The sequence below is a fragment of the Cryptomeria japonica genome, chromosome 1, assembly GCF_030272615.1.
Source record: "Cryptomeria japonica chromosome 1, Sugi_1.0, whole genome shotgun sequence".
NCBI classification, from domain to species: domain Eukaryota; kingdom Viridiplantae; phylum Streptophyta; class Pinopsida; order Cupressales; family Cupressaceae; genus Cryptomeria; species Cryptomeria japonica.
Window position 1 is genome coordinate 635,506,859 of NC_081405.1, and position 72,089 is coordinate 635,578,947.

The 72,089-nt window shown below is 38.1% G+C and overlaps 1 protein-coding gene across 8 annotated transcripts; it reads right to left on the reverse strand.

The window, feature by feature from the left end:
• Positions 1-18,179: 18,179 nt before the first annotated feature.
• On the reverse strand, positions 18,180-59,313 carry LOC131042463 (uncharacterized protein ycf20). Of its 8 annotated transcripts, none has more exons than XM_057975752.2 (4): positions 59,030-59,313; positions 33,616-33,792; positions 18,906-19,007; positions 18,180-18,789 (listed from the first exon to the last, which is right to left on the reverse strand). In XM_057975752.2, the coding sequence occupies exons 3-4, from the start codon at positions 18,953-18,955 to the stop codon at positions 18,354-18,356; spliced, it is 486 nt and encodes a 161-aa protein (XP_057831735.1). In that variant the 5' UTR covers positions 18,956-19,007; positions 33,616-33,792; positions 59,030-59,313; the 3' UTR covers positions 18,180-18,353. The 8 variants fall into 8 exon arrangements, with proteins under 8 accessions (XP_057831735.1, XP_057831736.1, XP_057831732.1 ...); XM_057975753.2 differs by having other exon boundaries at positions 18,228-18,789; positions 33,750-33,792; XM_057975749.2 differs by having other exon boundaries at positions 18,228-18,819; positions 33,750-33,792.
• Between the last annotated feature and the right edge of the window lie 12,776 nt (positions 59,314-72,089).

A 72,089-nucleotide genomic window follows, 5' to 3' on the forward strand; every position in this document is an offset into this window, starting at 1 on the left:
AGGATACCCTAGCGCCCTGATCTTGGGAAAGGGGTGCCCCAACGCGTTGGTCCCAAAAAATCAAGTCTAAATTTTGGGAACAGGTCTGTACTAGACTCCTGATATCGTCTGAAGTCTTCCAACTCCATCAAGTACCTGTAGCTACACACGAGGAAAGAAACGAGGTTGTCGATAGGGGTTTTCCTTAGGTCAAAGCCCAAGTTTTGAATTATAATTGAAATAGAAATTGAATTGAAAGCGTGCCTTTTGAGGGCAGAGGCAAGCCTTGGAATTGAAATGCTTGATATATCTTAAAGATGTGATGTAATGTTCTTAGGATAAGTCTCCCATGTGTTGATATAATAACATGATAAATCACATAAAATCCATCATGAAATCATAGATAAAACATAAGTTTAAGATGCCTTGATGTACTTTGTTTCTCCTTGAATCAGATCTGTTCTTGAGGAAGAAGAATTGCTCTTGAATTGATGATAATGCTAGAATAAGATAAGGTTATCAAAATAAATTGAGAAGGATGCCTTATATAGGGATTTCATAATTAAAATCACCATTAGACTAACTTAGATTTAGTATATTTTCGCATGGAGCGGGATTTGAATTAGATAGGACCGCCAAATTTTCTTTCCAAAATTCGAGGAAAAAAGTATGGGACCAAAGCAAATCCCAGCGACTTAGTCCTATCAACATTTTTCCAAATTTCTTGGGATGTGAGATAATGAGAATCTAATGTCAAATCCAACTCAGTGGCTCAAACCATAATGCATAGGTATGTGAAATATGTTTTGAGAGTTGAAATTGGGGTAGGATTAAGGATAAATCAGGATAAAATTATAAAAGGCACACCTAGAGTTTAGGACCCATATAAGATTGTGATGATGTAATAAAGGTCTCATAATGCATAGAGGAAAGGGAAATACTCAGAGATAAAGATTCAAAGATAGCCTTCATCAAGTATAACACAATGGGTAGGCCTATGATCCTTAAAATGATGAGAAGTCATGTCAAACAAGAGTAAAGATAATAGAGAGGACAATGACATGCGTAGAAAATCATAAGGGAAATGAGAGTACAACATATATGCACCAAAATGCACAGTTGTCCATCATTAAAAGGGGAGTAGATGTGAAGAAAGAGCATGTGTTCCTAACAGTGGATTGTCAACATGGAAAAGAGATGGCCGTATGTCATATGATAGTCATGATGAAGAGTTTTGTGAAGAAGCATAGCAGAGGTGCGGTTAATGGAATGCAACCAGATGAGAAGGTTGATATGTTAGGAATGCTTCATGAAGGGAGACAGTGGATGACATATCTTCTCCAAGTTTTTTGTAGATTGATCTTCTAACAAAAGGAATGGATATCTCATCGATACTTATGCTCGGGTGTCTCAAAAGGAATTACATGACACAGATAATTGCAAGTCTCACGTAGAAGATTTATCTAATTCTATTAGTTAGGCCAACATGGTATGGAGCATTATTAAATGCTAAACTACGCTTTGTCTCGAATTCTGTGACAAACAAGAAATAATATGTTTGAGTTCAAAGATAGCAGGCATGTGAGTCTAATTCATCATTCACAAATATCATAGTAAATAAGACATAAAGGAATGATTATAAATTCATTAAAGGAATACTCCTTCCAAAGACTAATATAGTAGGTCAATGAACTCTTATATCATTCTACAAGCAAAAGTGATAGTTGTGGTCAAGATGATATTAATGGTAAAGTTTGAGGCCCCTATAAGATAGCAAATGGAGATATTCATGAAGAGGATTCTTCTACAAGAAATAAAGAGAAGATGCCAAGGGCAGTTATCCTAGAAGTCCTCCAATGCCTCCAAGGAAGTTAAAATAGTTATAGGAAGGAGATATGTCTTATTTCCATGCTACATATGTTAAAAAATGAATAATGACTAGTAGGGGCGCATGTCATAGTTATTATTGTCATCAACACTTTTCTTTCACAAAGGAGTCAAAATAGGAGACACATTATCCAATGCCAAAGAGGAAGATTGACCCATAAATTGAAGCAAACACTTGTCACTTCCCTTTGCAAATGTGTGCCTTAATAATAGGAGATTGTTGAGATAGTATAAGGGGATGCCAAAGGGCAATTATTCACTAGTTCTAGCTCTTCTCAGTCTACATATGTAACTTATAGTTCTTTTCTAGTAGGAAACAACATTGTAACTCAATCTAGCATTGTAAAAACTCATATATCTAAGTAAGCATATGGTAGAAAACACACGTGTACTCGATTTTGTACCTTTCAAGCAATAAATAAGTTACTTTACCTTCAAAGGAGCCATATATTGCGTATTTTTTTAGAATAGTTGATGTTATCTTGTAGTATATCATTTTATCCTTGATTGCAATCTTGTTTCTATTACCTTTATGTAGAAGTACACATATTTGTAGGTCATGATTTGCATTTGTTTATTAGTTCAATGATTTAGTTGTGAGAGATCATCATCTAAGGATATTTCAACTCCTTATAAATGTTGTTATGGATATTAAACCTGGTTATGAAATACTTGTGCAAGAGCATGTTGATTTCTAGGTTGTGTATGTTATAGTTTAGCTTATTGGTCATGTTGTGTACATTATAAAGCAACACTATAGGTTTCAAAATCATTTGGTGCATCACCATCATAGATATAGGTTTTCATTTTTTAGCAATTATTTATGTCCTCTTTTCTCAACAAGTTAGTAGGTAAGTTTAAGTTAGGCAAGTACCAATAGGAACCAACTTTCACTAGAGGTTGACCTCTAACTATTAATAACCAACACTTTGAGAGGTCATCCAATGTGTACTATTCTTCTAGTGCTATTTCATTGCTCCCAGATGAACCTTTTGTTTGGTGAAATTTTTGGTTTGATGACCAAGAATGGGTAGAGCTTGAGGAAGAAGAGGAAGAAGCCATTGCTAATGAGTCTTCTTATATTTTAAGAACTAACAAATCAGACTTTTTACAAGATGAGCATACAGAGTTGGGACAACAAGATATTAAACAAGAAGGACGTGAGCAAAACCCGAAGTTTTTTAAGGTAAAAAAGGAACAAGTTATAGCTAATGACCCTTCATTTGAAGAAGAAAAATAAAAATCATTTTTGTTGCAGTTGAATGATGAGTACAATTGGTTGGAGCAGCAACATATGAACCAAGAAAATGGTGCTCAACATGAAGTGTTGATTTTGATTTATTTGAAGGAACTTCCATATTTTGTTGAGGAGGAAGAAAACATGTCATTGCCTATGCCAACGAATCAGTTGGGACAACAAGGTAACATTCAACAAAGAGATAATGAAAATGAAAATTTCATATTCTTATTTGATGAACTTCCTTGTTTCATTGACAGAGATGAAGAGAACACACCTATGTCTTTGTTAAGTCAAGTTTTAGAGCAGCTGGAAGAGATAGATGATTATGATGAGGTGCTAGTCTATGAGGAGGCAATGAAAGACAACCCTACTTTGCATATTGGAGAAGTTGAAATGTACAAAGTTGTTGGTCAAAATGAACAAGCTATTAAGCAGGAACTTAAGCTCCAACAAGTTGAACTTGGTGCTTCCTCAAGTCTCGAGAAGAGCCGCTACAAGGTGGAAAGCAATCCTCCTATGCAAATAAGTAGAGGCGAAATCAAAGAAGACCTCTTTTGGGATGACCTGGAAGTATTTTGTTCAAGCTTAGATGAGAAACCAACATCTCCTAAGTTAGAAAATCATGAGAAAAATGAATAAAGGTAAGAAGTACCCTTATCGCTTTCAAATGAGAAACATGAATCAAGTCTTTCCACTCAACAAGGTGATTTCAAATAAGCAACTCATAATCAAAAAACACTTGGGAAGGCATGCAAAATTATGGTTTCAGCCACAATGTGTGAGTTTAAAACTCTCATAATTCTAAGGGAAGGTTCCCCCTTTCCTACTTCTTCGAACTATTAAAAATTGACTATAACTTGTACATACTAATTTAACTTGGGTGGGACAACATCTTTTTCTCTTTATTAGAAAGGATGATATTCTTTTCTCTTTTTTCAGAAAAGAAACTACAACTAAATTAACAAATTCAAAAACTTTAAGGAGATTTCAACAATTATAAAAGTGCTTATACAATAGGAAGCAAAGTTTCCATAAAAGCCCAAAGTCTTCAACTCTTCTACTATCCGTACAACATACAACAACTTAAAGTCTGTCAATAGAATGCACTTCTAAACTATAATGAACAAGAATGGTTACAAGCACAAAGTCTTGTAGCTTTTCTCTATCATAAACACTTAACTATGCTAATTTAACCCTCAATATTTGCATTACAAAGTCTGCAAGAAATCATATTAAAGCTCTTTCCAACAACCTTACTAGAATCTCAAGTTTATGTACAAAAATATATTATTATAACATAAGAACACAATGAATATATGAACAAAGCATCAACACAAAGTCTGAAAACTCAAATGTTCTCCTTATATTGCTTGAAAGTCAAATTTACAATTATAAAACACAAATTTTTTATCGTTGTAAATTCCCGTAGAGTTTTTCTTGCTTAGAAAAAAGATTCATATTACATAGAGCATCCTCCTATATATAGGAGAGGGGCTAAGAGCAAAAAGTGGGAGAAGTCCAAATGACTAAGACTTATTCCACAACTAACTATGACTCATTTGAAATTACAATCCTACTGTCTTTCGACTTGTAATTTGTTTACATGTAATTACAAGTTACAAGAATACAAATAATGTGACTACTTGCAATTACAATTTTTGGCATTACATGTAATTTGTCAAAGGGAAATTACAAATGCATAATTGAAACTAATCTAAGTGTCTGAGACATGACTTTATTTACATCATCCTCTGTCTAAGAGGTCTTCATGTTGCTACAAGATGTTGGCACTTGTAGTATTCAAGATCGGTGAGGGTATTTGTCTAGGAACATCAACTTGCATCATTTGACCATGAATGGTAATGACAGTGACCTTATAAAGATCAACCACTGAACTTGAAGATAATAAACATTCTTTATTGGCCACTGTGATAGTGAAAGTCATTGTTATTTACCACAGAGCACTGCTTTTGTCAATGTCTTTCACTTCGACATTTATCACTACCATAATGCATTGTAACAATGCCTTCCTCTACTGCATTACTCCTTCACTTGTCAAGTCCTCTCTTATCATGGCATTGATCTCCACATTTAGTAAAGGAAAGAAAATATTCCCAATGGTGAGACTAGGACTCACATCCCTGATTCTAGATAGGACTTGACTTAGCCACTATTCTTTACTTCATGGTTCATGATATTTTGACCCTCTCGGTGCATATGATAGCGTACTCTTTTCATTTTACATCACTATTGTCATCAACATATGACAACATTGGCTTTTGCTTACTGTCTTTACATGCATTGAGACTCCTTGCAATTGGGTCTCTATGATCCAATTTGTCAAGAAAAACAAGCGACTAGCTTAGAATCGGGTTTGGGAAAGTAATTTGCAAGTGACTTAATTTCCTTGTAAAGCAAACTTTACTTGTAATCCGTTCTTAGGAACCCGATTGCAGGTGGCCAGAATAGTTATGTGGTAGTATGGAGGGATGCAAGCTCATTTGGACACTTGGAGAGGCCATGAAAATAGAAATCTCTAGCTCATCCAAGATCATGTATGTGGAAGTCAAAGGGAAAACTAGGTTTGTTTATTTCTACTCCATAAAACCCTCAAATGTTAGGAAGGAAGACACATATTCATCCTACAAATGCCACGAGTTTCCTTATGGGTGTATTTTTTGCATTTTTTATGCCAATTCCCTACGCATTTATAAAGAGGGCAGTCACTGCTTATAGCATTTATCTAAGTTTGTTTTGTTTTTGTGTAAAGTCATGGCGCGGTCCATGTGTTTTGATGTCATTTTACTCCATTCCATTCCACACTCATCCAATGAAAAGCTATGCACATATTTTTCTTGAGTTGAGCTTCAATACATTGTTGTTTTATGTCAAGGAAGCAAAAGAAGATATTAGCTTCAAGAAGAGTAGGGCATTTGCTTATGGTTTAAGGACAAATAGCTCCAGAGCAACTAAAAGACAAAGAGCAACAAATGAAAGGTGTAGTGATAGTGATGTATAAAAAAAAACAATATGATCATACAAGAAAGCCAAGTAAACAATAAAAAAAAACCATCGAAGACAACCATGATGAATGCAAAATAAGATCTATAGGGGTAGAAAAAGACAACAAAATTAAGCAAAAAGACATTCTTGTTGCAAATCTTGTTACGAGAATGATGGCGTTATATCAATCTAAAAAAAGGAGGATTGCCAAAGTAAGAAGTGTGAAAAACAACTCCATAGTAAACAATCAAGAGGGTTGTTGAATTTGCTACAACAGTGTTCAAGTGGAGGTCTGATTACATTCAGCCAAATGATTGAGGTTATGGTCTCAAAGGTGCATGTATGATAGTCTGTTAATAGATGGGAAAGACACAAGAAGACACGAAGCTTTGTTAAACAGGGAATGAGAACAACACATGAAGTTTGGGACTCTAATTTGCGAAAAAACAAAATGGTAACGTTTAAAGAGTTCAACATATATAATAGTGAGAGATACATAAAGGGATAGTTATAGGATTTAATTCCCTAATGTTTCTTCAAAACCCTTTATGAAATCTATAATGAATGTTTATAGCACTGTTAATGACAATCATAAAAGATATGACATGAGTACAAGCTTAAGTAGGAGATGACAAGGGTATTGTTGACCTCCAAAGCTTTCATTTATTATGAGGGCGGTCTGGAAGTTTCACAAGTGTGTGACCTAATTGTGGCTTGTGAAACAACCTCTGGTATTTTAGAAGTCCAAATTTCTCCACTTGCAAATCTAACAAAATAATTGTCAGCATCATTATCATGCAAGGACAAGTATCAACACCAATTGTCTCCACAACACACATCTGACAGAACAACCCTCAATCATTGTCTTTTGACATAACTCATCATCATTAGCATCAATACTGTCAATCATGACCCCATATCATGTTGGATATTAACATCAAAAGGGTGGACATCAACCATGAACCATTTGCTCAACTCTCATCTGCATTCTTCATTAATGACCTCATACATCCATTTGATCATCTGTACTTCACATCAATGACAACACCTAGCATAACATACAAAGTGAGACATCAACACCAAGAAGGTGAATGTCCACAACGAGGAACATCAACATTTCTACATTGTCATCATTATACGTGTGATACCAAAACATACTAAGTGAAACACATATCTAATAAGACAACCATCAACCATTTGCATTCTACCATATCTTCAACATATCACAACGTCCATTACAACATACTAAGTATGGATATCAACACTAAGAGTGATGGGCATCTAGCCAGAAATTATTTAACACTTATATGTACTTCAACATTAATGACAACATAATTTGCAACTAAAATCAACCATCTACACACTCATCTAAATCCACCATATCAATACCTTAGATGTTAATCTACACCATCCAACAATCATACCATATTAGCAACATGTACTTGACATGTCTCTCTTCATCATTCATCAATCATAACATATCATCAATGACACCACACAAGCTGAGTGATAACACTAAGTTATCAATGACAACAATTGCCAACATAATACACTTCACTTCTTTAATCAAACTCGATAGCACCTGGATACCTAAATCTTATTAAACTACTATGACAAGACTCCAATTTATAGAAAATTGAGCGAGAGAAAAGCACAATAGTAATCCAAAACAAGAGGCAAGAAACCAATTGCAAAAAGCCACGCGTAGGATAATGGACAAACAAGAGACAATAAAATATTAATTTCCTTCAATGGCTCCAACATGAGTGCCTAACCCATAGCCACTCAAATATTTGACTTCTTGGATGCTTTGTGATTCTCCAATGACTCTTCGAATCACTCAGCAAATGACCTTTCACCATCCAATCTTAGGTGCCCATAGCATGATTGTTCAAATCCCCAAAAGTGGATGCCTAGGAGGGAATCTTATCCATTTTGTCTTATCCCCATCACCAATGCATGTTCACCTCTTGAAAATGCAATTATAATTTGCCATAGAATACAAATATTGAATATTTTCCGTCTCATTCTCTCGAGAACACTTTCCAAGGAACGTGGAGATACGTGAATGACATAGGATTGCAAAGTTAATGTCACCTTACCCTAGCAAAAATATGGTTGTACCATCCTCTTGTTCTTTCAATTCTATTAGGATTATCTATAGCTAAATAGTATAACATGTTGCTACATTTGCTACTATATACTTAGCTTCAGCTATATAAATATAAACTATGGGTTGTTTCTTGAAAGCCCATGAAATGGCTCTTGAACCCAAATGGAACACATATTCCAATGTGTTGTTTCTATCATCTACACTTCATGCCCAATCACTATCAGTCTATTCAACTAGCCCAAACTCATTTGTTGCAACATACAAAATACAATATCCCTTGGTGTCATTAACATACCTCAAGATTCTCTTACCTGCTTGCCAAGGTGTCCTTTAATGTCTCCATAAATTTGGAAATCAAGCTTATTGCATGCATTATATGAGGCCTAGTTGTTGTCAAATACATTAAACTTCCAACCATGTTTTTGTAAAGAGTTGGACTCACATTGTTGTTGCAATCTTGCTTAATTTCAAACCTGTGGTTGTTGGTGTTGGTCTAGACTTCTTGTTCTACATTCTAAACCTCTTCATAATATTTGTTGCATACTTTTTCTTGAGAGATAAAAATGTCATGATCCGTTTGCTTTACCTTTATGCCTAGGAAATACTTAACAAACATAAATTTGTCATCTCAAACTCTCTTTTCATATCCTCTTCAAAATCAACAATGAGGAAATCATCATTCCCCATGAAAACTAAATCATCTACATACAAGACAACAATTAAAAGTTTACCATCACGAGTCTTTGTAAAGTGGGATTACCATTGCTTAATAAATATGAGTCAATCTTGGCGTACCATGCCCATGGTGCTTGCTTCAACCCATAAAGAGCTTTGTTCGACCTATGTACTTTCTTCTCTTGCCTTCAAACTTCATAACTAGGTGGTTGTAGAACAAATACTTCCTCTTTCAACAGTCTATTTAGAAAGGCAAACTTCACACACCTTTCACTTGTGTTGGGCTGCATAGTTTACATTCTTGGTATTGGAGCATATGTCTCATCATAATCTCTTTCGGGTTGTTGTTTGTACCCTTTAACAACTAGCCTTGTTTTATGACTTTCTATTCTTCCTTCTTTCCACATGCTCTTGTTTTTATAGACCCACTTTAACTTGTTTGCCAAATGGCAAATCAATTAGATCCCATTTTCTATTCATCTCCATTGCATCTATTTCGTCATCCATGACCTCACACAATTTCTCTTCTTTCACAACTTCCTCAAAATAAATTGGATCATTATGAAAGAACAATGCAAAATTTATATTTTCATCTAATTCATCTTCATACCATTCATTTTTATAAATTCCCCTTAGAATTTGCCTTTCTCAGCATTAGGGAGGCAAGAGTGGGGTCCAAATTCTCACTATTGCTTGACTATGCAAAAAGTCTTTGGAGTTGACTGCTCCGATCCTAGTTTGATGGGATAAAACCCAAATTAAACATGCACAAAGACTACAAAGACTACAACTCTATTGCCAAATGTAATGTTTCTTTTTGGAAAATTTCTTAATTTACTCCTGAAACAACAATTTCAACTTAAGGTGAAAACTGTAATACAAAATTTACTCAAATTGAAGACATTTTATTATGATATTTAACTTAAAATTTTAAGAACAGTTCAAGAATAAGACTTATCTCGATAACTTTCTCTTATTTGTATACTTAAGATATATACCTCACAGTTATACAATGTTGCTGCTTAACTGGACCTTCAGAGTAGAGTCATAAGATAGATTCTTCACCTTTTAGGCTCCTTTTCATATACCTTCTGTTTCTTAGAGAAATTCTCTTTAGAGTAGATACTTCTTCAAGAGACATGTCCCTTGTATCTTTAAATCATTTGACTCTTCCTTCCAATGACAGTGCCTTCCCATTATGAAACTAGTCACACATCTCAATCATTTGTTTTCGCTTTCTCATACTTTATTAGTTATTACCCTTGTCTCGTGAATAATTGTCGATTTAGTCAGATCGATGCGACAACAATATCGATCCTTTGCTTATCGTTAGTTGGGTAATTGATCGATGGGGTTAACTGGTCTTCGATGTCTTATTTCCGAAACAATTGCTGATTGTATGCAGTAGCCACTCCTCATCCTCCCCCCTTGATCGAATGTGTTTGAGGCCTCCTTATACATTGCAAGTGGATGGGATGTCTCCAAGAGTCATGTTTGATGTCCCTTAGAATACCAATTAGTTATAACTTGTGAGCGCTATCATTAGTCATCAAACTCGTGTCTCTTCCATTTATTGATAACTTAATATTATTACCAGCAACTAAGCCTTGCCTTTAACTTGATAATATAAGTTGTTGTTTACCATCTACATGTGGGCTTAGTTACATTTGGATTCTGCCAGGTCATTGTTTACGTGGCTGGCAATACGTCTTTGTTGCACTTGATTATGTTCTATATGTGCTTACCTTGTGTGGAACGATTCACTACATAATTCCAAACGGATGAGCATGCTCAAAAAAGGCCCGATAAACTCCTCTTTATATTTGTCAACTTGATTTCCTTGGTTGATATTGTTAATCGGTGTTCTTGTATGATCACATTACATCTTGTCTTTATTATTCATCATTATTCATTAGTCTCCCTACTTGCCAATGCTTATCGTTACTATGCTGATCTGTATATCGTATTGTTGACCTTTGTTGGATACAAATATGATCGATGATCTTTGATTGACTTATAGCTTGACCTTCAGTCTTCGTGTGAGCTATCGCTCTCCTTTATTAATTCTTTATTTTCCATATCATGTTGATCATGCCTTCATAGTAATCGGTTCATTCATTACTTCTTTCCATGGTATTGATGTGTAACGACTAGTGATACTCGTGTTCCAACATCTTTGTGACTTCTTGGTCCATTCCTCATAATGATAAGCAATGCAGATTGCCATTTGATCTTGTCATTGATGATAGTTCTCTTATATGCTTACTTTTCTTCATTTAGGGATGATTGCTTGATGGCTAACTTGTAGATGTTATGTTGATGTATTTCGGGATTGATTATTGTGCTGACTTGCTTAATCATATCGGTGTAGATGTATTACATGATTCTGTTACCATTCTCATTATTTGAACTGCCCCAATTCCCCAATTTATAGATCCTCCTGGCTACTTCATGAACAGATATATGTATACCTTCCAATGATGTGCACCATTGTTGTCTTGCTGATGGGTTTGGAAAAGCTCCTTGAAGTTATGCATCTATCATTGGTTAAGTTGATCAATGGTCATGATTTCATATGTGTGAGAGAGTTAATTCACCATGAGAACTTGGATGCTTGGAAGTCTTTATGACTTTGGTCTAATTGATCAGGACCATATATCCAGATTGTCCACTATCCCTTATTCATATTTATAAAGATAATACAAGAAGCTTGCTTAATATTAACAATACTCGATGGGATCTTATTTGGAGACATCACACCAAACAATTGGCAATACACTCAAACAAATACACTATGGGGACACCTAGAGAAGAACACTCAAAAAATCATATTTCTCATTTAACTCAAAATAACATTTACAAAAATTTCATGTCATATTACAAAATGTTATAGACAATTTTATAGCACGTTGTACATGACTAGGTTTCCTATAGCTATATGCAGTTGTGTATGATTGGTTATTTGCAACTATTTGGAGTTGCATCACTGCTATATCTAGAGCTACACACTATTCTTTTCTTCCTCTGGAGTTGCTTGTTGCACAACTCTCCGTCCTCTATTCTCCTTCACAAACTAATGTTGCTTTGGAGTTGCTTGAGGTAGGGGTGAGGGGGAAGGGGGAGTGTAGGGGCAAGATCCAAGAGATCTTTGTCGGAGGTGAGAGTACTTGTCCGAGTAAATGTTCTAATGTGAGAGCACTTATTCTAATGCAAGACTACTACATTTTTTCAACAATTACAATATTTGCCAATGGATATATGTTTTTCTTCCTATGCATCTTCTTAAAAATAGAACCCCTTCATTGCCTCCACAAAGTTCCTTATGTAAAATAATTCTTGTTATATATTATGACTAACTATATTTCTACCCATAAAGAAACTATCCCATAATTGAAGCTCAACTTTTAGAAGGTGAAACATGAATTTCTTTGAATTTGAGAAGTCATACATAATTATATTTTAGATTTAATAATCCAATTGTTAACTACATCTACATAAATTTTCCCTTACAATGTGAATATTAAAATCTACCAAACTTTTAAGAGATGTGCTCACTAAATGACCTATCTATTGAAGTTCATAACGTGCCTAAGTCCTATTAAAGGACTTTAACAAACTAGCTCATCATCTCAATCCTCTATTCCTCTAGAGCCACCTCATTTGAAACCTTAAAAGGATCTTGAGTGTTACATTGTTCTTCAGTAGACATCTAACATCACTTGCTTCTATTAGAGAGCTAAGCAAACAAATCCTGTCTTCAACCTATTTTTTTAATAATTGAATCACATTTGATAGTAATACAAGAAAAAATATCTATGATACTATTGATTTGAATTAGTATTGTGATTCAAGGGTCAACACACTAGCAATGCACTGTGTTAAAAAGAGATATCACAAAATATTGAAACCAAAATTTAAAAAAAAAAAAAAAAATTACTACAAAATTTTATTGCAAAAAAGAACATATATAAAAAAAAACTATGTGGAAGAGTTCCATGCCTTGAACTAAGTTTTTCATTTGAATCCATCTATTTTATAACTTTACAATGAAGAAATGAAAAAGTTTCTAAAAATACTACATAAAGGATTCCCTTGAACCAAAAAGTCACCTCAATGAAGAAATGAAAATTTTTCTAAAAATACTACATAAAGGATTCTCCTGAACTAAAAAGTCACCTCTCATGAGGTGATATGTACTTAAAAGTTGAAAGGAATTGTTTAATAGAGATAAATAGCTTTGAAACTGAAAATTTCTACGGAATTGTACTATTTTTGCATCGACAATCATGGGACCATAACTCCTTCACTGTAGCTCAAAATTCAAGCTTTGGAGATTTGTTGAAAAGATTATGTCATGAACTAGTTTTTATGCCCCAAAAGTAGCTCCCCCATCTTTTAAGAGTATATGGGAAAATTCCCTAGCGAAAAATCTGCTCTAAAAGGTCTTAAAAAACAAAATTACAAAATATCAAAAATTCAAAATTTGCAAAATTATAAAATATCAAAAATTCAAAATTTTAAAACCGTAATAATTTCATCAAGAAATAGCACCTAGATAACCCTAATTGCTCCTATAAAAAGGAAGCCTCAGAGGTAGAAAGGGAAACCAAAACTATTTGCATATGATCTACTTGAGAACTTTGAATAAACAGTGGCTATTGCTTACATATTAGATTTCCACCCCTGTATTGAAATTTTTGAACAAATGGATTCTAATGTTTTCATATTAGATTTGCAATGAAATTTTTTTACAATCAAGAATAAAAGAAATTTTAGGAAGAACTCTTTTTTTCAAAATTAAGTCGCTAATTTTTGAGTCTTTTGTTGGCGTTTGCATTTCTCAAAATTAGCAAGGCATTGGCTTACTGCATCTTTGTCTGAACCATCCACCCATTCCAATCCAAGTTTTGACTTTTCAAAATTCTTTGACACTAATATATTGGTCAAAACTTCTAAATGTTCCCCTTAGCTAACTTCAAACTCACCTTCAGGTCTCCATAGTTGTCTAACAAATCTTCATTTGTACATATTGAAATCTCTTCCTTCCCTTTCTTTCCAAGTTGCCTGCACAATACCTAAGGTATCCAATCTATGCTTATTTGTCAAAAAGAGGTTAGGGTTTATCACTTGCATAACAAAACTTTCAAAATTTGCAAGGTTGGCATATAGTTCTTTATGCGCTTTTAGGAGGTGCACTTTGTGCTCAACTATTAAATCAATCCTGAACGATAAGATTTTCATGCTTTTTTCCACTAAATAGACATTCTCCTCACCCATAATGTTAGTGTTCTTTAACCCCTCTGGGTCCATCTCTTGCAATTTTGTGAGGAGCGTTAGATGCTTGATGAACTTTTCATCTTCATCCATGAGGCTATTAGTATATGTTAACAAAACTTTTTGCAAATCATAAGCCTTCTAATACTACTTATACTCGGTTGACAAAATCTCATCAAACTCATTGATGCATTTCATTGTCCAACTATCCAAAACACTTACCTTATCTTTCATAGCATATACAATCCGCTTCCTGCTTTGCTATCAAAACTAGTGTTTCCAAGGTCACTACCTGTTGGCAATGGGAGTTGTCAAATCCTTGATGAACTTCTTCATCTGATTCAATTGTGTCTTAAGCTCTTCTTTAGTTTGTTGGTCCTTGGGCATCCAAGTGACAAGTGTCCCTACAACTGACTCAAAAGAGAAAATTTCTTCCCTCATCTTCTTTCATGAATTGGCTTGTCACAACTGATAGTTCGTAACTTGAAGTTCCCTATCATCTTTATCAACTATTAGAGGGGTTATTTTTGCAATTTTCTCCCCCAGGTCATTTATTCTTGCGAAGTACAATGTCCTAAGTTTCTTCTTTGGTTTCAACTTTTCCACCTCTAATGCCATATCCTGTAAGCTTAATGACTTTACGAAGACTTATTATCTCCCTTCTAAAATAAGTTTTAGGTAGGTAGGTATAAGGGAATGTGCTTGCAAACTTCGTTGTTCATTACTCTAGCTATATTGATTAACATCTCTTTTTGATGTCTCGGCCCAAACACCTTTTTCACCCCTTTCAGTAGACACATTAACTATTTGGGGGCCTATTTGCTTTTGCTAGTTCTCTATTGAGCTAATTAACTGTCGTTGCTCCTCATAGATCAATGCATGTTGTTTTTGACCTGAGTCTTCTACAAAGACCTCTTGATTCTTAGATTCCTTTTTTCTTTTCTCTTCCTTAGGAACCTTTTCTTCTTAAACATCTCTTTCATATTCCTCTATATTGACTTCTGAATCTTCCACCTCCATATATTCTTGGTCTTGGGGGGTCTTTAGATGTCTCGGGTTCTACATCCACCTAATCACTTTGAACCAGAGTATCAAAACTTGCCGCGAGTCAGGCGAGTTTGTCGAGTTGGCGAGTTGAGCCAAGCTTGACGAGTTTTGACAACTCGTGACTCAAACTCGACGAGTTTTGCTCATAACTCGCTTGACTCGGGCGAGTAAGCCGAGTCCGAGCTCCAGGATTCGCCTTGCGGCATGTCAGACATGGCAGACAGAGAGGCTGAGGTTGTGGCTATGGCAGAGGAGGATAGAGCATGATTCGGCAAAAGCACAACTAATGTTGATCATTGTGGCACCTCACAGGCGGAGACTATGGCTACTCAGTCATCCAAGACCTACCTTAGACGCCTTTGTAGGAGGCAGACGGACTACTCTGAGGCTGAGGCTGAGGATGAGCTAGAGCCTGAGCCATAGACTTGTTTTTTATTACAGTTACATATATGTTTGGGAACATTCGATGTCATGGATTTTATATACATTTGACAACATTTATAACTCTATATATCTATATTTTTTATTTCCTTCAGCTACAATTTACATATCTATGCATGTGATGGATGTATGTTTATGTATGCGGTCAAATTAGCTTCTATTTGATGATGTTATAGTGTCTTTAAGCTTTATTCAATAATGGATGCATGAAACAAGTTTTAAATCATTAAAAATCTCTAAATTTAAAGGGTTTTTTTAATTTTGTTGAGTCATTGCCGAGTCACGAGTTGAGTCGGCCTTGCCGAGTCTGAGTCTGGGAACTTTTCTTTGAATGTTTGTATGTTCTAGTGGTGGAGACGGTGCCTCTTGTTGTGATTTGTCTTGTGGAGGTGACTGAGGTTATTCTGCTTGTAGGGGAGGAGAAGAAGAAACATTGACCCCTTCTTTAGGTGGCCCTTTTTCTTTGAGCTTTCCATGTTAGATGATGAAGGGGATATTCTATCGTCTTTAATTGAAGACACTATTCTTAATTCTCAAGAAGAATTGAATAAAGATGTTGGTATGCACAAGAAGGTGACAACACTTTAAAATGAAGAGATAAAAAGTTTGCAAAATAGATTGAAAGGATAAACCCCAAAGCAAATCCAAGTTCAATTCCATAGGTAGGAGAATTGTTACTTTATTTTTTAAGTAAGATTTCGGGGACCAAAAACCTCCTAATTACAGATGCAATATGAATTAGATTATTGCAGTGAGTTAAAATCACGTTGCTGACTATTCTGATTATTAGTCAAAATGTAGGTACCAAGGAAAAAATAAAATACTAAATGGTGAGAAAGGGGCACAAACGACAACCATTTGGTGCAACAAGTGGTAGTGGCTAAAGCATCAGGTGTAACAAGTGGTAGGTTTGCCCTGTTTGATTTGGAAATTTTGCAAAAGAGAATCGAACAGGCTTATGTTTTTTAGCATACATTGTTGAAATTGTACAAACACATTCTATGGAGCCATTGCAAAACAAGTGAGGAGTTTTATAGTTGAGCCTAGTGGAAGCTTATGGAAAACAAATTAGTTTCCAATTAAGTGCGTGGGAGGTAGAGCAAATTCTTGTATATGTTTGAGTAAGTTTCAGAGCATTCAAAGTGGTGAGATACTGTAGTTCAAAGCATTGAAGTCGTTTTGGGCCTCAAAAAGGCAGTAGGCTTGTAATTACAGCAAAAATAGTTGCCTTACTCTTCTAGAGTTGCTTCCACGTTGCCTTATATAATAATCTCACATGTTTGTGCTTAGTTTCTGTTGATGTTTCATTCTTGTTTTGTTCATTAAATGCCACAACTATCTGAAAATGTTTCAGCACTTCAATAACTCATTTTTAACACAGGTTTTTATTGTGTTATAAGCAAATAGAAGGAAGACAACAAATTTACTTATCAAGTTACAAAGTGAATTATGTTTTGCTTCACGATGGTGAATTAGTAATAGGATATCTATATACTAATTATGGATCATACAATAAAAAAATAATTAGTTTAACGTAAGAACTTGTTACTCTACTACACTCCCTTGCACAAACATGTTACGATGCTATGCCATACATTCCAAGCTTCATCAAGGTGACAACTCCTATTAAAGCTTACAAGATTCAATCCCTATGTTCATGATTGCTATAATAAAATGGGCATTAACTTTTGGTATCCCTACGGTCATCCCATAAACACATTATGTCGTAATGTTGTGACATGCAATCTAGCCTTCAGCAAAGCAACGATACCTATTAAGCCTATTCCAAGATCTGAATATTTGTAGATCATATGATAGAAAGAAACTTCTAGCTAAGGACCCTACCGTCCATTAAGTCAACTTAGTTTAGTTATTCATCACTTCCATAGTTACCTAATACTCCCACGATTTATAATGTCATAATCTTGCTTACTATTTCCATACATGCAAAACCACTGTGTTCAATGGAACCTTAAGCCTACTTTGAACGTTGACCAACAACCAGTCCCCAAACTTCATATTGAACAAGATGCATATTTCCTCTTTACTCTGAATTATCTCTTCAATGCAAGTGATAGTTCAATTGTAGAAACTAACCATATTGTGCATCTTATTTCTAAGAAATAATCATTCATTTCCTTCAGAATATCCCCAAACATAAACGATTTGTATGGCAGTCCTTAAGGAATATAGCTCAATGGCTCATCAGCTTTGGCATGAATGGGGTAGCAGTGTGTACGAGTAAAATTGGGTTAGCACGAAATGGTAGAGGAAGTAGCTCATTAGTGTGGCAAAATAGATTTTCTATTCTATAACATGCAAAAAAGTCTTCTCAACTCCTTCCATATTTTAAAAATATTTTTCAAGTAGCTATAGCCTACCTATGATAAGATTAAAAAAAATAGAAACAAAATAAACTATTGATTTTGCAAGGGTTTGGGTAAACGAGTCATTCTTATTTTGTAAAAGAAAATCAACATTTAGCAGTCAATAACTTTGTAATTAATACCTAGAACTGTGTGATTGAATAAGAATATCATAGTATACACATGGATTACAACAAAGACATCCAAAAATTTCAAAGGCAGGTACTCTCTTAATATAAATTCCCCGCTCTACATTAGCATCAATCATTGAAACCAAGATCCATCTTCTAGGTGAAAAAATTTGTATAATTCAACTTGGTTATGCCTTCTAACTGGCAAGCTTGAAAGCATCAATGAAGAGACCATAGGTGAAACCCATCTTGAAATTGTTAAGCAGTGCCACTGGAAAAGTAACCTTGGAACGAGTATAATAGAATCTAGTAACATATTCTGTAACAATTACACATAAAACTGCAGCGATCACGTCATTGACTCCTAATGCACCAAACGAAAGAGAGATTGTTTGTGCTACATAGAATCCTCCTAGCAAAGATATGCCACCAAAAAGTGCTCGACGAAATGGACTTTTAAAGTAGTTTCTTGTAAGTTCAGGGACCAATCTGACAAACTCAACCAATCGGCGAGGTCTCTGACTTCCTTGCACTGCTCTGACACTCAAAGTCTGGACATTTATTTTAGAAGGCACGCATCTTTTCCCAAGCTTTTGTTTAAGCCTCTGCTTCCAAAATAATGAATCTCCAGTGCTTGGAATCAGAAATGAATGTTTAGAAGCGCTGAAGTTAGTCAAGGAGTGTGTTAAAGACAGGTACATAGACTTGAACTGAATTATCAAAATGTTCAAAAAAATCAAATTACTAACCAATTTAATGAATATGACCGTGAGCATAGGTGATTTAATACACTGGACATGGCTCAATTGTTGAAAGAGGTGGAACTATTCCTCCTTGTACTTTTTGATAAACTGCAATAAAAAAGTGTTGCTCAAATAGAAAAGCCATGAGGGTTTTTGGAAAACCTACACAAAAATCATTAAAAGATAACACTCAATTTTAATACTTGAACTACTGGAAGAGTTTAGTTTCTCATGATTCTTTAATCCTATTCTTTAGACAAATTTACAACTCCATATAGGTACGAATGGGCAAACTTGTCAAATGATGTTGAACAAACCGCGTGGTTAGTTTTATTTAACATTTAGAACTCTATACATACCCACCTGGAAAGATTTCAAATGAAAAAGCGAAGGGCAGGAAATAAATGGACAAGATGCATCCCTACCGGTAGAAAATGTCCATCCTGTAGCCATAAAGACTAGACAAATGCACTTCATATAAAAAGGTTGACAAAGCTTTTGGGACATTAAAGAAGTGATTCAGATCCTCAATTTAGAGCAGCAACTCAGAAGGATTCAGGAAAAGCGGGAAGAAAAATTAAGAACGGCAGGATAGAAGTATTAACAATCAATCAAGCATCAATCTATAAAGGCAGAATTCCAGGAATACATTCAGCAGTTCATGTAACTTCAGAAATCCACTCAAGAATTAGTCCAAGAATACTCAAATATTATACAAGGAATTGTCAAGAAATATTATTTAGCAACAATCTAGCAACTATACCAAGTCATCAATTTTGAATTCTAGTTAGTACTTGCAAACCGGACAGGGTCCAGGCCCATGGGGTGGGCTAAGGTTTGGAAGGACAGGGTCCTTTCCTACCCTTCGGCAAGCTAGAGACAGGGTCCTTGGTGTTGTCAGTGGATGGGGTCTGGGCTCACAGGGTGAACTAGGGTTTGGAGGGACGGGATCAGGCCCATGGGGTGGGCTAAGGTTTGGAAGGACAGGGTCCTTTCCTACCCTTCGGCAAGCTAGAGACAGGGTCCTTGGTGTTGTCAGTGGATGGGGTCTGGGCCCACAGGGTGAACTAGGGTTTGGAGGGACGAGATCTTTTTCCTACCTTTGACAAACTAGGACATGGTCCTTGGTTTTGTCACTGTTGAGTTAAGGATGGGGTCTTTTAGCTCAGCGAATTTGCAAGGCATTTACGGGAAATTCACGATTTGATCAACTTGGGTATTGCAAGGGTGTATTAACTTGAATATATCTATATAAATTAAAATCTCTTGATAATAAAACTATTATATCTCAAGTGAATTCTATTATTTTAAAGAATATCGAAAAAAGGGGACATTACAAATATGAAGCTACAATTTCCCCCTTAATACCTACCCATAAACATGCTCTCCTTGGAGAAAATTCTTGTCAGCAAAGGCTCTTCTTAACATTCTTAATTAATTTCTTATGTTCACCTTCATCCAGGTGTGAATGCTGCATTTTTTCAGGTTTCATCCACATCTTAACATGGTTCTTGGCCTTTATTACATAGTAATCATATACAAATACTAGTAACATTTGGGCAATCATATACGAAGAGGAGCTGAAGGTCCTATTCAAGGGAAAAGAAGACAGCAATGGAGCAGGAGGAGCAGCGCCAAGTGCAATGATGGTTTGGATTAGTTACTAGCAGAACAGTAAAGAGTAAGAACTAGGGAGATATAGAACAAACTCAAGAAAGAGTGGAAAACAGTCAGGAAGTGGGATGATTGCTGGAGGAAAGTGTGAACCTAAAAAGGAGAGAATGGCAGACAAATATAAGAGAAATTTTAAGTTTTTAATGTCAACCTTATGGTCAATCAGTCCATTCTGGTGATCAATATCCCTGACAAATTATTAAACTCAAAGGTGGAAATCTTGATAAGAAAAGGCCATAATTGCAAAATTCATAGGAATTTGGCCATCAATGGGCGGTATCACGGCATGGATTGAGGGAACTGGTTCATCTTCTCTGCAACCTAGCATTGGGTTTTATTTTTTCGTGTTGGGTTTCTTGCAGATTACTTTAACAGTCAGAGGATAGTGATAAAATCTGCAAAGGGAAGAGGGGCTCGTTTATGGGCAATGCTAGGCTTTATTTGATAACATGGTCCCTAGATTTCAAGAAAGAATTATCGAAGAAGAATACAATTTGGATTAAAATATATATGTCGCGCAAGGAATTCTGGTCAGAAGATATTCTCAGGGAAATTGGCAACACCTTAGGTGAATCTGTGTATTGCAAAGAGGCCAAAAAAAAGTGAACAGGAGACACATGCAGGGATATGTGTAAAAATTGATCTATGCAAGCCCATCCGACATGTCATGGAGTTAGGGTCTTATTTGGGAGAGTCGATGCAAGAGCTTGATTATGAATGTCTACCAATTTGTTGCTTTAAATGCTGGAAAGTTGGTTATGTAGCACGAAATTAAAGTGAGATTAGAAAGCCATAGTAGAAGGAAATTACCGTATGGTGGGGAATCCCCAAGGCTACACAAAATTCAAAGTGTCAGGAAAAATGGGGATAAGAAAGAGGAAAAAGAAACCTCAAGGAAGAATATTACACAGCCAGTAGAACAAGGAATAGGATTCTCAGGGGAGGAAATGGAACCAAGAGGAATAGTGCATGATAGGGAAGAGGCGTGCAGGAAAAGATCAACAATTTAGTGGAGAGTGCGTTGAAGGATAGCAACAATGAAGAAGAATTTGTAAGGGATACTTATGAAGACAATGTAAGACATAAGGATTGGAGTGTGGCTTGATGGAAAGGTCAGAGACAGAAAGGTCAAAGATAGCATATTAAGAAGAAAACTTCTTCAGGTGCAGCACTAGCAGATTTAGGTACAGAGAGATTGAGAGGTAGGAGGACAGATGCAAGTAAGGCTAAGGAAGCAACAATGGAAGATATGGAATAAGGGACACAAGAACCAATTACCAAGTTCTAGCACAAGGGAGTCAAGCACCTGTAAGGCATCAAGAAGCCATGAAGGTGATAAGCTAGAACATTTGGGGACTCAACACCCCAAAAAAACACCATTTGGTTAAACAGCTTATAGAAGAGCACAGTATGGACATCTTAATCTTACAAGAGACTAAGGCGAATGGTAAGGAAATGAAATCTATAATGAGAAATATTTGGTGAGGCACCGATAGAATATTGGTGGATGCAGTTGAGACAACAAACAGTTTAGCACTCTTCTGGGATGAGAGAAGGTGGATGGGTTCCTTGTTATAGGCAGCCTAGAACTCTATTCATATCAGGTGTAAATTTTTCCAAGTGGGTGTTAACTTTATATGCTCTAGAATTTGTGGCCCAAAATTGAACTAGAAAGAACTTTATGGGAGGAATAAAAAAATTTCATAAAAAATATTAATGATCAATGTTGATTGTTAGGAGGGGTTTCAACTTTAAATGTGATCCTAAGTCCAACAGATAAGGAAGTCACTCTTAGAAGGCTTCGTGAAGATCTATTGCTTTCCAAGCATTATGCACAAGTTTGTAATTATGAGATATAAAACCAAAGGTGTGGTTTATTTGGAATAACATAAGGTTGGGAAAGAAGAAAATTAAGTGCAGACTGGATCTATTTCTATTGAACTCAGAATGGGCTCTGGGCTCTTGGGATGTATCCTGAAAGGTCAACTCGTTTGGGGGGTCGGATCATCATCTAACCTGAAAAGGGTAAAAGTCATGTTGGATGTCCTTTCAAAATGGAATTTATGTGGTTTGAACAGATTTGAAACATGTCTTCAAGAGTGGTGGCAGGAGGAGGCCAAATGCCACAGAAAAGTCCAACTCTGGTGAAAAAAGGAGGCAAAGGTTTGGAACAAAATGGAGATTGGTGATTTGATTTGCAAGAAAAAGGAGCAAAAAAAAGATTGGAGGTAATTGAAGGGATGATTACTATTGGTGAATTTTTGGGAGCTTTAAGGGAATTGGAAGTGGAGGCCCTAAACAATTTGAATGCCATTTAACAAATGGAAGAACTTTTATTGATGCGGAAATCAAAAGTTAAATGGTTGATGGAGAGCAATCCCAATATGAAGTTCTTCGACTTATCCACCATCATCAGCAAGCAAACTAACAAGATTGAAACAAATGTACTTGCATCGGGGGTGGAGATTATAGATACAGAAGACATAAAATCAAGGGGATGCATTTTTCAAGGATTTACTAGCAAATGGTGGAGAGGAAGATGTGGTTGTTCAAGAGTTCATGCTGTGTGTAATGTAGGAAATTTGACTCTGACAAAAGGAAAGCTAGGTTCCTTTGAGAGTAAATTTTACTAATTACACATAAATGAAATTAACTAGCTAAAATGCTTGAAAGGAATGAACTACTGAAAATATATGGAAACAAAGATATAAAAATAACCTTTTGATACTAAATGAAAAGCATAGATGATAGAGAACTTGTGGTTGAATTCTAGAGCTCTCTGCCAAGGATGCCAACACATTGCATGGAAATACTGTACACTAAAAATGCAAGGAAATAACTAAATAATAAAATATAAAAGGTCCAAATGAGGGAATAAACAACAAATAAGCACATGTGAACCTTCATGCGATTGAGTGCTCTCAAGATACCTACAAACACGAAGAAGAAGAAAAATTGCTGGGGTTTGTTTGGGGATTTGCCTCAATCAAATCCCTGGTTTGGTGTTCCACCTCCACAACATCCAAGATAGATAGAGAGAAACAAAATAGTGTGTTCTTATTCCAGTGCATTTAGAAATAAGAACAATGACTAAAATGAAATGTTGCGGGGATGTGGTAATCCCAAGGTGCTCAGGGGCACAAGATAAAAAGAACAATATTACCTACAAGGCTTGATAAAGCCAAAGAGAGCTATGAGAGAATGTTGTGTGTAGTGGACACCCTAGAATGCCCAAAAACTAACCCCACTGCTGATAGGAATTTAGTCAAACAGTTTGCAGCCAACTCCTTATTCCTCCGTTTAATGTTTCAATGTTTTTTTTTTGTTTTTAAGTCTTTGCACAGGTATGAAACCACATAACATGAACTAAAAAGAATTTACAATAATAGGCAAGCTGGAAATTGAACTACTGCTGTTATAATATTATTTCCAGAATTAACAAAAATCAAATACATAGCAGGTTATTTTCAACTCACTAAATACTCCAGCATTCTGACATAATGTTCCAACCAAAGTTTCTAATTCTGCTGCTACAGTAACATGAATAGTGTCAGGTGAATAGTGCCACGTGAATAGTGCTAGGTGAATAGTACCCGCGGGAATAGTGCCGCATGAATAGTACCCGCGTGAATAGTGTCGCGTGAATAGTACCCGCGTGAATAGTGTCGCGTGAATAGTACCCACGTGAATAGTGTCGCGGCCTGTAGCTGGAAATGCAACCAAATAATGCTGCTGCTTGTAGCTGGAAAAGCACCCAATCTGCCTGTAAATGAAGCTGATAGCAAAGGATTCCAAAGGCCAAACCCCAAGGGAATGACGTCTAGAATGTCACAAGAGAGGATAGACGTCCTCTAATGCCAAGAACGGATCTGCAACTCACACACCAAATTCTTCTCATATTCCACCTCCCCAATGAAGCCACAAAAGCTCCTTTTTATTCTTTCTCCAAGGGGCGACCCAACTCACTCAAGCAATGTGGGATAAAACATGTTCAATATAAAACATATTAGAATATTCACTTATGTCTCCCTTGGTTGCCCCTTTGATTTACACATATCTCCATGAAATAAATATTAAAGTAACACTTTAATATTTTACAATTAAATTAAATGTTACTTTAATAAAACTTCAGGCATTAAAATATATTAGCAATCAGACTCCGAATAGTGTGAGTGATAGCTCGTCGGAAAGCTCTCACCAAGGAGGATCAAATCCAATCACCAAAACTAGCCCCCGTTGTGTCCTGCTGACTTACTAAAAATAGTAAGTATGCCTGAAACTAAGTAAATCAACTTCGTTTTGGCCCAAACTGGAAATGACTAGGCCAAAACACTCCAGGATCCCTTTAAACCCTTCGTTAGCCCTCGGGACCATGTAGAGCTAGGCTAACGCACATATACTTGGTCAATCTGCTAGAGTGGGGACATTACAGTCCGCCCCCCTTGAAATTGCTTGTCCTCGAGCAATCTCAGTCCAGCCTGCTGTATCACCTGCTCATTCTCCCATGTAACATCTTCCTCCGGCAGGTCTCTCCATCTGACCAAATACTCCTTCACTATCCTGTTTCTGAGTTTCCTCTCTCTAGTGTCCAGAATAGCCTCAGGTACTAACACGAACTTCCCCTCCTCATCCAAAGGAGGTAAATCTGCAGAAGGTACTACACTCTGACCAATAGCTTTCTTAAGCCTAGACACATGAAATACATTGTGCACCCGACTGCCCACTGGAAGCTCAAGCTCATAGGCGACTTCGCCCACTCTGCGAATCACCCTGTAGGGACCATAAAATCTAGGCTTCAACTTTTCAGCTCCGCTCTTCTTGAGCGATGACTGTCTATATGGTTGTAGCCTCAAGTAAACCATATCCCTACCTCGAAACTGCGCTCTATTCGGTGCTGATCAGCGTACAATTTCTGTTGATTCTGGGCCTACTGTATATTCTCCTTGAGCACTTTCAGGATGTCCTGACTATCCTGCAATAAGTTTTTGGCTTTGGGCACTCTGCTGTCCCCCAAAACTAAATCCATGAAGCTAGGTGCATCATAACCATAGAGTGCCATGAAAGGAGTCATCCTGATGGACATATGATAAGTGGTGTTATAACAATACTCTCCCATATGCAACCATCTGACCCAAGCTTTTTGTTGTGCAGTTACATAGTTCCTCAAATATCCCTCCACCCATTTATTCACAATCTCTGTTTGCCCATCTGTCTGCGGATGATAACTAGTGCTAGGTGTAAGATCTGTACCACACAACCTAAACAGCTCCTGCCAAAAAACACTCATAAACTTACTATCCCGATCACTGACAATGAATCTGGGCAACCCATGTAACCTGAATATCTCTCTAAAGAAAAGATCTGCCACCTGTGCTGCTGTGTAAATGGACGGAATAGCAAAGAAGTGAGCGAACTTCGTCAAGCGGTCCACCACCACATAGATGCAATCCCTTCCCTGCACTCGTGGTAACCCAGTGATGAAGTCCATCGAAATACTTTCCCATTTCCTATCAGGAATGGGCAAGGGCTGTAATAAACCTGCAGGAAATGTGTGCTCTCCCTTATTCTGTTGACAAACCGCGCACTCCCTGACATACCTCTGAACATCATCCTTGAGCCCTCTCCATGAGAACCGCTCTCGGATCTGCTTGTAGGTCTTGAAGATCCCCGGATGCCCAGCTGTGGGTGCATCATGAAATGCCTTTAGTATCACCTCTCTCAAATGTGATGACGGAATCAAATAAACCCTGTCCTGAACTCTGATCAATCCATCTATCACCTCATAGCGATCATCCTGTATAGTACCTGAAATCAATCCAGAAGCCCAAGCATCTCCGACATACTCTGCTATAATCTGATCTCTCCAATCTCCTGAAATCTCTGCCAGAGCACATAAGTGAGGTCTCCGAGATAAAGCATCAGCCACCACGTTTTTCTTACCTTTGACAAACTCTATGTCAAAGTCATAAGCCTGCAATTTAGTAACCCATTTCTGTTGCCGGTCATTAAGATCACGCTGGCTCATGAAATATTTTATGCTATTGTGATCAGTTTTGATCACAAACCGTCCGCCTACTAAGTATGATCGGAATTTGGCCAATGCATGCATTATGGCCAACATCTCCCTGTCATAGATAGAATAGCTCCTCTCAACACCTCGGAGCTTCCTACTCTCGAATGCAATGGGATGTTTCTCCTGCATCAATACTGCCCCTATCCCATCACCTGAAGCATCACACTGAAGTTCAAATGGCTTCGTGAAATCTGGTAGAGCTAAAACTGGACAAGATGACATCACTTGTTTGAAGTGGTCAAAACATCGCTGCGCTGCTTCTGTCCATACGAAGGCTCCCTTTTTAGTGAGGTCTGTCAAAGGTGCTGCAGTCTGTGAAAACCCCTTAACAAACCTCCTGTAAAACCCGCATAAACCAAAGAACCCCTTAAGTTGTGTGAGGTTCGTGGGAGTAGGCCAATCTACTATAGCTCTAATCTTTTCAAGGTCTACTCGAACTCCATCTGCACTAATAATATGCCCAAGGTATAGTAATTCTGTCATACCAAACTCACACTTAGACTCCTTGGCATATAAAGACTCTCTCTCTAGGATAGATAATACCTCCTCCAAATGCTGTGAATGTTCCTCCCAGGTCTTACTGAAGACCAAGATGTCATCAAAGAAGATCAAGACAAATCTCCTCAACTGCTCCCTGAATACCTGGTTCATACAACTCTGAAATGTAGCGGGTGCATTGGTTAGTCCAAATGGCATAACCATAAACTCAAAGTGGCCATAGTGACATCGAAAGGCTGTTTTCTCAATGTCCTCTGCTCTCATCCTGATCTGATGGTATCCGGATCGCAAATCAATTTTGGTGAAGAAGCATGCCCCATGCAACTCATCAATCAACTCATCAATCCTAGGAATGGGATACCTGTTTTTAATTGTTTTCTTATTTAGTGCCCTGTAATCGATGCACATGCGCATTGTCCCATCCTCCTTCTTTACCAAAACTACAGCTGAAGCAAAGGGGCTTTTGCTAGGCCTGATGTGCCCCATTTCCAACAACTCCTTAATTGCCTTCTCTATCTCATCTTTATGTTTCTTAGGATGACGATAGGGAGTGATCATCATTGGTTTGGCTCCCTCCTCGAGCTCAATAACATGCTCTGCACCCCTGTCAGGAGGAACCCCGTGAGGAATATCACTGAATACCTTGGCATGCCTGTCAAGAATCTCCTGTATATCTGATGGATGACTCTTCACCCGAGGCTCCGGTGAAGTTGGCATAACTAAGCACTCTGTTGCCCACTCTATGTCATTATGTCGAAAAAGTCTCTCCATTCTCTTCAAAGAGACTACCCTGCAACTCCCATCTGAAAGTCCCCTGAGAACAACAGTCCTACCCTCATGCTGAAACCTCATTTCCAACTTCGCTAGGTTGAAAGTGAACTCAACCAGCGATGCCATCCATGTCATACCGAGGATGACGTCGTAATCTCCCATGTCCACAACGTAGAAATCATCCTCCAACTCATAGCCATCTCCAAATCTAATGTGAAGATTTGACACCTTCTGAGTACATAATAGCTTTTGGCCATTAGCCACCATGACCCTAAAACCATCATGCTCCTCTGTCTGTAAACCTCTCCTGGCTACCAACTGTGTATCTATAAAGTTATGTGTAGCCCCAGTGTCAATGAGAGATATCACTTTCTGCCCCTGGATAGTACCCCTGACCTTAAATGTGATTGCCTTTTGGGCCCCTATCAAGCATGCCAACGATCTATCATCCTTAGGAATGCTGCTCTCCTCTATCATGTTACCCTCATCTGAATCGGAGTGCTGATCCTCCCCCTCTGACTCTGACTCCTCTGCTGAAAAATACTCCATTTGATTTGCCTTAGCCTTGAGAGGGCATTTATGAGATAAGTCCCAAGGCTCTCTACACTGGAAGCACAGTTTCTTCTTTCGAAGTTCATTCAAGGTTTCACTGTCTAGTTTTTTTGATCCTTCTTTGGGTTTGTTATACTCTTTCTGAAATGGTTTTTTGTCTTTGTCCTTGCGGTAGGAAGAATCTGTTGAATGGTATTTTCCTTTGTATACCGAAGGGGCTAAATCTCGTGCCTTTTTAGTTGCTTCTGCTAAGGTGAGTGGATCATGTCCCTTCACCCAACCACGTAATGGATCAGCAAGCCCATCACAAAATAACACCACCAATCTCCTAGGAGAGATATCAGTAACAAGTACAGACAAACGCTAAAACTCGGCGATGTAAGCATCCACTGACCCTGACTGTTTTAACTGTGCTAGCTCCTTGAAATGTAACTCGGGATCCCTAGTGTCAAATCTCTCAATCAATCTTTCTGTGAATTCCTCATAGGATGTAATCTGATTATGCCCCAGAGTCACCATGCCATGATGCCACCATTCATGCGCAACGCCGTCCAAATGCATAGCCGCATACTTGATAGCCTCATCCTCAGGCATAGGATTTAGCTGCAAGTATGTATCTACCTTCTGCACCCAAGCTCGTGCAGTCATCTTCCCTGAAGCATCATAATAAGGCAAGGAAAGTTTTCCAACTTTCTTCCTCAGCTCAAAATTCTGATTCCTCCCTCCTGCTCTAGGCATATGTCTCATCCTCAAGTCCATATAATCTCTGAGGGAAATGTCTGCCTGAAACTCGGGTCCACTGGCCTCCCAGTCCCTCCTGAACTGACCCTGTAACTCAGTAATCTGCGGTTCGTTCACTGGTTGAACCGGATCCCTAGGTGGAAAGGTGGGTAGAAGAGGTCTTGAGCTCGCTGTTCGAGTTGGGTGTGCAATGTGTCTAAAGTTATCCGCCTCAATTCCATTGTTGCCATGTCCATTATTACCATTAATGTTATTCTCAGGGCCATTGTTGTTGCCTCGGCCTCCATTATTATCATTGCCCCTATTGTTATCGTTTCCCCCATTGTTATTGTTTCCATTGTTGGCCTCACCTGGATTAATATTAACGCCCATCTGTCTAGCCATAAGCTGCAACATCATGTCCATTCGCCTATTCTGCTCCTGCTGCATACGCTGCCCTTGCTCTAACGTACCCAACAACTGTCTGAACATTACCTCCCCCTGATCTGGAACGATATTCCTCTCATCTCGGTCACCCATACTGCTGTCCTGATCGAAGAATATTTCCTCTATGTCTGTATGATTGGATTCTATGTCCACCTGCACGGATGAACTAGACTGCTCACTCTGACTATCCGGATTTCTATTTTATCTGGCCCTGGTATTGCGAAAATTATAATGCCCCTGTCGCATGCTCAATCATACATTCTGGACCTGTTTTATTTCTGCAATATGTTTTGGTGAAAGTTTCCCACAAGATGGCAGAATCTTCTGCTCTGATACCACTGTAGTGGACACCCTAGAATGCCCCAAAACTAACCCCACTGCTGATAAGAATTTAGTCAAACAGTTTGCAGCCAACTCCTTATTCCTCCGTTTAATGTTTCAATGTTTTTTTTTTGTTTTTAAGTCTTTGCACAGGTATGAAACCACATAACATGAACTAAAAAGAATTTACAATAATAGGCAAGCTGGAAATTGAACTACTGCTGTTATAATATTATTTCCAGAATTAACAAAAATCAAATACATAGCAGGTTATTTTCAACTCACTAAATACTCCAGCATTCTGACATAATGTTCCAACCAAAGTTTCTAATTCTGCTGCTACAGTAACATGAATAGTGCTGCATGAATAGTGCCAGGTGAATAGTGCCGCGTGAATAGTGCCAGGTGAATAGTACCCGCGGGAATAGTGCCGCGTGAATAGTACCCACGTGAATAGTGTCGCGTGAATAGTACCCGCGTGAATAGTGTCGCGTTAATAGTACCCGCGTGAATAGTGTCGCGGCCTGTAGCTGGAAATGCAACCAAATAATGCTGCTGCTTGTAGCTGGAAAAGCACCCAATCTGCCTGTAAATGAAGCTGATAGCAAAGGATTCCAAAGGCCAAACCCCAAGGGAATGACGTCTAGAATGTCACAAGAGAGGATAGACGTCCTCTAATGCCAAGAACGGATCTGCAACTCACACACCAAATTCTTCTCATATTCCACCTCCCCAATGAAGCCACAAAAGCTCCCTTTTATTCTTTCTCCAAGGGGCGACCCAACTCACTCAAGCAATGTGGGATAAAACATGTTCAATATAAAACATATTAGAATATTCACTTATGTCTCCCTTGGTTGCCCCTTTGATTTACACATATCTCCATGAAATAAATATTAAAGTAACACTTTAATATTTTACAATTAAATTAAATGTTACTTTAATAAAACTTCAGGCATTAAAATATATTAGCAATCGGACTCCGAATAGCGTGAGTGATAACTCGTCGGAAAGCTCTCGCCAAGGAGTATCAAATCCAATCACCAAAACTAGCCCCCGTTGTGTCCTGCTGACTTACTAAAAATAGTAAGTATGCCTGAAACTAAGTAAATCAACTTCGTTTTGGCCCAAACTGGAAATGACTAGGCCAAAACACTCCAGGATCCCTTTAAACCCTTCGTTAGCCCTCGGGACCATGTAGAGCTAGGCTAACGCACATATACTTGGTCAATCTGCTAGAGTGGAGACATTACATTGTGGGAATGCTGTAGTAAGTTGTAATAAGCTGTAGAGAGCTATGTGTGAGCTTGAGAGTACAAGAGAGCCTAGAGAGAGAGAGAATTACCAAAAAATGAAAGATAGATTTAAAAAATGAGAAAAGGAAGGAAAAGAAAGGGGCTAATGAGCTATTTAGAATCATTCTGAGCTGTTCTCACTAACCTGGTAAGGTGACAAGTGGGAAAATGCTCAAAAACGGCCTTCAAATGACAAATTATCACAAGACACTAATACTATGCGCAGACATCAGTGCTAAGCATTAGTGCCCAAAGTGACCAGACAATTTACACTAAAAAATAACAAGAAACAAGAAAAACATAGTTAACGCAAAAGTGACACAGAACAGTTACTATTAGAAAGGAGGCCTTAGCACCTTGAGAAGAAAAAGGCTAATGCAAGGGCTGAAATGAGCCTACAAAAACACTAAGGGAATGGACACCAAAGTGGACACAAAACATAGGTGAAATTGCAAGGGTGTGCAATTTATGATACTACACTGAGATATATCCCATCTATTGTAACTCGAGAGGATAATGAAGCTTTGCTTGCTCCTTTCACTAGGAATGAAATAAAAAAAGTGGGTTTCTATTTGGGGGAAAATATCCAAAAGTTTTGGCATCTAGCGAGGGTGGACATTTGGGAGACAGTAAAGGAATGTAGAAAAAGAGGCAACATGATAAGAGGATGGAACTCAACTTTCTTGATGCTCATACCCAAGGTAAAAAAAACTCAAAATATTGTGATGATTATAGACCTATAGCACTGTGCAGTAAAATTCACAAAATTGTCACTATGACCATAGCTCTAAGATTAAAAAAAAATTTAGATGGTTTTATCTCTAAAGAACAGAGCAGATCTTTTTGCAGGAAGTCATATTTTAGATGAGATAGTTGCTGGTAACAAAGTCATTAACTCGATCAAGCAAAGGAAAAAGGAGGGCATCTTGATAAAAGTTTATATGAATAAAAGCTTATGATAGGGTGTCATGGATATTTTTGGATTAGATTTTAAGAAAGTTGAGATTCTGTGGTGCTTGATGCGATTGGATCAAGAGTTGTGTCTCGATGGTGTCTTCTTTCTTGATAAATGGTCAATCATGCAATTTGTTTGAAGCCAGGAGGGGATAGAAACAAGGGAACTCCCTCTCTCCATTTCTCTTCCTCATAGTTGTGGAGGTTTTAGGGAGTGCCTTGAAGGAAGACGTGGCTAATAAGAATATCAAAGAATTACAAATATCTTCAGGGATCAAGAACATCACTCATCTGAAATTTGTAGATGACACTCTTTTGTTTGGGGAAGCTATAGCTAGGTAAGCAAGGAACTCCAGAGGAATTATGGATCTGTATGAGAGGGTGGTTGGGCAAAAAATAATTGTTGCTCAAATTCATTAATGAGACATAGCAAAGAAGTGAGCTCTGTTAAGTGATAGGTAACGTAGGACTTCTATCCCCATGCTTTAGCCTGTGTTTTTGTTCTTGCACCTATTCCATGGATGTAAAAAGGCAAGGATAACGGTTCCAAAGGTCCAAGTGTACCACACATGCTAAATTTGATGCCTTCACTCTCAGTTGGAGACAACTTTTATACTTGGCTCCTATCTTCCCAGAACTCAATGCATGGCTGACACAAATTCAAGAGGAACATAAATATTAAACTATTACCAGGGTCTGTTTTTGCTCTACCAAGAAACTAGTTGATCTGGAGCAATCTGCCCATAGATAATGCTCAAATATAGACATCTTTATGCTACACAATAATTAAAACCACAGGGAACAATACTAATCACTTGCTGCTGTAAAACATAGACTCTTCAGATGCATCGAATATCAAGTTACTCTCTTTTTTTGGACACCCATAAGCCAGCATTGAAAGATAACAAAGATATAAGTGTAAGCTTCTAGGGCAAAAGAGGGTAAAATTAGGCTAGCAGAAAGCTACACTGTAAATGTGTCTTGTGAATAAGAATAATTAAGGTGAATATAAAAAGAAATTAGCATCAAAAAATTTTTTCCATGGAGGTCCAAACGAAGCACATTTGACTGTTAAAGGGCCTCTAAAACTACCTAGAACATACAGGAGATACTGATTATTTGTAAGTTGTGGCTAATAGAGAAGAAATTTTGATACCAGAAACAATAGTTTGCTCAACTTTATGAATGTCATTTAATAATAGTTGTGATGTCCCTTATGCGATAGTTAGTTTCAGATTTCCTATTGCTATACTCAAGTTTAAGCATATTTTCCCTACTTTTCTATGGAAGTAATTAAAAGACTAGCTGCAAGTGAATAAACTTCATGAACTTAAAGATCATTTTAAAACTTGTCTCCTATGCACCCAGAACTCATTGCATGGTTTTCATAAGATCAGGAGAAATAAATAACTGTACTTGGCTTATGATTATGTGCTCCACCCAGAGATTAGCTAATTTTATGCAACCTGCCTATGGACATGATTGGTGCACAGAGATCTCAACACTTCACTATGCTTCAAAGTTTCAAACCATAGGGCACTTTACCAATGGCATGCTGCAGGACAAAAGATTCCTTTACTGCACCCACCTGCAAATGATAAAAAAGATTAATAAGGTCTTTCAGTAATAGTTATTGCAATTATATGCAAGTCACTCACTTCTCCATACAAAGGCAGAAAGGGCAAAAAAGAATAATATATGACAAGGTAGTAAGAGTTGATACGCCTGGGAAGCACAATTCTGAGCGATTTCGGAGGGAACTATGGCAAAAGTTTAAAAAAAGTAAAAAAAAGAAAGAAAAAAACTAATATTACAACAGATCAACATTTAGGATGTGCCATTCGATTGTATCAATGAAAATAGAAAAAAGACATCCCACACAAAATAAGCATGAGAGGACTCTTCTTGTTAAATGACATTGGAGCGTCAAGAAGCTAGCAATGGGCAATGATAAGCATGAGAGGACTCTTCTGTTTCATGGATTTCAAGAAAGCCTTTGACACAGTACCTAGAAGCAAGTTATGGAGCAGGTTGGAGGAACTTGCTATACTGGACAAATATAGAGCGGTAGTCCATAGATTGTATGTGCAGGTCCAAGGCAAAACTAAAACAGAGTAAGGGCTGTCAAACTCCTTTGCAAGTGGTATAGGAGTTAATCTAAGTTGCCTATTGTACCCCAATTTGTTACATATTGATATGCTGGAAGAATAGATAGAAAGGGGGAGAAGGTTTACACTTAGCTAGCTTCATGATGAGACTTCTCTTCTATGCTGATAAGCTCATCCTGATAGGGAAGACAACTCAAAGCTTGCGAAAATATTTGAACAGCCTGCAATCCTTGTAAAGAAGTACTAGAAAAACATCAACAAAAGTAACTATCTCATTCTTATCCACTTGGTGAGAAAAGGAACATTTAAAATCCAATTAAGGGAACTCCCCTAGAGCGAGTTAAAAAAATGCAGATGTATTGGGCCAGTTTTTCAGAACAAACTTAGATAGTATTGAAGATGAAGAAAATAGGTGGTGGATCAGAGCACATAACATTACAAAATAGATGTATAAACATGGAATTATGGGGTTAGCAGACCTGTGAATGGATGTGAGCTGTAGGTCAATGATGCATAAGATTGAAATGGAAAAAAATAGAGAATCTGTAAAAGTTTAAATTACAAATAATTTCATGATTAAGGCATCAGTCACATGCAATATTCTGCTTCCATAGAATCAGGGCTTGAGTTTCAGTTCTGTTCTGGTCAGCATAGATCTTTTGTTGGTTCTATGCGTGGTGTAGATTGTCCTTGAGTGTGTTCATAACATCGATGTTTTTCTGCACAAAGTCCTTGGCCCCTGGTACAGCTTTCTTGGAGGATCAAACTTCCAAATGAGGTTGCCTCGTATCCATACAAGACCTTGAATGGGCTCATTCCTATCGACATGTGATGGGTGGTATTATAACAATACTCCCCAAGGTGTAACCATCTGATCCACGCATTTTGTTGTCTCTTGACATAATTTCTTAAGAATCCTTCCACCCATTTGTTTACAATCTTTGTTTGTCCATCAGTTTGGGGATGATAGCTTGTGCTTAGTGTGAGTTCAGTCTTTGCTAGAGGGAAGAGTTCTTGCAAAAATAGGCTAAGGAACCAATTGTCTCTATCACTAACAATGTTTTTAGGGAGGCCATGCAACCTGAAAATTTCTTTGAAGAAAACATCAGCGACTTGAGGCACCTTATAATTGGTGGATATTTCCATGAAATATGCATATTTGGTGAGGCGATCCACTACTACATATATGCAATCTTTGTCATGCACTTGTGGAAGTCCGGTTATGAAGTCCATAGAAATACTCTCCCATTTTTTGTTAGGAATAGGTAGTGGTTGTAGGAGGCCTGCTGGATGGGTTTGTTCCGCTTTGTTCCTTTGGCAAGTTATACATTCTTGAACATGTCTAAGGACATCTTTCTTGAGGCCCTTCCAAGAGTATTTCTCTCTTATTTATTTATAAGTTTTGTAGTACCCTTGGTGGCCTGCTAAAGGATTGTCACGGTACTCTCTAATGATTTATCTTTCATTTTTGAGTTTGGCACAAGGAATACCCTATTCTTGTATAGGATAAGGTCTTCCACTACCTTGTATTCTTCATTTGGTATTCCCTTCTAGGATATCATTGGATTGCAGATCCTTGGCGTACTCGGCAATAATGGTGTTCTTCCAGTCTGCAAAGATGCTTGCTATGGAGCATAGATGGGGTCATCATGAAAGCGTCTTGGCTACAACATTGTTTCTTCCCTTCATGTATTCGATATCAAAGTCATAAGCTTGTATTTTTCTCACCCATTTCTGTTGTCTAGCATTTAAATCTCTTTGGTTTAGGAAAAATCTTAAACTATAATGATCAGTTTTCACAATGAACCTCCCACAAACTAGGTATTGTCTGAATTTAGCTAAGGCATGCATGATTGCTAGCATCTCTGTCATATATGGAGTAGCTTCTTTTGGCTTCCTTTAGTTTTCTGCTCTCAAAGGCTATAGGATGTTTGTTTTGTATCAATACAACTCCAATGCCTTCTCCAAAGGCATCACATTCTAACTCAAATGGTAAAGAAAAGTTTGGGATTGCTAGGACAAGATAGGAGCTCATGACTTCCTTTAGTCTCTCAAAAGTTTGTTGTGCTTTTTCATTCCAAGTGAAAGCACCCTTCTTGGTCAAGTCGGTCAATGGGGCTGTTAATTTTGAGAAACCCTTGATGAATCTTTGATAGTAGCTATAAAGCCTCAGAAATCCTCTAAGGTGTGTTAGGGTCCTTGGCTTTGGCTAGCTTCTTATGGCTTCAATCTTCTCCTCATCAACATTGACCCCTTGAGCACTAATCTTGTGTCCTAGGTATAAGATTTCCTCCATCCTAAATTCACACTTGGACAGTTTAGCAAATAAAGATTGTTCTTCAAGTATTTCCAATACTTCTTCTATGTGTCTTAAATGTTCTTCCCAAGTTTTTCTATCGATTAGAATATCATCAAAGAAAACTGAGAGAAATTTCCTTGGTTGTTTTCTAAAAATGTGGTTCATACATGATTGGAAGGTGGCAGGGGCGTTTGTTAGGCTGAATGGTAGGACAAGGTAATTAAAGTCCCCATAATGGCATCTAAAGGCTGATTTAGGGACATCTTCTTTTCTTACCCAAATTTGATGGTATCTAGAACATAGATCAATTTTTGAGAAGTATACTACTCCATGGAGTTTGCCGATTAGCTAATCAAGCCTAGGGATGAGGTATCAATTTTTGATGGTCTTTTAGTTAAGTGCTCTATAGTCAATACACATTCTTAGGGTGCCATCCTTTTTCTGGCTAGCACAACTGAGGAGGCAAAAGGGCTAGAGCTAGGTTGGATATGTCCCATCTCTAACAACTCTTTTATGGCTTTCTCAATCTCTTCCTTATACTTTTGTTGATAGCGGTAGGGTGTGGTAATAACAAGTTTTGCCACTTCCACTAATTCAATGGGGTGCTTAAAGCCTCTCTTTGGAGGAAGACCCAGAGGAATGTTGTCAAATACCTTCTTACGTCTTTTTAAGATTCGTTGTATATCAATGTGAATACTTTTGCCTTGGGAGGACTTGTCAAGGATCATGCATTGGGCAACCCATTCCCCTTGTCCATGTCTAAAGATCCTTTCCATTTTCCTGGATGAAACCATCCTTGGCAATCCATCGGATAGTCCTCATAAGAGAACTTCTTGCCCATTATGTTGTAAACACAATTCCAATTTTGGAAAGTCAAGGGTGAGACGTCCCAAGGAGTGTCGCCATGGGGTGCCCAAGATCACATTGGCATCTAATTTTATAACATAGAAATCTTCTTTGATGGGATGCTTTCCCAAGGTTATCTCTAGTTGTTGGATTTTCTTGATGCATTGAGCAATAGATCCATTAGCCAAGGCTACCTTAAAGCCCTTAAAGTTTGTTGTTTCTATTTTCATTCCAGCAACTGATCTTTCGTCAATAAAGTTGTGAGTTGCCCCACTATCAACAAGGACGATTACCTTTTATCCTTTTAGAGTACTTCATATTCGAAAGGTTTGGTGTTTGGATGCACTTGAGTAGCGGCTATGGTTCCTTGTTCTTCTTCATTGCATTTTCTTCTCTTATTAAGGTCTTCTTCTTCGTACCCCCATGCTTCCTCGTCGGAAGGTGCCTCTATATTATGTGCTTGGCTTGTTTTCCCACATATATGACCTGATCCCATTCTTCTTTGCACTTGTAACACAAGTTTTTCCTTTTAAGGTCCTTTCAGTTGCAAATATTTCCATGCACCCATGTAGCTTTGCACTTAAAACACAACCTTTTTTCTCAATTTTGTTCTTGATTACAAACATGTCCACACTCCCATTTTCCTTTGCAATCAAAGCATAACCTTTTCATTCGACGATCTTCTTGGTCATCTTTAGAAAGAAATGTTATTTTACGCTCGTCCTTTCCATAGAAGTGTTTATCTTTTGGTGTCACAATTTCAGAGTAAATTTTTTCCTTTGCTTTAGTGGTGTCAAGTCATATGACTTTTAAGATTGCACCTTGGAGACTGGTAGGATCAAAAGCACTCACTAGGCCCCAAATGGATTCTGATAATCCCTCAATAAACAAGTATGTGAGCCTCTTTTCAGTTATTCTAGGAACCATAAAGGAGAGCTTTTGGAATTCTGTCACACAGTCCTCTATGAGTCCTCCTTACCTTTATTGTGTTAATTCTAGTGTTACCCAAATACGTGTATCCACCCTAAAGGCACACGTTCTGAAAACGGAAACAGTTTCAGGGACGGGGGGGCGGCCGGAAATGTTTCCAAGCTGTCCCCGATCTAGTAAAATTTTCGGAAACCATCCCAAAGACTCGAAAACGGTCAACGATTTCGTTGGAGACCGTTGACCGTCCCTGAGATAGCTAGGGACAGCCAAGCCATCCCTGATCGTCCTAGGAACAGACGGCCGTTTCCAGTGGCAGTGGCATTTCAAAACCATTTTTTTTATAAAATTTATTTTCTATTGCAGCGATATTTATTATCAAATTTTTTATTTTAATGAAGCGATAGTCATAGCGATAAATTTAATAAAAAATATCGCTGCAATAGGTATGAAATATTTGCAAATTTTTTATTTTAAAAATTTAATGAAAGCAATTTAAAAATTTAATGAAACTTCATATGAGCATAAACTTCATTAAGCGAAAGCAATTATGAAAGCGATAGCGATATCGTATGAAGTTCAATCATCCTCTTCAAGATCATACTCTGACTATCATAAAAGAATTAAAACCACAAAGATATAAGCATGATCATGGTTTCAAAGGAGTTATTAGTTTAGGTTTCCATCAACATATCACTAGCTCTTGGAATCCTTGAACATGTTCGGAAAGACAGCAATTTGAATATAAAAGACTCCTAATTGGTGTGCATCTGATGCATTTCTTGTTTCACATGGACCTATATTTATTTTAAGTGGAAGGCATTTTCAGCTGATAGCAACTCAACTGGTACAAGTTCAGCAAGACATTCCCACATTTCAAACCACTGTTTTAGAAGTAAAATCTAATGTTTGTGTGGATGGTGAGGAAATTGATCATTTTTTACTATGGCCTAATTGTCTATAATATTGACGGTGTGGTTTTGTTTTTTCTTCCTATTATAGAAACTGGATGTGCTTTACCATGTTTTTGCATTTCAGTGTCATTTGATTTTGAAGGGTGGGATGAAACATTACAGCCTGCGTCATACACAATGGAGTAAAGAATAATAAAAAACTACTTGTGTTATTCATTATCTGCATTGCAACAAATTACAAAACATAAATGGAATTTATTCACACAAGATCAAACAAACAACTGAAATATCAGCTGTTATTTGATTTTTTTCTTTTACCTGTCTGAATTTTGCAACAGTGGTGTGAGATATTACAATAAAATTAAAGAAACATGCGTACACTTAGATTTGATGAAGCTGTGTATTACAATATTTCCTCCAATTATAGGATTTTGAAATTTATATCAGTTAGCAAATCATCACAATATTCAAAGTCTTTCAATAAGACTTTTTCTAATGGTAATAGCTTTTATTCTTCCTAGAATTCATCTGCAATACTCAAAAGTACACACGAAGGTAATCAATTTAAATGTATGTGTGTTGAGGTTTCCAGCATCATAGCTAGAGAAAGACTCTTCCATCATTATCATTATGGGTCACATAATAGCTTTTCACTATTGTTCTCTACTTTTTTTTTGCTATAATATAAGAGCAGCTTATATCTTTGTGGTTTCAATTCTATTATGACAGTCAGAGTATGATCTTGAAGAGGATGATGAAACTTCATATGATATTCGATGAAAGATCATTGATTCAATGATTTTAGATTTAGAATCTAGATTATGATTTATAAATGTTATAATTTATTATGTTGCTATGATGAATGTTTACTGTATTACAATATATATATAGCCGTCCCCTACCATCCCCTACTCTGGGAAAAAAAACCGTCCTCGAAACCCGTCCCCCTGTATCGGAAACTCAAGGTAACATAGGTTAATTCTTTGAAATAACTCTCTGGATGCTTTTGATCAAATCTTTCAATGAGTTTGTTGGTGAAGTCATCATAAGATGTTATGTTTTGATGGCCTTGTGTAACCAAACCATGGTGCCACCAATCATGAGCAACCCCTTCTAGATGGAGGATGGCAAATTTGATGGCATCTTCTTCCATCGTGGGGTTAAGAGATAGGTATGTATCTAATTTTTTAATCCATGAGTAAGCGGTGACCTTCCTTGACCCATCAAAATTTGGAAGAGTTATTTTGACTACTTTGTGATGTAAGATTTTGTTAGGTTGACCCCTTACCCTTCTAGGGTTAATTCTTGATCCTAGCTCACAAAACTCTCTAAATGGAATGTTTCTCCTAGTTTCAGGGTCAAGTCTTGACTATGATTCGACAAGTTCCTCTAAGTTATGATTTGGTTCATTAATTTCTTCTTCTCCTCTAGTTGGCCCTCCTCTAGCTATAAAGGGGGGTCTAGTTACCCTTGGAGTTGACCTTTAGTGGTGGTCTATCATTTCCAAAATGATTTGTAGTTGGCATCCCTCCCATTGGTTTGGTTGGGTCTAGGATTATTGTTGTTCATATTTTGGATGGCTTGGAGAAGTAGTTGTGTTGTTCTCTCATTTTGCTCCATGAGGGCATGAGTTGTTTGTTCGTTGTGCTCCATAAAGGTCCTCAAATCGTTTCCCATTTGTTAACTCATTGTATTGTTTTGAGTGGAGTTATGGGTGAGTGTAAGTTTCTTCCTTTCCCTTTCCAATGCTCTTTGAGCCCTTTGATTAAGTTGCATCAACTATCTTTTGTCCCTTAGGCTGGCAAGAATGATGTTCTTATACCAATTGTAATGTCCCCTTTTGGGAGGACCATGGATTTTGCCCTAGAATCACAAATTTAATTGAAATAAGGAATGTAATATAGTTATCAACATAAACCCTTGTTTAGATCCTGCAACTATGTTAGATAATATTGGAAATATAATTCATAAGATCCTGTTGTGACCATTTCACACATCGCCCCATTAAAATGGGGACCCCCTCTTTTTGCTCGTTTTTGCTCGCCTTTCTCTCTGCTTTTTAGGATTTTGGTTTAGTGTGCCAGTTGTCTGGACTAGGGTCGAGCCTTAGGGTTTCCGTTTCTGTGTTTTCAAGCCAGAGTCCAGTCCGTCTTGAGAGCCTTTTGAGCTTCCTCCCGTAGGATGCAGTTTTGAATAAAGTGAATTCGCCAGAGGCTAAGTGAGTTGGTCTAGTTTCAGTCGGAATTTTGAATGCAAACTCCCATTTTTGTCTAAGTGTGAATGATGGGATTTTTTATTTTTGTCTGACTGAATGATTTTGACCAAATTTTGAAAATTTCGATAATTGATCCCGGACATTGGAAATGATTTGTTTTTGCCTTGTGAAGTGATTAAACTCTTGAAATCATGATATTTTGGCCTGAAGAAGCAAAATCGCTCCTGTCCCTCAGTGAAGGACCAGAGCTTATTTTTCAAAATTTTACTGTCTCTGCAGGATCAAGACAATTTTAGGATTGGAAGTGATAAAGGGAGGCATGTTCTTTCCGTTGAATATAATTTGAAGAATTTCACAAACACGGAAATGTGCCAGGAGCAAAAATCGCTCCTGTCCCTCAGTGAGGGACCGGAGCTTAAAATCCAGCATTGCCTTGTCCTTGCAAGATTTCAACAATTTCGCGATTTGAGGAGAACCAAGGAAGTGCATTTTATCAGTTGAATATAATTTGAAAGCACTAACATGAGGAAAACTTGGCCTAGAAACTAACTCGCTCCTATCCCTCAGTCAGGGACCAGGGCGAACTTGATGTTAGCTCCTGTCCCTCTCCCAGGGACCAGAGCGATTTTCCTCATAGGGCAGAATTCGAGCGAAGATCAAGTAAGTTTTGAGTTTGAAGCAAGTAAAGGAGGTGTAACGAACTTGTTGAAGACAAATTGAAGATTGCAAGACGCCTGATAAACTCCATATTGGCCTAGGCGCTCCTGTCCCTCAGTCAGGGACCAGAGCGATCTCTTCCTTAAATCAATTTCTTGCCAAGTTAGAACGAACTCCAGGCCAAAGATGAATAAAAGGGGGCACAACGAGTCCATTGAAGATAATTTTGGAAGTTAGGAAAGTGTGATTGGGCCTACAAGTGCAAGTTCGTTCCTGTCCTTCAGCCAGGAACCAGGGCGAAATATTGGTTATGTTGCCTTCCTCCCAGGTTTAAATCACTCCAAGTCAAAAGTACAAAGTGGCAATGACGTTTGAGGTGTCTCGACGAAGAATGAAGTTGCAAAGATCGCCAAGGATGAAGGATTTGCACTAAATGCCCAGGTTCGCTCCTGTCCCTCTCCAAGGGACCAGAGCGAAATATTCAAATATGTCCAAATTTAGGTTGCCGCTCACATTTCAAGTGTTCGAAAGGGAGTAAAGAACATCATTTTGCGCCTTGGAGACAATTGCAAGTCAATATGATGAATGAATTACACTATATGCTCAAGTTCGCTCCTGTCCCTCAGTCAGGGACCAGAGCGAAATCTCTATAAAGGCTTAAGTTTTGGATGTTGATCACGTTTCAAGTGTTCAAGAAGGACCAAAGGACATCGTTTTATATTGTGAAGGCAATTGCAAGTTGATAAGAACAAGGATGCGCCCAAGACACCAAAGTTCGCTCCTGTCCTTCAGTGAAGGACCAGGGCGATATTCACTATATTGGCCATTTCTTTCGAAAACTATGTCAAACCAAGGTCGTACAAGGTTGCAAAAGGTTAAAGTGTCCTTAAGATGATGATGTGTAAAGAAACCAAACGTCAAAGGGTGATCAAATTGAGCCAAGAAGCTAAATCGCTCCTGTCCTTCAGGCAAGGACCAGGGCGATATTCATGAAATCTATCATTCGTCCCACAAGACTACGTCAAGCCAGGGTACACAAGATCGAGCACGTCATTTGGAAGGCGATGAACAAGAAGCCAAGGTGTAAAAACGACAAATTTAGGCTAGAGCACAAAGTTTGCTCCTGTCCCTCACCAAGGGACCAGGGCGAAAACCATTCAAACATCAAAATGCCTTGTTAAGGACGAATAAAGTAGGCGTGGAATGGAGGGATGACGTTGTTACTTGCCTCATGATGAAGATTGGTGATCGAAGAAGCTAGGATCAAGGAGAAAACACAAGGTTCGCTCCTGTCCCTCACCAGGGGACCAGGGCGATATTAACCTTAGGAGACATTCATCCACAAAATCAAGTCAATCAAGCTCGAGTTTCCCAGCGAAAATGCCAGTTTCAACGTGGAGATGAAGATTTTAAACAAAAGAATCAAGACTAAGATGATAATTCGCTCCTGTCCCTCAGTCAGGGACCAGAGCGATATGGTTTGTATCTTTCCACCTCTCCAAATTTTGGCGCTAAAACATTTTTTTTGGATTTTATTAAATGCTAAAAATTGATAAAATTTGAATATTCAATTAAATAGCATTTAAAAATAGCGCATGGCATTTAATTAATTATTTGTTGCCTTTAAAAAATCAAAAAAATTAATTATAAAGGCATTAAATTAATTAATTATTAATAAAAAGTGGGGCGCTTGGGGTTTATTTGTTTTATTTTACAAAAGTCGGCCTTTAAATTTATTTAAAATTTTGCTTGTAATTACCAAGTCGGCCTAGAGGTAAATGAGAGGTAAGCGCCTATAAAGGGAAGGTGAAAATTTCATTTTTTTTAATCATCATTTGAACCTTCATTCATATGCGATTTTGGAGAATAAGGAGAAGTGCGAATTTAGCAAAGGAAGTGGTGCGAGCATCATCAAAAGGGGAGTGCGAACCTTAGTTAGAGTTGAGCGAATTTGCTATCATCAAGACATTGAAGACTCCCCCCCAAAGGTGGCGAAGTTGCTAAGGAGGACGTTCATTTGAAGAGAGAAAGGATCACGTTGAAATCTTCCAAACTCCGATTTTGCCTAGGCAAATTTCCTTGTTTTGCTTTTTAGAGTTAAGCTCTCAAGAGAGGTATGGCAATGATCCCTTGTTTTAATTTTGAATTTTGATCGTCATAGCCTTAATTTTTGAATTTTGAAATTTTGAATTTCAATAGCTCAATCGTTGTTTAGGAAATGATAACTCAAGGACTTATCATGAAGTTTCCTAAAATTAATCTTTGATCTAATCTATGATTATACATTGCAAAATCTATTACTTATTATGAAATGTTGTGTAGGTGATACAATGGCGACCCCGAAGGCGGGAGCATCCACCAGTCGTCCAGCTCTCATGAAGGAAGATCAAAAGAACGAAGAACTGGAGACCAAGATCGTGTCTAAGTGGAGCAACATTGGAGATACCAACTTGGGCAACTTCAGTACGAAGAAGTTTCGAGAGGTCCCTTACATTGGCAAGCCATCACCTGTCGCCAGGAGGATAATTGAGAGTGGCATCATTAAGGCGGTCGGCTTCCCTCCAGCAATACAGTGCCATGAGTTGATGATCGAGTGCGCTCGTCATTATGATCCACAATCCAAAACGATCGTGTCTAAGGAGGGAAACACTTTAGCTTATCTGTCAGAGGAAGCTATAAGTGAGGCTTTCCATCTTCCAGAGCACAGAGATATGGTCTACAAGAGCATAGAAGGAGCCAGGTCCATGTACGAAGATGATCCAGATGCTTGCCTAAGCATCATCAACAAGAACTGGTTACTTAAGAGTCGTCCTCGCCTGAGCAAGATCCCGAACACACCACATAGGATCGATTTCCAGGAGGAGTACAGAGATTTGATTACAATGCTCAATCGAGTCACAGGAGCTCCTCAAGCCTTCTACTTTGAGAAGTGGATGTTCTACTTCATCCAAGTGATAGTTCAGGGAAAAGGAACAATTCATTGGGCTAGAATGATTAGCCATTGCTTGGACGTACAGTTAAGGAGACTCAAGGCTACCAAGTCCTTCCACATGAGTTCATATGTCATATATGCCTTGATTAGGAGCTTTGAGTACGCAGGACTACCTCATAGAGGAGTGATTGGAAGAGGACCCGGTGAGGTCAGAGTTTGTGATTCCTATGTTCACTTGCATCATCCACCAGGAAGTAATTACAAGTTAGTTAATGATACCTTCACGATGAACATCACGAGGACGTTGCGAGGTGGGATTCACAATAGATTATCTCAAGATGCACAGGAACTAGTAAAGAGGTACGGTGTTTGGTTTATCCAATTTCCGAAATTTACTTATATCAGAGTTCATGGATGTCCTTCACCTCCATACATGTTGCCGAGATATCCGACAGACAGAATAGTGTTACTCGAGGTAACAAGACAGTTGGCAGCTTATGCGAAGGCATTCAGACACAGACATGGAAATGGAGTTCCAATACCTATCATCTTAGGCAATTCAGTTGAGGTATGTCCTAATGCTTTAGCCATGGATGACGCAGAGAAGGAGTTAGCTTTGTATTCTTTTTCATTCTTTGCTTTGAGAGAAAGCTTTGATCCACATGGATATATAGAGGAGACAGTCGGTAGGAAGTTTAAGCATGAGTTTCAGATAGAAGATTTTATGATGAATCTCTTAGACGATCTTGAAGTTAAAAGAAAGATGCATTCTAGATTGCCTTTGGATTTCATCAGGAAATGCAAGATTTACAGAGTGGCCGACCAAGCTCAGGACAGTGGCAGACATCTCCAGTCATCCTATGATCGAGAAAGCAAATCAGTAAGGTTAGATTGGAATGAGCCCGAGGTTGTGGATCTTGATGCTTTGATGGCTCCAATCTTGTCTTGTACTTGCAGATGGGTTCATGTGCAGCATCAGAAGTTGAGAGAGCAAGGCATAGCTATGACTTTCACTTTGGAAGAGAAACCAGTCGAAGGTGGAGCTAGTGTAAGCGAAGGCAATCCTAATCCCAGAAATACAAATGAGGGCAACCTTCGAAGTGCAAGTGAAGGCAATCTCCATCCAAGAGGCTCAAAGAGGAAAGAAAGACCTGAGAAGAGAGAATCTTCCAAGAAGAAGCAAGAGGCCAACCGAGATCGTTCATCCGGCACATCTTCTCGACAAGAGAAGAGGACACTTGAAGTGGAGGAGTCTATGGAGTCAATGGTACAGAATGATAAAGAAGGACAGGCACCTCAAGGGTCACCAAGTGGATCTCTCCAAGATTATGAGCTACATGAAGACAGGAACAATGACGAAGTAACCTCTCCTCCCAGAGAAGAAGAAACATTGCATAAGGAGATACAGGTTAGAGAAACAAGATCGGCCATTCCAGATTGGTTGAAGGAAAGATTAACAAAGGTAATTGTGATCGAGGATGAGGACAATGTGATTGATTTAGAGAGCCTTGTCGGACATTCCCAGGAAGTGACAGAAAAGAGGAAGGCTACCAAGATGTCCAAGATGATTAGAGATGAGACTGGATCTAGAAAATTACAGATAGCTACACCGGCCGTGGACAAGTATGAAGGTGAGATCCTAGCAGAGGAATATGATATAGAGACATTTGAGCTAGGTCCATCTACAGCTGAACAGACGATGGATGATGCCACCGATTCATTTGAGGCCTTGAAAGACAAGCTTAGAGCAGAAATGGAGAAGAATAGGAAGCTTGAGAGAGAGGTCGGTGCATGGAGAACATATTTCAGCCATCTCAATCAGCCTTTAGGACGTCAGGATCCAGCAAGATCACCCATACAGGCACTTCCCCTTCAATCAATTGGTGAGGCAGAGAGATTCAGGAGTATGGTCCAGCGTATGAGTACTTGGATGGACAAATCTCATACAGTTGCCGTAGAATTTACAACAAGGATGATGAAGACTATTCATAGGGCTATCCAGGTTCTTGAGATTATCCACAACTTGATGATAACAGTAGCTGCTTTTGCTCATACCAAAGAGGTTATCATTCCTGTCTTGCGAGTAATCAGACAAACATCGAGGAAGGTCTTAGCGCAGGAAAAGATCATGGATGGAGGACCTCACAGTTTGCTTCAGTGGTCAACCTTACTCCAGATGAAGGAAGTTCTCTTCGAGGACATCAGTACTAGGTGCAATCATGTTGAGGAGGTTATCAACCCGATCCAGGACAGAGTATTTGAGGTACTACGTACCATTCTTGGCAGGAGGATCGAAGTTGAGACAGATGTGGATTTGCAGGAATTGGAGGATAAAATTAAGGTCATCTTTTGCAAGGACGCTAATGTTATCACAGATGAGCAACAGGACCAGATGTTTGCCACCATGCTCCTGATTGAGAAGACTAAGGAACTTGAACCTGAAAGGGACGCTACTCTTCTCGAGGCATTTGATCAGGTCATCCACTTGGAAGAAAGAATGAAGAATCTTCCCGAGATTCCAATTGCTGAAATCGAAGGAATCGTGTCTAGATTCATTGCATATGCTAAAAATGAGCATTGGAAAGGGAATAGGATTCTAGATGAGAGGTTGTTATAGATGACATGGCACCTTAATTATCATTGGTTTATGTCTCCTAGATTTTCGTGCCAAATTTAATAATTGGCTATGCATTTAATGTTGTGCAATAAAAGGGGAACTTTTGTAATAAAACCCTAATTAGGGTTTAGGTGTCATAATCTTGGCCATTGATCTTCTTTAGATCTGGACCGTTCATTGTAATTGAGGATGCTATTTATACCCTCATTTCATTTCATTTTGTAATAAGGAAAAACTAGAAAATTAGAGAGAGTTAGAAATTATTGAGAGATTAGAGTTTAGAAGCAATTTACTTTTGTAGCAAGATTGAGTTTTGAAGAAAGAATTCAAACAATTGTTGTATATGATGGCTTTGAGATCAATGAAATATTGAAGTTATGGTGTTTTGTTGCAATTCTCTTGGTTATCTTCATGGTTGTTCATTTTTCTTGAATCATTCTCAATCAAAGTAGTGTGTTAATTCGAAGGACAAAGTGTTGGACTTGATCTTTGGTAGGATTCGCTTTCCAAACCACTAGCTTCTTGCTGATTGTAGGAACGCCTTGCGTGGTCGACTGGAGATATTTGAATCGTTTAAACCTTCAATCATTGTTGTATCTTGGATATGTACCTTCGTGGTAGTGTCCTTGATCTTTGATGTATTGAAAAATCATTTGTTACCTTAGAAGATCGCATCAATTTCAATTGAGTTGTTAATTTATGGCAATATTGAAGTTGGTAGAATCTCACCAAGTCTTGTCCACATTGAGTCATTCTTAGGGTTAGACTAGATTAGACATCTTGCAAACCCTATCCTTTTGATTTTTTTGAAAAGCTTGTTTAGTTTAGCAAAATCTTCGGCAACGTAAGGCCCCTTGATGACACAGCAATCACAACGACCACTGGTGGTTATCCACACGTAGAGACCCTACTAAAAAGAACATTGGAGTCATCCTAATTGATCCTTCTTGCGATATCTTCAGCAGTTAGCGACTTTATTCAAGAGAGGATAAGATGCCTTTGGGTATTTTATTCTGTGTATGATTGTGTACAAAATACACGTCAACAGAATTGGCGCTAGAAGGAGGGCCCTAGTTTCCGAAGTCCGAAAATTTTGGAGAAGAATACATTCCTAGCACAATCATGAATCACGATGGTGTTGCCACATGAAGGATTGAATCAAGTAGTACAACCAAATTTGCAGATAGGCAACACTCAAGAAGATATTATTTCAGGATTGAATCGTCTAGCGTGGAACGTAAGGAGAAGTCCGATTGAGTACAACAGAGTCAGAATCATCTTGGGACAAGAAGAAGATAGAGCCGAGGAACATTGAAGGGTCGCAGCTAGAGAACTTCGCAATCAAAGGAATCTACAATAATCTTCGCAAGACTTCACGCTGGATCGCATCGGTTCTTTCTCGCCCGAGAAACATCAAAGGTTATTGAGGTCGACACTAGGCATCAAGAATCTAAGTGAACTTCAGTTTACTTCAAAGGCGAAGCGAGTCAAAAGAGAGGACACTCCTAAGGAATTTGAACTAAGATTGGAGGAATCTCCTGAGTCATCACAAGTTCTTCAAGAACAAGTACAAGCGGCGATCCAATCAAGTATCCAGGCAATTTCTCAGACAAAAGGCCAAACTAGTTCATCAAGTCCCGCTTCAAATTTTCAAGCCTCGAAGAGTACGATGGCTCACCAGGCTCCGCCTCCTCCTCCTCCTCCTCATGTGCTTAATGGCGCAACTTGGCTAATCAACAATCCATCACCATTGGAATTTGCAGTCTATCATGATATGCCAAAGAATCCAGAGCATTTATGTTCCAAGTTCAATGTCAGTGATTTCCATCGCACAGCGGAAGATCATATCAAGATGTTCGAAGACCTTCTTCGTAACAGGCGAATCGAATATGGAGATGTAGCATGTAGGCTTTTCCCCTACTCATTGGGAGAAGAGGCATACTTTTGGTTCGTTCACTTGCCTACAGGGTCAATTAGGACCTGGGACGCAATGAAAGATGCATTCATTGCAAAGTTTGGTATACCAACTACACCAGCTGAGTTATATAGACAATTTGTGGAAGTCCGAAGGAGAGAACATGAGCCTATCACTTCTTTCAACAACAGGTTTCACCGCGCATACACGATGTTACGACACCCTTATCTCATTGCGGACCCAAGGGAAATTTACTATGGAGCTTTAGATCATCTCACTGCTATGTTTGTAAGGACTCATCCGACCCCGAATGATCTAAATGCAGCGTATGCAAAGGCTATTGAAGTTAGTAAGCACATGGGACAGAATATCACCGGGCCACTACTGCACATGGGACCTGTCGCAGCACCGAACCAGATGCAGGCAGTTGGAATGGCATTGGCTAACCAGAATCCAGTTATGAATCCGATTCCACAAGTAACATACTCAAACGCACAGCCTACAAACCAGTTGGTCCTTCACCCTGGAGTCCCAATTTCCCAAGCTCCACCAGCACAACCTGTATACCTGCAAAATGCCACAAGCTCGTTAAGGACACAAGAAGAAAAGGACGAAATGAAAGAGTTGATTGAACAAGTCAAGAAACTATCAACCGAGGTAACTCACCTGAGGAACCAGAATAATCAACTCCAAAGTATGCAAAGGATCAACCATGGCCAACATACGAACAATCAAAATTTCCAAGGAAATAACAATCAAAGTTTCAGAAATAATTATCAAGGAAATAATAACCAAGGCTTCCAGAGGAGACCATGGAATACTGCTCCCAACAACGGAAATGTGGTGACGCCACTAGATAACCCACCTAATTCACAGAATCAAGAAAATCCTTCCACCAGCAAAGTGTTTCTAGCAGAGGCGGCCTTGTCCAGTTGGTGTAGACTCCACAATACAAACCAACATTCCGAGTTACAGTGTCCTGAGTTCAAGATCGCGGCTGACATTTTCCAACAGGAGATGCGTAGCACTGATCCACCTGAAAATCCGCCCACGACAGGATACGAGATGGTCCCAACCACGCAGTACGGTCAAGCCATGATTGTTGAAAGCTGCAAATATTCACAAGAAGAGGTTAATCAAGCACGAAATGGGAGATTTCCACCAGAATCTGCTAATGGACCAATGGTACCTCCAGGATCCCAGTTCCCACCGGCATCTGCAAATGGACCTATAGAAGACTCAGAGTATTATTTTCCACCATTGAACAACAGTGTCTTAGTCGAAGGGATAAAAGAGGTATTTCACCAATCTTCGGGAGGTGTGAACCAAAGGGTTTATCACAGAAATCAGAGGAATCAAGAGCCCCTAACTACATCAATTCCTCCGAACAATTTCGCTACTCCTCCCGATCCCCAAGCCAGCAACAATCCGGAGTATCCGCAAAACACACAAGAATACAGACAAAGGAATATTACACCCCCCGTAGGCAATGAAATGAAAAGATTGGCCGCGTTGGTGTTAGATGAACTCAAGAAAGTTAAAGTTAGTCTACCACTCTACGAGTTGCTCAAAGTGTCAGAAATCAAAAATGCAGTAATCAATAGTTTGAGTGAGTCCAGTACGGTAAGGTCAAATTTTCAAGACTCGACCAACAGGGCTCAAGCTACCATCAATATGACCCAAGAGGAAGTTAATAACCAAGGACAATCCGAACAAAATGAATGCATGGTCCAGACCATAACCTTCCCAGCTAAAAAGGAAGACATGTTAGAAGGAAAGGTATTACTCAAAAGGGGCGAGACTAAGAAAACTCAGCCTACTGTCAAAGAAGGCCTCGCCACTAGCCAGATTCTTCCAGAAAAGGAAGTCGCAATTAAGAAAGATGTGGTCAAGAAAGGGAAATCTTCAAACAAAACCGATCACTCAAAAGAGGAAAGCTTAGCAAAGGATGATCATTCAAAGGTCAATGAAGTGAAACATCAAGAACCCAGTGAAGATTCTTCAGCCCCTTCTCAAGGAAAAGACGAGCCGGCCCCGTTCCTGCTATCAGTTAGAATTTTCGAGAAATTATTGCACAACTGCCTGTATGATTCAGGAGCTTCCAGTAATGTGATGCCCCTGGCTGTCTGTCAAAGACTAGGAATAACTCCCGCTCCTACCAAAAGAAAGGTCACCCAGCTAGACAAGACAGAAGTTCCAGTCATGGGCGAATTGAACAATATCCACATGCAATTGGCCGCAGACCCAAGAGTTCAAAATTTCATAGATATTTCAGTGGTGGATATCCCTGATTCATATGGGATGCTTCTGAGTAGAGATTGGTCACGGAAATTGAATGGATATGTGTCGACTGATTTCGCACACATGTGGTTACCATGGAGAGGAGTCCCAAATCAAATCAAGATTGATAGCACTCCAAGGTTGAGACTTATGATAACCGAGTACGGGGAAGACAATGAGGTCCTATTCTTAGAGTCCGATCTGGGGACATACAAGCCTAAAGTAGAAGAAATTTTGATGATACAAAACATACAAGATGAGGATGGCCAACAAGAAGTAATAGAATCTACAGAAATTGTCGTTGAAAGTGATCAAGGATCTGACCAAGAGGATGATGGAATGTTTGAAAATTTCAGGAGATTCGTACATAGAAACATACAGCAAAGTGTGCAACTTGGTAACTTAGCATCCGTCCGGGATTTGCTCCTTCCAAATTGGTGTAGAATTCACAATGTCGTCCATTCAGAACTATCGTGTGCTTTATGCCAGACCGCATTAGAACAAGTATACAAAAGGGCCCCACAGACATTGATCTTAGAAGAAATTCAAGATTCAGAGACCGAAAGCTCTGCAGAAGACGAAACCTTATCCGATACTTCAACTGAAAGTCAGGAAGGCCCAGAGACAGAAAATCAAGGAAGTGCAATATGGACATTAAGGTTCGATGGGTCTAAGTCTAAACAAGGATCTGGAGCCGGTTATGAATTGATTAGCCCAACAGGAGAAACCTACCTGGCCGCTCACAGATTACAATTTCCTTGCACCAACAACGTAGCTGAATATGAATCCTTGATTCACGGGTTATTGCTAGCCATCCGGAAGAAGGCAAAAATACTACAAGTATATGGAGACTCAGAAATAGCTATAAGGCAAATCAGGAAGCAGTATGTGTGCCATGACAAAAGATTGACCAGATACAGAAACCGAGTCTGGGACCTCATTGAAAGTTTTGAAGCTTTCAATATCAATTCTATATACAGACATCAGAATCAAGTGGCTAATTCCCTTGCACAAGCCGCCAGTTCTTTGATACCATTAGCAATGGAAGGATTGAAGAAGTTCACAGTTGAGTTAATATCAGTTCCTTCGGTCCCAGATAACATCACCAATTTTCAAGTTTTCGAAGACGACAAGCACATCCTAGACTTCTTAACCAACACAGATGTCTTCTTAACCCAGATCATTGATGAAGAAGAAGTGGGAGAAGCAGAATTTGATGCCGAAGGTGTCCTGAATTTAAAGACAAACACTATTCCAAAGGGAATGGTAGAATTGGAAAGAATTTTTAATCCTGACAAATTGAAAGAAAAGAAGAACTACAGCATGGAAGGAAACATGTGCGACACAATCAATTTAGGTGATGATATACAAGCTAAGAATGTGTTCATCGGAAAGTCCTGTACCGCAACTGAAAGAAACGGGATCCTAAGAAACATGAGGGATTTCCCAGATGTCATAGCATGGAGTTATGAAGATCTCAAGACTTATGACACTGCAATTATTACTCACACAATCCCTTTGAAGCCAGGAAGCAAGCCATTTAGGCAGAGGCAGAGACCAGTTAACCCTTTATTGGAACCCTTGATTTATCAAGAAGTTAAGAAACTGCTCTCGGCCAAGATCATCTTCCCAGTAAGACATTCGACGTGGGTCGCCAACCTGGTTCCTGTCAGAAAGAAAAATGGAGAGATCAGATTATGTGTTGATTTTAGAAATCTCAACCGAGCATCAGAAAAGGACAATTATCCGCTACCATCACTAGATGAAGTGTTGCAGATTGTCAACGGGTCGCAGATGATGTCTTTTCTGGATGGATATTCAGGATATAACCAAGTTCTGGTCGAGCCAGAAGATCGACTAAAGACTGCTTTCACCACCAAATGGGGAACATTTGCATACAAGAGAATGCCTTTTGGACTTATAAATGCCGGGGCCACATTCCAGAGAGCCATGGACATCGCTTTCAGGGACTTAATTGGAAAATGCATTGTTATATATATGGATGACATCACAGTTTTCTCCAGGCAAAGAGAAGATCATGTGGACGACTTAAGAAGAGTCTTCCAAAGGTGCAGAAGATACAGTGTCTCCCTCAATCCGAAGAAATGTATATTTGGAGTAACAGAAGGAAAACTTTTAGGACATGTCATTTCAGAAAGAGGAATCTCCATCGATCCTGAAAGAATAAAAGCTATATCCACTATCAATTTGCCGGCTAGTAAGAAGGAACTCAAGTCATTCTTTGGCAAGATCAACTTCGTCAGAAAATTCATTACCGGATTTGCCGAGATAGTCAGACCTTTGAATGAGATGCTGAAGAAGGACGCAAAGATTGAATGGTCCCCACAAGCAAAGAGGGCATTTGAGGAGATAAAGACGGCAATCACAGAAGCACCAGTACTGATCAGTCCTGATTATCTCAAGCCCTTTTATCTATATTCCTTCGCTTCTGACTACACTTGTGCCACCGTTCTCACCCAGAGAAGTGAAGAAAGGGATGAGAATCCAATTGCATTCATGAGTACCCCGCTGAAAGATGCAGAACTCAGATATCCCAACATTGAAAAGCAAGCATATGCCCTAGTAAAGGCCGTTAAGAAATTTAGACATTACCTCCTGAGGGCCAAAATTTATGCAATAGTGCCTGATGCAGCAGTCAAGACTCTTCTCATGCAAAATGAATTAGGAGAAAGAAGAGGCAAGTGGGTCGCCATTATCCAAGAATTTGATATTGAAATCCAGCCCATGAAACTTGTTCGAGGACAAGCTTTGGCACAGACATTGGCAATTGATGGACCAGGATTAGTCCAGCAAGTTTATGAATTAGAGGACGTCACACCTGATGAATGGTACAAAGATATTGTAACATACTTGTTTAATCACAGATGTCCTGCTCGCATGACACCCACACAGAAGAGAGCATTAAGAATGAAATGTCAACATTACATGCTTCAAGGATCTGTTCTATATCGCAGAAATCATGAAGGGATATATCTGAGGTGTGTTGGCAAAGAGGGGGCCAAACAAATAATTGAACATTTTCATTCCAAGTTTGGGACCGGACATGGAGCCAACCTCGCAACAGCTCATCAGATCCTAAGGGCAGGATATTACTGGCCTACACTTTTCAAAGATACGTTTAATCATATCAAGACTTGCCACACATGCCAAGTCGCAGCCTTTAGAGAAAGAAATCCTGCTATGCGACTAAATCCAGTGATTGAAGCCAGACCATTTGCTAAATGGGGAATGGATTTTATTGGTGTTATCAACCCCGCATCCTCAGCACAACACAAGTATATCATTACAGCTACTGATTATTGTACCAGATGGTCAGAGGCACAGGCACTCAAAGTTTGCACCACTGAAGTTGTAATCAAATTCCTGGAGGAAAACATAATCACAAGGTTTGGATGTCCTTATGCGTTAGTTTGTGACAATGGCTCGGTATTCACATCATTGAGATTCTCGAATTGGGCTTTTGAATATGGAATAACCCTCAAGTTTTCATCAAATTATTATCCTCAGGGTAATGGGTTAGCCGAGTCAACCAACAAGAACTTACTCAGCGTTATCAAGAAATTGCTAGAAAGAAGTCCGAGAGAATGGCATGCCCAATTGAGATTCGCCTTATGGGCAGACAGAATCAGGACCAAGAACGCATTAGGCATTTCACCTTATTTTCTGGTTTACGGCCAAGATCCAGTCTTTCCCATGCAACTCAGGATCTCGACTTTGAGATTTATTCAGGAGTACATGGAAGACACCGATGCTGTTCAAGCCCGATTGACGCAATTAATGAATCTGGAAGAAAAGAGAGATCAAGCATTAGAAAATTTTGCAAAACACCAAGGAGTGGTGAAAAGATGGTTCGATCAACAAGCTAGAGTCAAAGCATTCCGGATTTCAGATCTTGTCCTATATTGGGACAAAGCACACGAGAAAAGAGGAGAACATGACACAACATGATTCCACCACTTCGTACCTTGTTGCCAAGAAAGGTCAGCTACCACATCAAGCCCATTAGATCTCTCACCATCAACTATCACAAAATTTTCCTTCTCTTTCGAGAGCATTGGAGTCAAATGCTGCTATTATTAACATAGGATTATTAATATTATATTAGTTTTTATCCTATGTAAAAGTTTAATATAAAAGTCAAAAGTTGAGAGTTAGTTGTGAGGATGGTAGTAGGTTAGTATAAAATAGACAATGGATAATTTCAATCTTTATGTGACGATGTGGAATATATTTGCAAATCCTTTATTTTAGGCATATTTATGTCTATATAATTGTATATTTCTCTTCACGTATGCATATTGGAATTCAAGTTTGCAGTATTATTATTTTGCAGAGATTGATGTCCTTTGTGAATCTAGTCTCTGTATTTGGTGCTTCTTTTTTCTTATTCACATATCATTATCTAACCTACATATCAAGATCTATTGAAAAAAGTGAGTTAAGCCCTGTGGTCCCATGGAGAGTACACAACAATTTTATGTGCACGTCAAAAACTAACTTTTATTTTGCAAACAGAATAAACAAATTGACTTATCTGAAGTGTTGCAAATTCTGTGTACCCCACCACTAACCAGAGCTGAAATTACTCTTCCTAATCAATCACTACTCCACAAATTTTATTTTATTTAAATTCTATTATTTGCACTTTTGAAATGCATAAAGTTGCATATAAATTTATTTAAGATATCTACACTAATTATGTATTAATTAACTTCTTACCATAAAATAAGCTCATTAAATTATGAGCAATTCGTAACAAGCAAGAAGCGACTATGGGCCCTTCTTTACAAATTATACACATCCTTTTAAATTATTTTTATTAAGCAATAAATATTTATTGCTGTAAATAAGGCAGCTTTATTTTCCACTCATTAACTAAGCGATGTGTCACATATAGCATTAATTTGGTTTTGCAACAGGAAAGGCACCGTGCTGAATTCAAATCTTCACATCATTTACATCATTTACAAGTAGTTTGTAATCCCCAACACAATGTTTTAAAAATAATTGCTTTGAATATTCAATGTTATTGTGGCAGTATTGGGATCTTAATTTTAAGTCATGGATACTTTAGAAAAGTAAGATCACAAAAGGGTTTTGTAAAGAGTAACCATAGTAAGTTTTGAGCCATGCATTGAGGCGGTTACTCTTGCTACACGAATGATGACCACAGTCTTTGCAAAGTAATATGAGATTTGTTAAGTGCGATGCAAGATCTAGCAAAGCTGTAAAGTTTGAAATAGTTTGGACTAGAGGGTCATGGGATTTTGTTATATATACAAGCAAACATGGGAAACTCGTCGTATTATATAAACACCACCCACTTGATCATTTTATCAATGTATTGTGCTTTATCGTAATTTTTAAAATGTAAATCTAGGAGCCATCTCTCAGCCAACACCCTCTATCTGACATGCCGTGATGGCTACCAAAGGTTGGCCAATAGAACAATCTATTGTCCACCGCCGGGACCTTATGGTTTTCAATCTATGATAGTTACCAATGGTATTTCGCAGCCACTGAAAACAAAAAATCTGCTCAAGGTATAATACTGCATTGATGAGTTCTCCAATTGCAATAATTTAATGGTTCTCATTAGACCTGGCGAATTTCCACACCTGGAGGACAACTAGGCAAGCACACCAAACTAAAATAAAAGCACTTGTTAAGAGTATACTTCTTTTCCAAGTTTCTGAGATAAAAAGAAAAATGCTTTGAAATTTGGGGGCAATCCATCATGTCCAAAGATATATAGGAGTGGATAAGATAATATACCTGGCGCTTGCAAGGTTACTCCTCAAAATTGTTTTTCTAAAATGCAAATAGAGTTTTTTAGGCCTATTTGTAGAAATTGAAGATGGACTAATAGGAATATTTTTCCTTTAATGCGACAAATGTTCTGTGTGACAAGTATGGACACAACTGCCATATTTTCTATCAACTGACTAATAAGTAGGGGCCCAAGACCTGACAATTAATGGTTGCATAGGTGCCAAAGTATAAAAGACTAGAAAGTAAAAATGCTTTAAGGAGAAAGAATTCAGTTGATGACTTCTCCTTTAGAGCTCATCAATCAAGATAAGACTAAAGAAGCTAAGGCTCATAGACATTACCTATGTTACATGACATAAAGAAGAAACAAAGTCGTGCATCTTTCTGCAGTAATAAGCAGCTAGAACCTTTTAGGGGTGCATAAAAAGCAGATTATAGGGCACTCTTTGCGTGTCTTGCAATGGAAAACAACACAAGGAGAAGAGATCTGGATGATTGGAGACCAGAAAAGAGAAATACCAAACTGTGCAATTTCTTTGCATACAAAAGATGAATCAAATTTTTATAGTGAGAATTCTTCTTTGCAGTTATAGAAACCTGGTACTTTGAGGATAGACCTACCAGACACAATCATGTCTAGGATTGCCTCTAAAAGGATGTTGAATCATTCCAAATTGATGCAAAAGCAGAGATATTTATCTGTGAGAAGATGATCTCTCAAATATAGCCCCCCTGTTTTTGTTTAAGTAACATAGTCACGTGGCTTAAAAAGAATGTAATCATGTCAAAAGCATATTGATACCTAATCATACCACTGAGCTATAACCATGTAACCAACCATGTGAGAAGATGTCTTTAAAAAAATTGGTCGTTTTGCCTCACACCAATTGCTTGCCTTGTGAATTTTGGCCTTTAAAGTACAAAAGCCAATATAATGGCACACAATTGTGAAGAAATATGTCGTATAGTGTATAAGGTTTGTGAAGAAGAATGTAATATTTTTAACATATGAAGATGGTCTGATATCTACTATTCATTCTATGTGAAACTGATATCTACTATTCATTCTATGTGAAAATGACTCTGGCAACCATGACAATTACAGCATCAGCAGTAGCTGGTATCCATTCAATAATAACTTAATAATTCTGTCAGGAAAATTGTCACAAAAATAACCTCCAGAACAAGGAAAACAAGATAAACAAAAATAAACAATGTTAACAACAGGACTGTTTTCGAATGAGATAAAACACAACAAAAATTATCCGACCGCGTACAGATTTCCAAAAAGAAAATCACTGAAACCATGGCAAGTGATTTACCTCAAGATTCTGCACAAATTGTGTTACTGTCAACGATGCAGATAAGGAAAAATTGGCAGAGTCTGCAGGAAAATATTGCGAAACCCTACCAAAGCAAGTATTTTGGTTGCGAGTTAAAATTTGTTCTCAGGCGAGGGGCGAGGAATATTTCATTCGCCTGAAAGTTGTTTTTCCCGGCCTGCAACAAATTGCCCGGTGAAAGCTGCTACAAAATATAGCATATCCACTAACTATCGTGTAGAGCCATATATGTATATGACGTTACAAAATTTTATTTACGTGGGGATATTTTGAAATCATTATCCAATGTAGATTGAGTTACCTATATAGATATAGGATTATATTGTTTATGGCATGGTATGTTAGTTTGAGTATGACATTATTGTTAAAATATTAATAATAAGGTTCTAAGGTTTTGATAGGCTTTGTGTTCTTGTTGGATCATTGTGTTTGTAAGTTTTAGTCGGTGCTAAAAACTATTTGCGTGAAAAGTTGTTATTATTAGTGTGAATAGGGTTCTTTAGTCATCTAATTCTTTATTAGCTAGTTCTTCAATATAGCTCTCTTTGCACTTAGTTAAGCTTACTTAGGGACTTTTTCACTTTATTTAGCTCATATGTGTTTTTTGTTTTTGCTTTCCTTCATTCATTTGCATTCTTGGGTGGATTTTTAGCCAAATCTTACATGGTATTAAAATATTGAAATAACTAGCTTATTGGATCTTAGTAATTAATATAAAACAAATATACCAGAGACCAATTTGTTTTTATTTGGAGTTCTCTATCATTTTAGAAAAGAAGCAAAAGCTTGATCTCAACGAGTCTTACACTAAGCATAGCACTACTCCAAGATGTTTAATTATTTTTATTTGGTCTTATAGAATTTAAGATTTATAATTGGTTAAATTATAGAAAGATATTGCTCATCTTAAACAAAGATCCTGATCCCCAATACTCCATAGACGGTTTGAACCGCATAATAACAATACAGGTACGAGTGCAAATATGCTTCTATATTGTGCGAATTTATTGCATGTTTAGGTGTGATCTACTAGGCGTCTTGTTTGGAGAAGGCATTTCATGGCATGAATAAGGTTTTTTAGCCATATAGTTCTTTATTTGCTAGTTCTACACTATAGCTCTCTTCACACTTACTTAAGCTTACTTAGGAACTTTTTCACTTTATCCCACATTGGTTGCGTGTTTAGTCTCTTGGGTAGTAAGTGTTATATATACTCACCCCTCGCTCTCACATGTGAAGAACACAAATGGACACTGAGAGGGGGGTGAATCAGTGTATTTAGAAAATTTCAACTATGTGTGCAAGTACAAAAACTGCTAATTAATTAAGAACATATACACACACAAATCAAACCACAACATAGAATATACTAGGAAAACCCAATGTGGGAAAAACCTTGGTGAGAATAGTTGCTCGAGTCTACCACTCCAATCTAGGCTCACAGTGAATAATAGTTTACAATGTTAGGGCACCAACCCAAGGAGCACCAACCCCTAATTTTTTGAGCATCTACTCAAAGGAGCACCTACCCTTGCTCTGAGCACCCACTCAGAGATTTACAGTGATTGATCAAGTTTACAAAACCTTGTCACAAATGAGTTTTGTAATACTTACAAATTTATCATATCTTAAGTGACTATCTCTACCTACTAGAGTTCCTTCTTTGTTTCTTCTTCTTCCTTTGTCTCTTCTTCTTTTTCTATTTCTATGGATGTCACTCTTTTCTCTCTCTATTTATGAATTATTTCTCACTCTCGACAACCACACACTCTCTGCAACAATACACGTACAGTCAACTACCTAAGATATCCCCTCTTTTTTTTACCTCTATCTATGTCTCAACAACCACACCTACCAATTTCAAATCGCATTCACAACCTTGCACCATCAGCTCTGCATCGAAGAATGTTTTTCCCTCCAAACCAATAATTTAAAATTAATTCATTTTGTCTCTCTCGGATTCGATCTACAACAAATTTGTTTTTCTTTCTTGGATCGACCATCTGCATTAAATGCCTCTTTTGTGATTTTCTAAAAGTTCTATGTACTGGGTTGCTATATTTAGCAAGCTCAATCTGTCCAACCGATTTTATTCTGCCTCTGTCGATCACCTTGAGCCCATCAACCATCTGCAACTCGGTCGCCATTAATGCATTATCCATCCTTTGTCAATCTACCCTGAAAAGATCGTCAACTACCTTCATTGTCACTGACTTCTACGTATTTGATTTGTTCTTTGTCCATCAAGAAACCACATGTCTTCATATTCTTCATCCAGATCGATAGGTCAAGGTCGATCAGATTCCACATAAAACCCTTGTGCCTATCAGTATTTACAAATGTCGTCAAAAGTCTTATTTATTTGACATCCAAGTCACTTGGTCAACCATGGTCAACCACCACGTGGACAAACAAGCTAATCGGTTTGCCACTGTGTCAACCAAAACACCTCAAATGGTCATAATGACCTTAAACTCTATCACTGCGAGATGGTGGGATGCACACCATTTATCCTTTTAACCTACCTCGCATCATCATTCACATACTTATTTTGCCTATGTGAGTTGGCAGGATGCATCATCTCTCTGCCTCAACTCACCTCATGAGGTCCTCTTTACATCCATCTACAGGTTGCAGGATAGCAGGATCCTTCTCTTCCTTCACTATCTTATCTTGTACGACCATCACACATCCATTTTGAATAGTGTGGGATAGCGGGAAGCCCAATTCCTGCCTTTGTCCTTTTAACCTCGCATGGTCACCTTTCACATGTTCATCATGTCACAGGATGGCAGGAAGAATCTCTTGTTTCTTCTTGTGTTACCCCGCAAGACCTTCAGTCTCAACGTAAACAAGCCACGAGATAGCGAGGAATTGTTATGCCCTGCTTGCAATTATCCTGCATAGACACCATGCACACACTTTGCGTGGTGCGAGATAGTGGGGGACACATTTCCCCTTGACTTTTCTTGTAGTGTGTGGTCAACCAAGGCTCAACAAACATGTCGCGGGATAGCGGGGGGGGGGGGTCTTCGACCTCTATGAAACTTTTATCCCGCACAACTAGTGCATCACTCTTTTCAACGTTGTGGGGAGTTGCGGATAGCCTTTTCTTTGTTCAAGTGTTATCCTGCATGGTCTCTTCCTTGCATTTGAACCAAACAACTACTACCACACAAAAATCACGACTCACAGACTACAACTCGTAACTCGGTGACTGATGTTGACATGAGGAGACGATGAGTATGGTTGAAACCCCTGTAGCATAACACAACATGTTATGTGCAATTGTACATCATAACCTGCGTGTTATGCATGATTGTTACCTGCTTCTCTGTAGCCTCTTGACATCCATCCCTTGACATCAATGACATCGATGACAATAATGCCAACAATCTCTGCCTTTAGCATTGATGTCAACACACTTGCAACCCATTCTCAGACCATTTCTCCCCCTTTGACAACAATGACAAAGGGTGAAATGACCAACTGCTCCAACACCAATGATCAACTGCGCACATTCTCTCCCCTTTGATTTTCTATAGCAATGAATGGAACTTCCAATTTCAAACATGACACAAATATAATACATTAGAAATTTCCTTTACAACCAGCTAGATGAACCATTATTACAATATAAAAAGCAGTGCCAATACTGCTTATAAAAATTTAGATCTCCCCCTAAGACTGTACATGAGGTTCAAGGCTGAAAGTGTAGAAACAATAGGCTCCCCCTAAACCACAAGCTACACCAAAGACTTTTAAGTGCTGAAGGTGGGTGGACGAAGACCCAATTTTTGTCGCAGATATTCAAAGTTGTCCTTAGGCGGGTCTTAGTGAAAATATCAACAACTTATTCACCTCTGCACACATATTGAACTGTTACATCTTTCTCTACAGCCTTTTCCTTGAGAAAATGATATTTGGTTGCAATGTGCTTTGTCCTAGAATGCTTGACAACATTCTTGGAAATATTAATGGCACTTGAGTTGTCACATGGGATGGGAATAGGATCTGAAAATTCTACTTGAATGTCCTTCAGTGTCTACTTCATCCATAACGCTTGTGAGCAACATGTGGCAACTGCAATGTACTCTACTTTGGTAGTTGATAATGAAATAGATTCTTGCTTATTGTTGTGCCATGACACTAACCTGTCTCTAAGGAAGAAAGCTCCACCACTAGTGCTCTTCATGTCATCTACACATCATGCCCAGTCTGCATCAATATAGGCTTGTAAGGTGAACTCTCCTTGCTTTGGATACCATAAGCCATAAGTGAGTGTTCCCTGTAGATACTTGAATATCCTCCTAACAACATTGACATGTGATTGTTTAGGAGTTGCTTGGAATCTTGCTACCATACACACAGCATGAACTATATCAGGCCTTGATGTTGTAGGATGCAATAGGCTTCCAATCATAGATCTATACAAGGTCTAATCTACACTGGGTGACTCATCATCTTTGCTTAACTTGCATCCTATCACCATGGGAGTACTAACTGGTTTGTTATCCTCCATCTAAAACTTCTTCATCATACCCTTAGCATACTTGGTTTGAGAAATGAATATGCCCTTATTTTGTTGTGATATTTGCAAACCAGTAAAATATGATAACTCTATAAGCATGGACATTTCAAATTTTGACTACATCTGATTAGAAAATTCTTTGCATAGAATATATTTGTTGCCTCCGAAGATGATGTCATCTACATATACTACAACTATGATCATGTGGTCTCCATCCACCTTAATGTACAAGTTGTTGTCACCATTTCCCTTTTTGAATCCTTGCTAATGTAAGTACTTATCCAACCTAGAATACCATGCTTTAGTTGCCTATTTCAAACCATATAGTGCCTTTTTCAATTTGCATACAAAGTTCTCATCTTCATGCAGTTGAAACCCTTCAGGTTGCTCACTATAGACTTCTTCCTCAATATTGTCATTCAAGAATGCAGATTTGACATCCATTCGGTATACCTTGTACCCTTTGAATGTAGAGAATGAGAAGAACATTTTGATTGCTTCAAGCCTTGCAACTGGTGCAAATGTTTCTTCAAAATCTATGCCCTCTACTTGAGCATATCCCTTGCACACTAGTCTTGCCTTGTTCCTTATTACCTTGCCTTCTTCATTCATCTTGTTCCTGTAGACCCATTTAGTTGACATTTTGTTTGCAGGTCTAGGAACCAATTCCCATGTTTTGTTCTTTTCAATTTGTTGCATCTTCTTCCATAGCCTTTGTCCACTTCTCACTCTTGTTGGCTTCATCATATGTTATAGGTTCCATCTCAGTCATAAGATAGAAGTTTAGTTGCTCATTGTTCCTTGATCTCCTTCTAGTTTGTATACCATCATTCTTGTTCCCAATAATTTGATCCTCTGGGTGATTCTTTTGCACGTATATGTTTGGGGCTTTGTTGTTGGCATATGTGCAGAGTTTGATGACATGATGATAATGTATGTTGTCATTGATGTCAATATGATGAAGTGTGAACCGGTATGTTGAAGTGAGTAAATTGGCAAGTGAACCGGTATGATGAAGTGTGAACCGGTATGTTGAAGTAAGTAAACTGACAATTGAACCAGTTTATGATGAAGTTTGAATTGGTATGATGAAGTGTGAGCTGGTATGTTGAAGTAAGTAAACTGGCAAGTGAACCGGTATATGCAAAGTTTGTATTGGGGTTTCACTTGATATGACTACCGATTGGTAGTCTCAGCTTCAGGGTTTTCGACTGATGCATTCCAAGTCTGTGCGATTCGATTGACGACATCCTATGATGAGTTATCATTGAAATGAAGATTAGATTGCGTTGCCATGTCAACTTTGTGCGCGTGAAGGTTTCCTTGAGGATCTTGCATGAGAAGATTGATTCTATCTATCTCGAGAATGTGCAAAATCTTAGTAAACGGTGGAGAGCACATGATGGGTTATCAGCTTCCAGAAGCGGTGAAGAACAGACGATGCAGAACGTCTTGAGATTTGTTCAAGATTTTTTTACCCTATGTAATGTGATTAAATGGTCAGGATTGGACCGACTGTATTGTTAACCTAGATGCTTCGGGTTTTAGGTTTTGGCCACCGACCTAATTGTTGTCTATAAGGTCGATGATGATTTTCATTTGAAGTTGTTGGCAAATGAATGTATGTGAGGTGATTCTTGCTAGACCGAAGAAGTGAGTAGAGATCTGCATAGTGTGATTGTAGATGCAAAGGAATTGAAGTGGATCTGCCTTGGCATTGAGTGCTGTTATCAGATCAATGTATTATCTATTGACTTATAACCATCTCAGCAGTTGGAAAATCCCTTTACCGGGTAGCTTTAACAGGCCTTTTCTAAATCCTTTAACATGGTGACTCAAAATCATTGAGTTCTTCAAATCCTCTTGTGAGGTAACCTTTAACAGGGTTTTGACCTCTAACCGGGTATTTAGCCATCCCTTAACCGGGTGATCCCTAGCAGGATCGGTTCCTAGCAGAAGTTGTTGTAAAGTCTTTAACCGGACTAGGCTCCTAATAGAGTGAACTTCAGAAGAGTTCAAGAACAACTTGTGGGTATTCATCCCCACCGTGGTTTTTCCCAGTTGGGTTTCTACGTGAAAAAATCAGTGTGTTATGTGTGATGCTTTTTCATGCGATGATTTAGTGTTTTCTGTTAAGTGGTAATGCATGATGATCTAATGGTCATTGTATTTCTGATGTATTACTTGCTTAAGCATATGGGGGAAGTTGAGATGAGATATTAGGTTTTGAGAAGTTCTAAGTGTTACCAGTTTATGTCTTTTACAGTCTTACTGTGTTTTACCGATATTGTCTTGGTTAAGGTTGGTGATGTTGTTTTCGAGTTAGTGCAGTCTTTGTAGTTTAAGTTGTCAAAGAAATTTTTGTTTGTACTGATTCACCCCCCCCCTCAGTACCTGTTGAGTATTTACTGTTCATCATTATTCATCATTTTCTTGGTGCTTCTTCTTCATGTTCACTTTCAGATTGATCTTCATCTTCAGTATATGGTTCTTTGATCTAGTTTACTGTGGTTTGTTTACCTTTATGTAGATCTTCATCAATTCTTACAGGAAGACTTTCAATTACCTTTTCCAGTCTTTTGTTGAAACACTTGTAGGCCTTGTTGTGAGTAGAGTAGCCTAAGAAGATACCATCATCACTTTTTGATTCAAAGCTACCTAATCCATCTTCATCTTTTTTGATATAGCCTTTGTTGCCAAACACCTTGAAATACTTGACCGAGGGTCTTCTATCATACCATAGTTCATAAGGTGTCATATTGTTATTCACACTTAGTTGCACTCTATTTAAGGTGTATACATCAGTGTGAACTGCCTCTTTCCAATAAACATCAGACAGATTTGCTCCATTTAACATTGTTCTTGCCATTTCCTTGACTGTCATATTCTTCCTTTCCAAAAAACCACTTTGTTTTGGTGTCTTAGGGGTTGAATACTATCTTCTGATTCCATGTCTCTCACAATAGTCTTCAAACTCATTTGATGTAAACTCACCTCCATGGTCTAAACTCAAACATTTTAGCTTGCATCCACTTTCTTTCTCAACCATTTTCTTGAAGACCTTGAATCTCTTAAATGCTTGTGACTTTTCTCGCAAGAAGGTTACCCATGCCATTCTTGAAAAATCATCTATAAGAGACATGAAGTATCTTTCTCCATTTAGGGCTTTTATTTTTGTAGGCCCACACAAATCAGTCTGAACAAGTTCTAGCGGCCTTGTAGTTGAGTATTCTTTAGTCTTGAAGCTTACTTTAGTTTGTTTCCCTCTTTGACACTCATCACAAAAGGTGCTTGTAGGTTTGATAATTTTTGGTATGTGCCTTACATATCCTTTCTTGCTTACTTTGACCAAATTGTCAAAATTAATGTGTCCTAACCTTCTATGGCATAGCCAACTCTCATCAACTTGTCCCATCATACATTGAGACTCAAAGCATTCCTTAAGATTATATACATTGTCATTTGTCCTTTTTCCTTCAACAACAAGCTAACCACTGCTCTCTTTTCTGATTTCACAACCCTTGGAATCAAATGTAAACATATCATTTGTCACACATTTGACTCACACTTAGCAGGTTGTGTTTTAGACCTTCCACATAACATACATCATGAGCTTTCAACTTTCCATCAATGTGTAATGTGCCTTTGCCATTGATCTTGATTGATGAATTATCTCCAAACCACGCTGAACCACCATTCCAATCTTCAAGCTTAATAAATTTCTTCTTATCACTAGTCATGTGGTTGGACCAACCACTATCTACTACCCATAAGTTTTTCCTTTCAGCATGTAGGGCAGCTTGGACAATCAAACTTGATTCTTCCTTCTTTTCTGTTGTCCCATTCTGTACTAGTTTTGCATTTGGTTCAGATGTTGACACTGTCTTCTTTTTCTTAATTGTCCTAAGCTTGCAGTATTTTGCAATGTCTCCCAAGTTTTGACAATGATAGCATTTTACATTTACATCGAATGATGAATTTGAAAGTCTATTGTAGGACCAAGATACATTTCTCCTACATTCATAACTCCTATTACCATACTCATTATAATGATAACAAGTAACATTCATATCCCTAAGAGAATCAAATTGATTTCTACTTTCAAAACTAGGTGGAGATCTATGCATAAACTTACAATCAATAATTCCATGACCATAAATGTTACATATATAGCAGTAGCCATGGAATTGAGGTACATACCAATCATTGTTGAAATTTTTTCTCACTGGTCTCCTTGGAGCAACATAGTTCGGTCTTCTTGAGCTCTTCCTTCTTGTATCCTTGACCTTTGTGAAGCTTCCATCATTAACATTTGCTATTCTTTGAGGATCACCATGCTGGTTCATTGACTAATTCTTTGTAGCAGCAACATATGTCTTCTTCTCATCGGGCTTGTTGACTGTGAATGTTTGCTTGACTTCACTTTCATTGGAAGAGGTGAAGTGTATCTCTTTGCCTGATGAATCTTTATTGTTAGAACATTGTTCACTTTCAAATCCAACACCATTGATGTCCTTGTTATTCTTTTTCTTAGTTAACATTTTTTCTAATGCTTCAGTGCTACCACCATACTTAATCCTCATATTGAGTTCATCCTTATTCTTTTCTAATTGCTTTCTTATATTTGCAAGATCTACTTCCAATTTTCGACACTCCTTATCCTTCTTTTCTAAATTTAATTTTGTTACTTTATACATCCTTTTTGCTTCTTCCAACTAGATCCTCAAATCAGAAATTGTTGTCTTTGACTCCTGTTGTCCTCATTTTTTGTTTTCAAAAATGATGGACATTACATAAAAAAATTTGTCAAAAAATGAAAATTTTACTCTATGGAACACTTCCTGGGACATAATTTTACCTTATCTTTTAGATTGGACTAATCATTAGTCCATCCTTGAACCACGTTTCAAATTTCATCGCATTCTGGGTCCGTTTGTTGTCTTTCCTTGAATTTCGAGTTTTTTCTCCCTGACTGCAGGTGGGAAATTTTCATTAAGTTGCAAGTTTTAATGTTTTCCTTTGTTATAGTCTTTGTAGGGAAATTTTTAGTTAATTACAAGTGCACTTTATGAAATTAGAACTTGTAACTTTTTATTTCCCCCTTGTTGTTTTTTGTCTTTTAAGTCATTATAGGAACTTTTTAGACATATTACAAGTAAAATTTAAATTATAAAGTTTAAATAAAACTTGCATTCTTTTAAAAAGTTCCACTTAAATGATTTTAAGTTATGGTAGGGTTTTTTCTCCTCCATTACAAGTTTTATAAAATCACTTTTACTTGTAATAGGGATATTATTTCCCTACTACAAGTTTTATTTTTAAGTTGTTTTTCAAGTCACATGTAAAGGGAATTTATTTTCCCCATTACAAGTTCTTTTTTAAAGTCAAGTTATTGAAACTTGTTGAGGGGATTTTATTTTCCTCTTACAAGTTCTTATAGCTTCTATTTCTCTCACAAAAACCCAATTTTGCCTTGTGCAATGAAAAGTGACATTTGAAACTTGTAATGTGAAGAAAGAAACCCGATTTTCATTATTACATGCAAATTGAAACTTGTTGCATTTCTCCAAGAACCCAACCAACCAAGGAAGGTGCAATTTGTTGAAGTTTTCAAGCAAATTTTGTGGAGGAATTTTACGAGGTAAGAGGCTTTTTGGATTGTCTCCTATTTTCATGCATTTGTAACACACGTCCTACACCATTTAGAGGTTCAAATTGCTAGCTTTTTATGATTTATAATCAGCAAAAAACGTGTTTATTAATGTCGCGATTTTCCTTGAAATTTGTCACGATTTTAACACTTTCCTAAATCATTTTTGCTTTCTCTCCTAAGCATGGGGTTTGGATAGAGATTTGACCCATTCTTCTTATATTTTGAAACACGTTTTTGCTTTATTCTTCAAATCCAAGTTTGAAAAACGTGGCAAGGGTTTTGGAGTTTATTTCTATTTAAAGGATTGCTTTTTCCATTCAAAGATTGTTTCACCTCATGGAGAGGCATCTTGGATAAGCAAGATAAGTTTTCTTTTGATTTTTGCTTTCTTACTTTGTTTATTTTCTCTTCTTATTCTCTTCTTATTTGATCTTTCTAGTTATAAATTTGTATATATGTTGGTTTTACCCTAAAATCCGTTTTGTGAGAGAGATTTTCCCCTTGGCAAAGCAATTTTTACACTGCATTGATCTTCCCCATTTTCCCTCTTTACTTGCATTCGGGATTTAAATCCCGATTACAAGTAGGATGAAAACAAGTGATCTTCCCATGTGATTAGAATATTTTAATCATCTTTTGGTAAAATTGCAATTTTCTAAGTGGAAAAATACCCATTCTTTCAAAATTGGGTTTTTAGAACTGGATTACATGTTGAAAGTTCTTCCCATTTTCTTGAAGACGACGTTCCCAAAACCCTTCCATTTTTGTCCATACTCATTGCCTTTATCCGTACATTCCATTCACACCATTTCCCACATGTCAAAATATCATTTTTCACTTATTTCTCCATTTTCCATATTACAAGTATACTTGCATTCAGGTTTCAAAAATACAATTGCATGTTTGTTCTTCCCCACTTGTATACTTGCAAAAATTTCCCCAAGATACGAAATTGGTCAAAGTCAAGTTTCAAGCATTACCATTTATTTCCCATCTTTCTCTCACAAAGTTGTGAAGTTCAAGGGTTGGAGTTCTTCCTATTTGAAGAAGAAAAATGTTAGTTGTAGCTGATTATGATGTTGCTTTAACACTTTTAAGTCTTCATCGTTGCATACCAGGTTGTTGTTCAATGTCATATTTACCATCATCTCCCATTCCAAAGAAGATGAAGTATAAATATGGCAAGTACCAGAATGAAGTTTCCACTTCACAAGTTTCCTCTCCTTTGGATCATATCAAGGATACAAAGATAGGGAATGTTGACATGTCAGAATTCATTAAAAGGGTGGAGAATCCGTAGGATAGTAATATGCAACAGCTGTTGGACAACCACATTCATCATGCATCTTCTTTTCCAGTGGCTTCCCTAGAACCTGAATTTGCTCTTGCTTGCACTCACCACTTCAACAAGAAGACGAGAACCATTAGAAATGATGATGGTGAGGCAATAATCCGCCTTGATGTGGATACTATTGAGAAAGTATTCAAAATACCATCAACACTTGTATATATGGAGATTTCAAAGGATAGTGCAGTTGGGTACTATGTCAAGAGGGAAAAGGACTGCAAACGCCACATACAGATGGATTCATGTGCCATGAACCGCTTTTACAAGATGGGCTAAGTTGTACCATTGTGTCTTCAAGTGGGAAATTGGAGACATCATCACTCTCCTCAGCAGGATGATGGGTCTTAAGCAATCTAATATTTTTGAGCTTTGGATGTATTAGTTTACCATGTTCATAAGGTAGTCCCATCATATATAATGGGGAGAGACTATTAATGATGCTTTGTGTGAACAACTTGTAGCAGTCCCTACTACCATGACCTTCTACATGAATTCATACTTAGTGTATTTGACAACATCACTTAGACTTTTCCCTAGTCTTTCTACCAAGGGTGATCGCTCACTTATACCTGTGTGAATATACTATGATCAGATGCCCTTAAGACCCAACATATTACATTTCAGGATGGTTCAAGACGCATTATTTGGTTACTTTGTGTGCCAATTTGACAAGACTCTAAAGAACTTAAGGGTGTCAGATGAAGCATGGGAAAGAGTGAATGCGTATGGTTGCTTGTTCCTTCAATTCCCAACTTTCACTTATATAAGAGTTGGATATGCTATAGTGGGTAGCCATACATGCTTCCTAGATACTCGACTGATAAGATTATTCTTATGGAGTTGGGAAGACAAATCATGGTTGTACATGCACAAAAATCTGCAAGACATAAGGTTGGGATGGGGATTTATTCAACTAACCCATTGAAGATTGGCTGGTACTCCCTTATCACATCTACCAAAGCCAAAGCTATGGAGACCGAGATGCAGGATATTAAACTTAAAAGCTTTAAGTCAAGGGTAGATTTTGAATACCGAGGTATGAAGGAAAAGATCAAAAAGTCCTTCACACATGTGCATTGCATTGAGGATATTTGGGTGGATCTCCATAAAGAAATGGAGGTTCTCAAGATGGACTAGTGCAGGCTCACCCTTGAGCAAGTTATTGATTTGAACCTGGTGGACATTTTGAAAGGGATGATTGATGATGGGAATGTGCTTGATCCAGAGTATGTCTCACGAAGGGTTGATGAAGCCCCATTTCCTTTAATCCAATGGTCACATAAAGAATGCACTTCCATTCTTGAGAGATTTCAACCTATCCTAGATAACACCAACACTTGGCTCAAAGGTAATGGTGTTAGACTCATCAAGATTAAGGTTGGAAAAGAAGATGACTCTACGGGGCCTCTTGGATGTAATTCTAAGATTCAAATTGATAATAAGGAAGGTGCATCATCTTTAGGCACTAGGATCAAATTGCGGGTTAATCGGGCAATAGTGCTTCCTC

What these genes read in the sequence shown, in the direction of transcription:
- LOC131042463 (XM_057975750.2), bottom strand. Translation starts at nt 18,955, where the DNA reads ATGTCCAGTGTATTAAATCACCTATGCTCACGGTCATATTCATTAAAT. An exon ending in CGGTCATATTCATTAAATTG is followed by an intron (nt 18,820 to 18,905) that starts GTTAGTAATTTG and finishes GACTAACTTCAG; the next exon opens with CGCTTCTAAACATTCATTTC.